This window comes from Apodemus sylvaticus, chromosome 8, assembly GCF_947179515.1.
Source record: "Apodemus sylvaticus chromosome 8, mApoSyl1.1, whole genome shotgun sequence".
Classification (NCBI taxonomy): domain Eukaryota; kingdom Metazoa; phylum Chordata; class Mammalia; order Rodentia; family Muridae; genus Apodemus; species Apodemus sylvaticus.
This window is the reverse complement of record NC_067479.1, coordinates 96044680-96099252: the sequence shown is the minus strand read 5'-3', so window position 1 is coordinate 96099252 and position 54573 is coordinate 96044680. Positions and strand designations below refer to the sequence as shown.

The 54573-nt window shown below is 48.2% G+C and overlaps 1 protein-coding gene across 3 annotated transcripts; it reads right to left on the bottom strand.

The window, feature by feature from the left end:
• Positions 1–31850: 31850 nt before the first annotated feature.
• Ogdhl (oxoglutarate dehydrogenase L) lies at positions 31851–53039 on the bottom strand. 3 transcript variants are annotated; one of them, XM_052190646.1, is made up of 22 exons: positions 52836–53039; positions 51725–51895; positions 47621–47723; positions 47277–47392; positions 46968–47122; positions 46010–46156; positions 44442–44532; positions 42127–42306; positions 41830–41958; positions 40324–40503; positions 39760–39912; positions 39093–39195; positions 38477–38605; positions 37648–37798; positions 36566–36693; positions 35477–35655; positions 35195–35266; positions 34980–35105; positions 34806–34878; positions 33435–33598; positions 33109–33263; positions 31851–32467 (listed from the first exon to the last, which is right to left on the bottom strand). In XM_052190646.1, the coding sequence occupies exons 1-22, from the start codon at positions 53037–53039 to the stop codon at positions 32344–32346; spliced, it is 3033 nt and encodes a 1010-aa protein (XP_052046606.1). In that variant the 3' UTR covers positions 31851–32343. The 3 variants fall into 3 exon arrangements, with proteins under 3 accessions (XP_052046606.1, XP_052046608.1, XP_052046607.1); XM_052190648.1 differs by lacking the exon at positions 40324–40503; XM_052190647.1 differs by lacking the exon at positions 51725–51895.
• Between the last annotated feature and the right edge of the window lie 1534 nt (positions 53040–54573).

Sequence of the window (54573 nt, the reverse complement as noted above, 5' to 3'; positions counted from 1 at the left end):
TGCATCATAACAAGGCAGGTGACGTCCATTGTGAGAGGGACCAAGGGACAAGGCCCAAGCTTGCTTTTACACTAACTCTTGAGACCTGTGAGACCAGATTCAGTCTACAAAAATCAATCACCACTCTGCTGCCTCCTATAAGATCCCAACTTTCAGAGATTCCACCATTACACTGCAGACCAAACTTCCAGTACATGAACCTGACAGGAAAAAAGGAAAAAATACTTTCAAATAAACATTTATAATAAATAGAAGGGTCAGCAAGATGACTCAGTGGATAAAGGAGCTTGCTACCAAGTCTAGAGATCTGAGTTCAAGCCCCAGAGCTCACATGGTAAGAGGACAGAACCAACTCCAGAGAGAGAGAGAGATAGAGAGACAGAGAGAGACAGAGAGAGAGACAGAGAGAGAGAGAAACTAAATAAATATACTTAAGACTTTGGCATGGCAGCCATCCGCATGTCCTAACTCTCTTTGGAAATGACTGAGACCATGTCTTCCTTCTCTGTCTTCCTCTGTCTTCCATCTCCTTGAAGAGACTTCCCTGTGGGGAACCAGGAACCTGCTCACTCCTGTGGGGACAAACATGCTTTGTGCGCAAGCCAGACATCCAGGTGCCTTTTAATGTTTTTAAAACACCAATTAATCACATCCCAAGCTGTATAAGATGACAAATCGATGCCCTGTTAGTGGCCCACAAAAAGAAAGAAAGCATTCTTTTTAAAATAAAATCAAAGGCATGGTTCTGTCTCAGCAGTTTTAAAATGGAATTTAGAGTTTCTAAGCTTTTTCATCATTTAAAAATTTTTTAATGAATAGATGTGGGGGTGGGCTTTCTAGGACTTACAGGACTGCTGCTGGAATCCCTGCTAACCACACCTATGTCCCCTTGTTAGTTTTATCCTTGAAATCTGTGACCAACAATTCTGTGACCTTGCCACATATGGGAGACCATCACCTGTAGAGAGCCATATTGGGGTGTCGTGCCACCTCACAGGAACTTGACATTGACCATATGTGAAGTTCCTTTCCCAGCCTTGAGTGGGGACTCCTGTGCTAGCCATAATCCCCTCCACCAAGGGTGGAGCACTCAGACCAAGGTGAAGCCCATTGTTCTCCAAGGACCTGCAGCTTCCTGAGAGGCACTAGCCACCTGCTGAGCAACCTGAACCAGTTCTGCTGGACAAGTTTCCAACCTTTGGGGGAAGGATCCCTACCCCTTCATCCCCCACTCCCCCTATATATTTGGAGACCCCCATTAAACGTTGAGCCTTGATCAGAAAACCTTTTGCCTTGGCTCCATATTCTCTCTCGCAGGCCCATTCTATCCCCAGCTTTCCTTCCATGTAACCCATTCGATTGCGGACAATTACAATCATCTCCTGAGTCAGTGACAGGAACATTTCAGTGGTGTCACAGACAGAAGACCAGAAGAGACCCTTGTAACTTCGAAGGCTTAATTCTTCCTTGGACACATCTCCCAAAGTAATCCTAGGAAGTGATGCCCAAATGGTCCTCCTTCAGACATTAACCTCCAGGGGCCATCTTTGTGGGTGGTTCAGTGTTTCTGGAAGGCACCTCACAGGTGATAGCATGCATGCTCCCTGAGGGTGTCAAGTTTTCAGGAAAACACACCAGCCAGCCAGATTCATGGGACAGACAAGAAAAAGCTGACATGGGTGTTTGACAGGGGTCAAAGGGAATAGCCCTCCTGAATTGAACATGTAAAGGGAAAACACAATAAAACAGCAGTGCAGTCACAGGAAACAGGTCAGGGGCCTTCTTCTTGTAAGCTCACACTCTGGAACTACAAAGACTGGGTGACAACAGGCGGACAGAGCCAAGCTCATCTGAGACACCAGGCCAAACAACCCAGCAACATGTGAGCCTGGAGAGAGGGGTGTGTCCAGTCTCTGGGTACAGCCGTCACTCACCTCCAATGCCACTCTTGCTTTCCAGGAGGAAACAGGTCTGGGGCCATTAATAATCTGGGCCATTCCAAAAAGGCTACAAGTCTGGGTTTCTATTTTATTTATCTTCCTTTTTTTCCCTGGCACTGAGGATTGAACCCAGGACCACTCACATGCCTGCCAAGAGTTTTTGCACTGAGTTATATCTTTAAATCCGTTTAAAAACATGACAAAACAACCCACAGCGCTGTCTGAAAAGCAGGCACAGCCATGGCCGTCAGAAGGACACTCCTCTGTACTGCTTGCCTAAGACTGCTGCCAGCTTGCTTTTGGTCTGGGCATGGTTCTCCCCACAAATTCCACAATTTCCCCATAAATGTCATGGCCACTCTTCTCAGGAAACCCATGTCTACAGTGCGGCTATATGTAAACTACTCGGTTTCCAGTGAAACATTTGACCCAATCATTTTCATATGCAAAGAAAACAGCAGACAGCTTTCTGAAATGACACCAGAGAAGCTGAGTTCACACACTATACACACACACACACACACACACACCCCTCTCCAGATCTGGGAGTGCCTCTTGAGAGATACTGGACTGCATCCATCTGCAGAGTCGGAGACCTTTGTGAAGACGATGCTCCCACTTGAGTGGCCCTTCAGAGGAGGTCAAGGGCAGACACCCAGAACTTGAGAAAGCATGCCAGTTACCAAGCTAGCAGGTACACAGACACCCTAAGAAAGGCAAAAAGGGAGAGGGGAGGGGAGGGGAGGGAAGAGGAGGGGAGTGGGTTGGGAAGCAGACAGGGAGGGAGGGGAGGAAATGGCACCACATATCCTGGCACTAAGTCTAGGTTAAATTTATCATAAAGTTAACCACTAGTACCTGCCACTAATGACCACTTTCAATCATGTTGTTCAGGTGTTCCCTCAACAGGCTGCTAACCTTGATGGCTCATGTAGAGCACAGAGGCAGAAAAAAGATATTTTTCACTGTGGAGCTTGTCGTGCAGAGATGTAAGGGAGGCCACCAAGTCCCATAATCCTCAGAACGTGACGCCACAAGGCAGAAGTGTCTTCGAGGTTGTACCTGGCACTACAGTGATGGAGTGGGCGAAGGGAGGGCTGGCTCAGAGAGGCTGCATGACAGGTGAACAGAAACCTGAAGGCTGTACAAGTTTGGTCAGCCAAAAAACACAGGGTGGGAATTCCAGGAACAGAGAGGCGGAGGACAGGGACAGGAGGCGCCTTACTCTGAGGAACTATGAGAATCTTAGGGTGTCCTGACGGTATGTGAGGTGGTTTGAATGCTTAGTTCCCAGTTGTCAGACTGTCTAGGAGGATTTGGCAGGTGTGGCCTTCTTGGAGGGGGTGTGTCACTGAAGTGGGCTTTTGGGTTTCAAAAGTGCATGTCGTACCAGTTGCCTCCCTCTTTGCCTCTGTCTCAGTTAGGGCTTTACCGCTGTGAACAGATACTGCGACCAAGGCAACTCTTATAAGGACAGCATTTAATTAGGGCTGGCTTACAGGTTCAGAGGGCCAGTTCATTATCAACAAGGTGGGAACATGGCAGCACCCAGGCAGGCATGGTGCAGGAGGAGCTGAGAGTTCTACATCTTCATCTGAAGGCTGCTAGCAGAATACTGGCTTCCAGGAAGCTAGGATAAGGGTCTTAAAGCCCACACCCACAGTGACACACCTACAGCAACAAGGCCACACCTTCCAATAGTGCCACTCCCTGGGTCAAACGTATACAAGACATCACAGCCCTCCCTCCTCTCTCCCTCCTCTCTTCCTCCCCCTCCCCTTTCCCTCCCCTTTTCCTCCCCCTCCCTCTCCCTCCCCTCTCCCTCTCTCTCTCTCTCTCTCTCTCTCTCTCTCTCTCTCTCTCTCCCTCCCTTTTCCTTTCCCTCCCTCCCTCTCTCCCCCTTCCCCTCCCTCCCCTCCCTCCTCCTCTCCAAGCCTTGTGCTTGTGGAGCAGACATGAGCTCTCAATGGCTGCCCTTAGCACCATGTCTGCCTGCCTGCTTCCGTACTCCCTACTGGGACGGTCATGGACTCTAACTGGAACCATGAGCCCCAGGTTAAATGCTTTCTTTTGTAAGTTGCCTTGGTTGTGCTGTTGAGTCATGGCAATAGAAAAGTGACTAAGATATCATGTATATAGAATAAAGGGTAGCCGGGTGGTGGTAGCGCACGCCTGTAATTCCAGCACTCTGGGAGGCAGAGGCAGGTGGATTTCTGAGTTCGAGGCCAGCCTGGTCTACAGAGTGAGTTCCAGGACAGCCAGGGCTATACAGAGAAACCCTGTCTCAAAAAAAAAAAAAATCCAAAAAACAAAAAACAAAAAACAAACAAAACAAAAAAAAAGTAGAATAAAGAGTAGGCCAGTGGTAGGACTTAAATATCACAAAAAGGCTGTAATGCATCTGGGGCTCCGTTTGCAGTACGATAGTTAGAGCAGCTCGGAAGTCTAAGGCAAAGCCCATAGGCAGGGACATGGTGCAGGCTTTGGAACTGCTTCTCAACTTAGCTTTCTTCATTCATCACATGACCACGTCAGTATTAGGGGCTCAACAAGCTGCTCACCCGCTATCCGGGTGCCCTCCTAGTCTCTGTTAGGACTTCAGATGAAAGAGTTATAAATCGAACACATCCTGGGGGGAGGTCTCAGCCCCACTCCCTTCTTCAAGAATCGCAGCTCCCCAGCCTCTGTTCACTGGAATACAGGTATCTACCAAAAGTCTTATCCAACGCAAAAGACTTATAAATGAAAGCATGCACTTTAATACACAGATAGTGTGGAAAGATGAGCATTTTTCAAGTACACCACCCAGATTCTGTGGTTCTCCCTGGCTTGGGGGTTTGTGTGGAAGATCAGCAGTAAACCCTGCAGTTTGATCAGAAGTATCTTCCTGCTCGGGCGAAGGACAAGCCCCCACCCCCAGCCCCACCCCCACGCCAGACTGTCTCTGGACAGGAGGCTACAGGAGACCTTACTCACTATCTGGCTCACCTCCAGCGTGTTCCAGGGGCTCTGGTATCGAGGCCACTGCTGCTGCCCCTGTCCTGGGCTAGAAGTAGTTCCTTCCACACACTGGCCCTTAAGTCTAAGAGGAGATAGACACAGACCATGCAGAAGGCCGGACCTGTCCACATCTCAGCTGTTAGCAAGAGCTGGCAGGAGGCCCAGGGGTAGCTGATGGCATTCGGTGAGTGCCAGCCTCAAGAACCTTTCCAGCCTAGCCCTGAGCTTGGACCCAAGCCCGGGAGAGGAGCTATTCTCACCCTGCAGGGATGTTCCAAGTTCTTCCAAGCTCTTGGGAATCTGGCCACAAGCATTGCCAGGTGCTCACGGGATGTCCCCCACATATGAATCAGAGGAGAACTAGTCCGCATTTAGGGCTTCTGACGTGAGATGAGCAAAGCCATTCAGGTCTGGGGATGTTTCCACACGGTTCTCTTGTCCCTGTCCTGCCCCATGCTTCAGGCGGACTCATCGTAAAATATCAACGCTCCCTAAGTAGAGCTATGAATCTACTGTCATACCAGTAAAAATGCCAGCTGGGCTGTTTAGAAACAGGACAAACTAATTACAATTTTATATTGAAATATTATCAAGCGTTAAGGACCCCCAAGATGGAGCAGAACTGGAATTTGACCCACTGAGGAATGTGGCATACGGTAAAAGTCCTTCAGACCACTCAAGAGAAGGAGGTTTGTTCTAAAAGTGCTAGAAAAACTGGACAGCAGTCCTGAAGAAGGTTGGATTCAAACCTAGTCTTCCTCTGGAATATATTCTAGGAATTTAGATGTAACAAATAAAGCCACGAGTAAGCCTGTAATTTTGTAAGCTTGGAATGAAGAGAGCTTTTCTTTTGTAAGAATTTATATTTGTTTGCTCTCTGTGGGAAGGGACTATGTATGGCACAAAACATGCAGAGATCAGCTGTCAACACGGAGAGTCGATTCTAGGAATTGAACCAGGGTCACTGGACTTGCCCAGCAAAGCACCTTCACCCACTGAACCACCTCACCAGCCCGGCAAAGAAGGCCCTTCTAACTATGCCTCAAAACCCCCCAAAGATGAAAGAATAAATGAATAGTTTCAATCCCGTAAATAAAATTTCACATTTTTTAATAAAATTATAAATCACATCATATAGAAAAGGGTCTTTTCAACTCATATTTTAATCAATACAAGTCTCCCACGAATCAATTTTTTAAGAATCCTAACAGCTAACACAGAAGAAAAGTAAAGGAAATGGGGAGACTATTCATAAAAAGGGCTGTAAGAATGGTCCTTCAACACAGAAAAAAACTGCTTTAACCTTACCTATAATAAGACCATTGCAAATTAAAACAGGTACCAGAGCAGAGGAGACGACGCTGTCTTTGAGGAGAATGCGGAAGAAGGCAGTTACTCCTGGACAGAGCATCCCGAGTTAATAAAATATTTGCTTAACAACTGGGCATTATTCATCATAAAATTATATCATGCATCCTTTAGTTCAGTATTAGTCCCTTTTAGAAATGTGTTCTAACAGTATCCACATACAAGTGTGAAAAGGAACGAAGAAAGTCTCTAAAACATGGCTTGTGGTGCTGGAGAGATGGCTCAGTGGTTAAGGGCACTAGTTCTTACAGAGGACCAGGGTCGGATTCCCAGCACCCACATGTTGACCCACAACTATCCATAACTCCAGCTCTAGCGGACCTAACTCCCTCTTCTGGTCTCTAAGAGCACCAGGCATACACACGGTACACATACATACCTGCAGGCAAACACACACATAAAATAAATCTTTCTTTAAAGACCATGAATCGTATAAGTCTATTTATGTGAAAAAGTGTGAAACCAGATGAATGAAAAGGGGCAGGATTTAGATCAGTGCCTGTGTAAGGCTGACACAAGGTGCTGCGAAGGTGAGAGCTAAAACCTAGGGGCTTATTTTTTACATAATGAAAATGTCATATACATATGTATGTATATATACAGATATATATGTATATATAGCAGCAAAGCTGGTAGCAAAAAAAAAATCTGCCACACCCCCTTTAAACTATTTGAACAACTTAAAAATGAATTTTTTTTCTTTTGGTTTTTTGGATTTGGTTTTTTCGAGACAGGGTTTCTCTATATAGCCCTAGCTGTCCTGGAACTCACTCTGTAGACCAGGCTGTCCTCAAATCCGCCTGCCTCTGCCTCCCAGAGTGCTGGGATTATAGGCATGTGCCACCACTGCCCTGCTATGAATTTGTTTCTTTTCTTTTAAGATTTATTTATTTATTATATGTAAGCACACTGTAGCTGTCTTCATACACACCAGAAGAGGGCATCAGATCACATTATGAGATGGTTGTGAGCTACCATGTGGTTGCTGGGATTTGAACTCAGGACCTTTAGAAGAGCAGTCAATGCTCTTAACCACTGAGCCACCTCTCCAACTCCTATGAATTTGCCTCTTATACTTGTCTGTATGTATTGGTTTTGCAAAGATGTCACTATCTTAAATATGTTACCCTGCCCTGGTGTGTGTGGTAGGTGTGACTCTGTGCACATGTGTAGGTAGATGGGTGTGTGTTGTACGTGCTCAAATTTGCACAGGTAAAAGTGCACTTGGAAGAATATTCTTTCCTGGAGAAGCCAAGAGCGAGGTGAACAGGGAGATCACAAAGGGCCCTCCCCCACTTTACTTTGTGCGAGCCTGTGCAGCTGCACTGGGAGCACATGCGCTTTGGTTTGTATACAACAATAAAAAAGAGTAAAATGGGGGGGGGGGAGGCTCCTTTGGAGCTGGAAAAACGGCCCAGCAGTTAAGAGGGCACACTGTTCTTGTAGAGCAATTGAGATGGGTTCCCAGCATCTGTGTTAGCTAGCTCAACAACTGCCTGTAATTCCAGAGAAGGCGACACCTCTGTCCTCCGTGGGCACTGCACTCACTCACAGACTCACCCAACACCTCTGTCCTCTGTGGGCACTGCACTCACTCACAGACCCTCCCACCCAACACCTCTGTCCTCCGTGGGCACTGCACTCACTCACAGACTCACCCGACACCTCTGTCCTCCGTGGGCACCTGCACTTACATGCACACTCCTCCCACCACCACATATGATTTTAAAATAATACAAGTTAAGCTCCTTTATTTGATGCTTAGTGAGTACTGAGCCCTGGCTGTGTGCATGCACTCATGCGGTGTCCTGATAGCAGCCAATGTCACTGAATCCTGATATAGTTGTCACCTGGGAGGCTCTGCCAGTGCCTGACAAATACAGAGGTGGGTGCTCTCAGCCAACCATTGGACTGAGCACAAGGTCCCCAATGAAGGAGCTCGCAGCCCCATAGGAGGAACAACAATATCAACCAACCAGTACCCCCAGAGCTCCCAGGGACTAAACCACCAACCAAAGAGTATATATGTGTGTATATATATATATATATATATATATATATATATATATACACACACACATATATATAAAGGAAGTTCTTCCTTCTCAATTAACTCCAGAAAGAGTCCTATTCCCTAACTGTGAGCTGCCCTGATTGGTCACGTACTCATTACAACTGATCTTGTGACCTGGGTTGGCCATGCCTGGGTCATCCGCACACTTCTAGGGTAGACAGCGGTGTGGAGAATCGGATCCTATGAGAACAACAGACCTGCAGTGTGTGTGTGGGTGGGGGGATAAGTTTTCAAAAGGAAAATGACTGTTTGCCAGGTAGAGAAGACGAGAAACCAAAGAGAGCAATTGCTCCATGTATCCTGGACATCTCCAAGTTGGATAATACAAGACACGCAGCGAGAACGCCTCCTACTCCTCATACCTATTTCCACCCACTTCTCCCTCCACAATGATTCGTCGCCACGGCTCTCTTTGGAAAGTCGGAGACTGTCACAGTTGCTCCCTTGCCCTCTTAGGTTTCCTGAAGTATCACTACTTTGCCTCCCCCCCCCCCAGTGTGCCACTCCCCTCCCCTCCCCACAACAAACAGCCAAGATGATCCCGGTTAGCAAGAGAACAAGCTGGCTTAGGCTCACAGCTCTGTGGAGTTTCCAGACCCCATCAATCTGCCCCACTGTTTTTAGTTCAGGGTGAGGCAGCACATCACAGCAGGTGTAGGCAGCATACGCGTGGGGAATGAGGAAGTGAGACAGGGTTGGTGCTCACTCTTGCCTGTGAGGCTCTACCTCCCCCTGACAGGAAGAACATCACCGATGCCATCGTCCAACAGTGTCTTTCTCAGTCTCCAGGACCTCACCTGCAAAGCACCTCCCACATGGCTACTAAGAGTCTCTCTACAGTCCCCATTACCCATGCCCTTCCTGTCCTAATGTTATTGAGGAACCTGCTATTATCATGGGTTTGGGGTGATATGATGAGATGGTCCATGCGTGGTCAGTTTCTTCCCCATGTCATGACTCTAGAGTCCAGAGCAGGGGCTCTCAGCCTTCCTAATGCTGCGACCCTTTAATATAGTTCCTCACATTGTGGAGACCCCCAACCATAAATTTATTTTCGTTGCTACTTTGTAACTGTAATTTTTCTACTGTTGTGAATCATAATGTACATATCTGGTATTCAATCCTTATGAAAGGATCGTTCAACCCCCAAAGGGGTCACAACCCACGGATTGAGAATTACTGGTCTAAAGCTTGTGATGAAGGATAGTGAAAGAAAGAAAGAAAGAAAGAAAGAAAGAAAGAAAGAAAGAAAGAAAGAAAGAAAGAAAGAAAGAAAGAAAGAAAGAAGGAAGAAAGAAAGAGTAGAAAGAAAGGAGAAAGAAGAAAGGAAGGAAGGAAGGAAGGAAGGAAGGAAGGAAGGAAGAAAGAAAGAAAGAAAGAAGGAAGAAAGAAAGAGTAGAAAGAAAGGAGAAAGAAGAAAGGAAGGAAGGAAGGAAGGAAGGAAGGAAGGAAGGAAGGAAGGAAGGAAGGAAGGAAGGAAGGAAGGAAGATGTAGGCTCCTTATCTGGTCTCACACAGCCTGAAGGCGTCACAGTTTCTGAGAGAATATCTGACACACTGTCATTGTGTCTGTCTCCTGAGAGGGCCCAGAGTGCCTAATAATAGCAGCCATGCCATTGTTCTGTCTTTGTGCCTCTTACCCAGGAATAAAACAGGTACGTGTCACGTCATCAGCCCTCCACAGGTGCATGGAGAACACCAGAAGATGTGATAGTCCATCTTCAATGATAGCTTGACTGAATTCAGAATCACCTAGGAGACATATCCCTGGGCATCACTGTGAGGGAGGTCCCAGGGGGCAGTAACTGAAGAGAGCAGGTGCAACTTGAATGTAGGTGGTACCGTCACAGGGGCTGATCAGAATGTAAAACAAGAGCTGAGCCCAGCATTAGTCTCTTTTGGCTTTCTGACTATAGACACAATGTTAACTAACTACATCCCAGTCTGGCCCCTTGCCTTGGCTGCCTTGATGCACTGTAGCCCTCAAACCAGAAGCCAAAACGATCTTCCCTTAAGTTGCTTATTGTCAGGTATTTGGTCACAGTGACAAAAAATGGAAATAATGGTCACAACTACTGGTAACTAAGACAAAAATGTTGTAATCATCTGTTGCAACCTGCTCAAACTGGGCAGACCCCACTCACACCCCAAGGGGGCAGTGTGGCATTCTCACTGTATAAAGCCTGTTGGGGAGTATCTAAATGTTTCCATGAAAAGGCAAAGTACAAATTGCTCCTGACAGTTACTTGGCATCTCCTGTGGGGGAGCAGTTGACTTCTTCCCAGAAACTTTCCCTCAGAGCTCTGCCTGAGGGACTGGAGGCTCGGCCACAGTGGTGGGCAGTGGCTGTCTCTCTTTGACCTTTTCAAAGCAATAGTCCTATTGTTTTAAGAATTCATCCCTCCTCCCCTTGGTCTATGGGACGCCATGCCATCTGCTACTGACTCATGCCTGGCCAATCAGAGTAGGGCATCTCTCAGGCCCCAGATATTCTTAGGCCAGCTTGAATTAATTAGATCCCGCTGGTTGGAAACAATATGATTTTCCCTAGAACCACTTCCAAACATAACACCGCAAGTACTCAGGAAGATGCCGGAGGGCTAATGCACCTCTCACACAGGAGCCAGACAGCTTTCTACAGCTCCTAGCATGTTCTACTCAAGTCTTGGACATGAATCACCCACACATTCTTGTAGGAACTGGCTACTGATCCTCCCCTACTCAGGACATCTTCCAATCAGCCTACCCACCCAGAGACCCCTGACTTCCTGGGGAGAAAAGACAGTTTCTCTGCTACACCTACCAGAAGAGGGCGCCAGATCCTCTGGAACTGTAGTTACAGACAGTTGTTAGCTACCATGTAGGTACTGGGAACAGAAGTTGGGGCCTTTGTAAGAGCAGCAAGTGCTCTAAACTGCTGAGCCTTCAAGCCTTACTGTGTGGATTCCACTGGATAATGGATAACAATTATGTGTCTCTCTGGGGTACAGTAAAATGTTGCCCAGGACCGACATTCCTCATTTCTTTGTGATGACCACATTCAATACTGAATCTTCTGAATATGCTAAAACTTCTCACAGCCCCACTGCCTGCCAGAGGCAGAGTTGACTGGAGGCAGGGTTGACTAGAGGCAAAGTCAAGCCTCGAACTCATGTCTGTGTAACCCAAATGGAGCTAGGAAGATGGCTTGGGTGAGCCGGGTGCTGGTGACAGTACGGGGACTCCCCCAGTTTGATGTGGAGGTGTTAGTGCAAGGGGACAAGTACATGCTGTGGAGCTTTCTCCCTGAGACAAAACAGTATGCCACCGTGACATGTTTGGGAAAGCAGTACCCTTTCCCAGTGCTAGGTTCCATTTGTCACAGTGATTACTGCTGTTTTTCAGACTTGATCAGAGATGAGATGGTCCCATCCACCGTGGATGGCCACCATTTTGTTCAAAACAAACATGTCAACCAGCTACATGGTAGTCCCCAAATCCCTTTACAGAGCAATCCGTTTGGTCGCACCTGTGTCTGGGAAAACGTTTCAGAGGTTCCTCCTGTTTGTCTTTTGACGGGATGGCGAACCAGAAAAAGGAATAGCCCACAACCTTAACTGCTGATCACACGGTCTACACGGCTCCAGGTAGATTCCGAGTACCACCTCGCTAGATGACTGAAAATTTATCCAAGCCTCTTATTTCTCCGGTTTCTCGCCTATAAAATGCAACAGTAATAACACTGCCCTCCTCGAGTTCCTTCACAGCATATTTATTTGTTGAAACTATGTAGCCCTGGCTATCCTGGAGCTCCATACATAGACCAGGCTGGCCTTGAACTCATAGAAATCCACTGACCTCTGCCTCTTTGAGTTCTAGGATTAAAGGCATGCAGCCCCACCCTTGCCCCGCCCCTCCCCCCTTTTTAAGTAGCCTAGACTGTGTGATTCAAATCACAAGTGAAGCCATCAGTAGAGATGGAGGGCTGTTCCATTGACCCCTCTTTGTTTTTGTCCCGCTCAGCCTACTGTTTTGATCCCAGCGCGGAAACTGGCCTCCTGGGTTCTCTGCTTCGCTCTGTCTGGGTCTGGCCTTCGGAGAAGGAAATAACTACAGGGGATTTACATTTCAGCTAGGCAGAGAGGTGCAAACAGCCTGTGGAGGTGGGTAATTTGCAACATAGTTCCTCTGATTGAGAATTCCTTCTGATAACAATTGAAAGCTGTTCTAAAGAAAACGGGCTCACTGTATTCTCCCACTCCCCGCGGAAGGAGACCACCAGATAAGCCCTAGTTTGATCCACACTGATCTACATGGCCAGCCCTGAGGAGTCACAGGCTGAGTTTCTCTAAAATGCCACCCTGTTAGTTCTTCTAACAGCCTTAAGCACCTTCCCGCCAGAGACAGTGAAGTCAGAGGTGACACTGGGTGTGACCCCAGGAAAGTAACTTTACCCTCTGACCTTCAGCCTCTTAACTAAAAGCATACATGGCTTACCTCCCAGGGTGTGTGAGGCTGAGGAACCAGGCTAGGCAGAAGGGTCCCAAACCAGAGCAGGCACACAGTAAGAATTTGAAAGCCTGGGTGACTACTGGGTATTGCTATGGCCTTCACACTGCCTCTGGCAACAGAGGAGAGCTATCTGCAGCTGTTCCGACCAACACCCATGTCCCCTTCTTCTAGGAGGCACAACCAGCTTTGATTGGGTCCTTCCAGCATTCCCTGCAAGGCCCGGTGAGGTTTGGTCTATTGCTATGTATGTATTTCTATGTATGTGTTTCTATGTATGTATTTCTATGTATGTATTGGAATGCTGAATTCTATTCTCAAGTCTACCAGCTTTTGTGGTGCAAACCTTGTTCCACAATATAAAACTATTGATTAAATAAATTTGGTCACAGCCAGTTCCTGGAGGGATTAGAGGTAAGTGGGCTTGGAGTGACCTGGTTGGAGGAGGGGTGACTAAAGAAAGGGCAGAAGTGGGTGGTGATGGAGGTGCCATGAGGGGAGATGGACTGTGAGCACACGGCCAGAGAAAAAGCAAGTATCTGGGGTGCACTGGGGAGGTAGCCAGCCACCAGTTAGAGTAGATTATAGGTTAACCTCCAGTCATTGTCAAAGCCAATAATAATAATAATAATAATAACAACAACAATAATAATAATAACAACAACAACAACAAAAATAATAACCATGGCCTGAGTCTCATGTATTTGTAAGCTAGTTGGGGGTAAGCTTGAATTGTTTGTACCACACATAGTCTCAGAAAAACTGTCAGTCATGTTACCCCAGGAAAGATGTGACTGGGCCAAGAAGTGCTATGACTCTAAGAATTGGTGACAAATTGAAATAAAATAAATAGAAAACCCAAGAATTCATCTCAGAAGGCAAACATGGAGCAGACTTGCCATCAGCGCTGCCAGCAAAAATGCTCAGATCCATTCTGCACACATGCAAATCCTACAGGTTACGTCTGTGGCCCACAAGGAGCGCACCCTGAGACACTCTGCGAGAAGGCATCATATGTCAGCACGCTGCTCTGCTTCCATACATCACAAAGGCAGGTAGAATTTTAAGAGAGGAGTCCTGTAACATACTGTCAGGTCCCCCAAAAATGATAAACAAGATTTATCAAGATCAGAAACAAGATCAATGTGGAAAATAGTAGATGGTCCAGAAGCCACCGCACAGGAGCACTGGAGCACAGAAGACACAGCAAGGGAGCACTGGAGTATGGGAACCACAACCATGGGAGCACTGGAGCACAGAAGACACAGCATGGGAGCACTGGAGTACAGGAACCACAAGCATGGGAGCACTGGAGCACAGAAGACACAGCATGGGAGCACTGAAGCAAGAAGCCACAGCATGGGAGCACTGGAGCACAGAAGGCACAACATGGGAGCACTGGAGCACAGAAGACACAGCATGGGAGCACTGGAGCACAGAAGGCACAACATGGGAGCACTGAAGCAAGAAGCCACAGCATGGGAGCACTGAAGCAAGAAGCCACAGCATGGGAGCACTGGAGCACAGAAGACACAGCATGGGAGCACTGAAGCAAGAAGACACAGCATGGGCCGGGTGGTGGTGGCGCACGCCTGTAATCCCAGCACTCTGGGAGGCAGAGGCAGGTGGATTTCTGAGTTCGAGGCCAGCCTGGTCTACAGAGTGAGTTCCAGGACAGCCAAGGCTACACAGAGAAATCCTGTCCTCGAAAAAGCCAAATCAAAAAAACCAAAAAAAAAAAAAAAAAAAAAAAAAAAAAAACCCAAAAAAAAAAAAAGACACAGCACGGTAGCACAGGAACCATGATGTGTGAGCACTAGAGCTAGAGCAACAAGTGTGGCTGCTCTGTGAATGGGGCTGAGAATATTCTGTGTCAGGTGTAAGATTGCCAGCAATGCTCACAGTCAGGTGCTGAGTACCCATCAGCTAAGAAATGGAGACAAAGCAAAGTCTGCCTAGATGCCTTGCAGCAGTGGCTTTTTTGAGCCTCAGGACCTAAACAGTAGTCTGGACAAAGAACCCCAAATATCTGGAGTCCTTCAAGGCATCTGTCTGGTCTAGGCTTTGCATCTTCATAGAATAGAATCCATACTCTGCTGCAGTGACCCTTATTGGCTACATTCCAAATTCCTCAGAGAAGGTCTGAAATCAGGAACATTGTGAAGTTTGTTGTGTGGTCACCAGATATCAGAAAAGTATTAGGTGGAAAATTTTAGAAATAAGTAATTGGCTTGTAGCCTAATTCTCAGGAACATGATGACCTCTCCCGCTTTGGGCTCTGTCACAGTGGCTGTGACTCACACCTCGGGCAAGCAACGCTACATTGCACAGCCTCCCCGTCTCTGGTGCCATCTTGGTGATCAGGCTAGCTGAGCATTCACCGTGTCTGCATCGTGACTTCAATTACACTTAATAGCACCTCCAAAGGTTATTAAAACTGGTGATGCTTGGAAAATCAGGTCTGCCAAAGAGAAATATAAAAGGCTTCCTTTAGACAACAAGGCGCAAGGGTCCCCCATAAGAACAACAATAACAACAAATATCCTATGTTGGGCTTGCTAAACTCTATGACTACTCACTGCCGCTAATTTATTACTGTGCCTAATTTATAAACGATTCTTTAACATAGTTGTGTGTGGATATGGAAAAACACAGTGTCTTTAGGATGTGGTACCATCCAAGTTTCCAGACATCCACTGGAGGTCTTCAGATCGATCCCATGGGGGAAAGGAGGATGTTCTATAGAGTTTTATGTCAGTGTGACACAGGTTAAGTCATCTGAGAGGAGGGAGCCTCAATTGAGAACATGTCTCAGTAAGAGCAGGCTGTGGACAAGACTGTACGGCATGTTCTTAATAAGTGACGGGGGATGACCCATTGTGGAGGAAGACACCCCTGGGTTGCTGGTCCTGGGTTTTACAGAAAGAAGGCTTAGCAAGCCAGTGAGCAGCACCCTCCATGGCCTCTGCAGCAGCTCCTGCCTCCGGGTTCCTGCCCTGTGTGAGGTCCTGCCCTCACTGCCTCTCATGGTGAACTCCTGTGTGGAACTGTGAGTGAAAGAAACCTTTCCTCCCCAAGTTGCTTTTGTCATGGTGTTTCATCACAGCAATAGGGACCCTTACCAAAACAAGAGGCTACTGTATGAGGTTACTCCTATAGAGATCAGACAACCATTAAAATAGAACCCCAATGAACAAAGCAGGAGAAAGAGATCAAACAAACTAAAACATCCTACTTCAAATACGTCAGACCTCCAAAATATATAGATAAAGAAAATGCAGAAGGAAGTTAACAAATGCAACATTTGAGGATTTATCATTTCAGATAAAATTAGGTGTATAAAACAATATGTCTTAGTTCGCTTCTCTGCTGAGTGATAAAACAGCATGATTAAAATCAATGGAGAGGAAAAACTTTAGTTTGGTTTACAGTGTAGTTCATCATGACGGGCAGGAACTCTGAAGACAGAAACCTGGAGGAAGGAACTGAAGTATTCCATGGAGACCTGTTCACAGGCTTGCTCTGCCTGGCTTGCTCAGCCTGGTTGCTTATAAAACTCAGGACCACCTGCCCAGAATGTGGTCTGGGCTCATCCACATCAATCACTAATCAAGAAAATGTCCTATAGTCTTGCCTACAGGCCAGTCTGGTGGTGGCAATTTCTTCATCTGAGATAATGCTCTTCCCAGATATGTCTAGGTTCATGTCAAGTTCATAAAACTAACCAGAACACTATACTCCCACATTACAAACTGTTCAAAGAAGTTTGTAAAATAACAGTCATTAAAAATAAAGTCAGGGTGGTGATGGCACATGCCTCTAATCCCAGCCTTTGGCAGGTAGAGGCAGATGGATTTCTTTGTTCTAAGTTAACCTGGTCTACAGAATTAGTTTCTGTAAATGCAGTTTTAAAAGATGATAATCTTTTCTCTATCCCAATAGCCCCCAAATAAATTAGACAGAGTCTATGATATTTATTTAATCAGGCTTTATGGCACAGTAACTGGGCAGTAATTAACCTATTCTATTCCTCTAAGCTACTCTGGCTACCTCCCGGCTATGATACTTGCATTTTTAGTATTGGTGTGTGGTGTATTCCATAGCTGCCTGCAGCTATTACGAACGGGGTTGCTGGAACAGAAGCTGAGGGATGGATGGGGAAGGGGCGAAAAGAAGGAGGGCCAAGACAATATTTCACTGATCAAGGCTGGAAACTTTAATGGCGGTCGGATCTTTTAACAGTTTGGGCAAACCCTTCCCCCCAGACTCCGGGCTGAGTTCCGGTAGAAGTTGTCTAGCTTCTCTTGGAGGTCCTTGTCTTGACTGCTGGGTGGGTCACCTGCTTAATTCAGGAATTCCTAGACCTGGAGGAACAATGAGCTTAACCTTCACTGAGCTTCTCCACCCTAGGATAAAAATTCCTGCGTTAACCTACTTCCCTATTATGTCCTAACAGCAGATTCCTGCCAGGGATTGTCCTTGACCAATGTCAAACTCACACAAGTGCATGACTGCCCCAATAAGGCTCTGTACAGGTGTGCCTTTCTCTGCATCAGTTTCCATGATGTCTCTCCAGGCCCCTTCTCCCTGCAACATTCTCTCTTCCTCCTCTCTCTCTCTCCTTCCCCTCATGGCAGAAGTCCAGTCCTACTCTCTCTTCTACCCAGCCATTGGCTGATTAGCTTTGATTGACAAATCAGAGAATAAATGGAAGCAATGTTTACACAAACTTGAGGTGGGAGAATCTTAGGATAAGCTTTACAATGCCACGTCCAGATTGCAGCTAGATATGAGGGCAGAGAAATCAGCATTTGAATAATACAAGGATAATCTTTATGCAGTGCACAATACTTTATGCCTACAAGTTCCAGGACTGCCAAAGGTACACAGAGAAATTCTGTCTCCAAAACCCAAAGTTAACTGATGGATTAATTAATTAATTAATTAATTAATCAAAATCCTGACCAGGCATGGTACACACTCCTTTAATACCAGCACTTGGAGGCAGGTGGATCTCTGAGTTTGAGGCCAGTCAGGGCTACACAGAGGAACTTGTCTCAAACAAACAAACAAACAAACAAATACAATCCTGGATAGCTAGATGGCTCAGTAGGAAAAGGCACTTGCTGTCAACACTGCCAATTTTGTTTAATCTCAGAAACTCATAGAAAGAGAGAGCTGGCTCCCACTAGTTTTCCTCTGACATCCACATGTCCACCATGATGCATACACACACATAAAAAAAATACATTAAGGCAGACAGAAATGAGTAATTCATACAAAATTAAAATACCAAGTAGCCATGTACAACATAAAATCTTAAAAAAAAAAAAAAGAAATGTAATACTCATTAGAGGATAAAATCTAGTTAGAAAGTAGTTAAGGAGAGATTATAACTGAATTAGAAGATAGAACTGGGAATTCACCTGGGATCTGAGATAAGGAGAAGCAGAAATACTCACTGAGGAGCAGTTAGTTGGCCAACACTGTTGTGGGTTGTCCTGAGGCTGTTTGTACTCTGATGTTAATTCAGTTTCCTCAGGAGGGATTGCCCCTGTCAGGCAGCCTATCACACACTCAGTTGATCTCATGTGAAACTGCTCTCCCAGTTTTAACTAGTCAATAAAGGCTAGAGCCTGTGATTGAGCAGTAAAGAAGAAATGTGGGATTGGAGATTTGAGAATGGGGGCAGGTGGATGGGAAGAGGAGGGCAAGAGGGGAAGGAGAGAAGACCGAAGAAGAGGGGGAGATGCAATGGAGCAGAACCACGTGGCCAGGAGAAACCTCAAGTAGCAAGGGGTCTTATAGCTGGGGAATAAATTAGTATAGTGTTATATCTGCCCAATCTAGCTTATAGCTTATAATTCTAATAACTGGATTGTATATTTTTTATATGGGCTTATTGGGGTTGGAAATGCTACCAGTGAACTGGCGCCTAACATGGGGCACAAATCCATGACCCTGAGATTAATAGTCTCATGCTGCTAAGGACTGAGCTAGCTGTTCTTTTTGTGTGTGTGCATAGGAGCCTTTCTTTTGCTTTGGTAGTTTTTGTCTTATTAACTTTTCTTTGCTTGTTTTGAGGCAAAGTTTCTCTGTGTAGCCCTGGTTGTCCTAGAATTTGCACTGTGGACCAGAGAGAGGTCCATCTGCCATGGCCTCCCAAGTGCTGATTTAAAGGCCTGTGCTGCAGCCCAGGGTCTTTTTGTACCCCCTTTTACTTTTTTGTTGTTTTTCCTGTTTGTTTGCTTATTTGTTTTTGTTTTTGAAAGAGAAAGAAATGAAGAAAGGAAGCTGGGAGGGAGGGAGGTAGGGGGATCTGGGAAGAGTTGGGGGAGAAAATATCAAAATATAGTGCATGAAAAAAATCAAATAAAAGCATCTTAAGGCAGTTATGCAGCTTTAAGTCTCCTTTGCGATATTCCAATAGTCACTTGGTGGGGGTTACCCAACAGGGAATGGGAAAATAGAGAAGTGTACATTTAAAACTACTGTAAGAGAAATGTCTAGAATTGAGATAATATCAAGTAGATCCAGAAAGATAAATCTATATCTGAGGAAGTTATAACTTCATGGGTAAAAGGAAACAGGCTGGGGATACAGTCCATCACCAAATACAAATATAACACGTGACAAACCCTGAGATCAACTCCCAGTACTGCAAGAAAGGACGAGGAAAAAAAGAAAGCATTGAAAGCCATCAGAGGGCAAAAACAGAAAACTGACGGGATGCTTCCCATCAGCCAGGGAGAGCCGAGGGGACTCGGCCATCTTAGAGAAGACTGAGGAAGAAATCTCCCATTTTGTTCCTCTGATAATAAAGAGACATTTATGACAGAAGACCAAGATGCTCATCAAAAACCTTCCTGACCAAGCACAGTCTAGGGTGAAAGTGTTACTTTATCTTACAGTCTGTGGTCCCACTACATCATGAAGAGAAATCAATCCAGGACCCGGAAGGCAGGACCGGAAGCAGAGGCCATGGAGGGGTGCTGCTTACTGGCTTGCTCTCTATGGCTTGCTCAGCCTGCTTTCTTATATAACTCAGGACTACCTGCCTAGAGTGTGATCTGGGCCCTCCCAGAGCAATGATTAATCAAGAAAATGCCTCACACGCTTGCCTTTAGGCCATGCCGATGGAGGCATTTTCTCACTTGAAGTTCCTTCTTCCCAGGTGACAAGTTTGTGTCAAGTTGACAAAAAAATCTAAGCAGTGCAGGTAACTGAGAGTTGTTTAAATCAATTCAGTAAAGACAGACACAGAAATGACTTTCACAAGAATGACATTGTGGGGCAGTGGTGGTGCACACCTTTAATCCCAGGTGGGAGACCGTGGCAGAGGCAGAGGCAGGCAGACCTCTGAGTTTGAGGCCAGCATGGTCTACAGTACAGAGTGAGTTCCAGAACAGCCAGGACTATAAACACACACACACACACACACACACACACACACACACACACATGCATGTACCTGTCTCAAAAAAAAAAAAAAAAAAAAGGAAGGATAGGAAGAGAGAGACAGAGAGAAAGATAAAAAAGTATGTCTGCTACCCTTCTGGATCCTTAGAAGAAGGAGGCAGGCCAGGCCAGGCCTTCTGACATTGGGAATTATTACAAATGGAAATAGAAGCCTTGGGTTGAGCAGAGGCCTGTGTGGCTTCAACAAGAAGGAACCAGGGGAGTTAGTAGGCTTAGGCAGGCTCCTGTGCATAGCTGTAACAGGCAGGGATATTTATGTGGCATCGCGGTTGCTCTGGTTATCTGGTACTTGACAGAAGGGGCTGAGGTGGAAGCTTGGGGTAGGGGTGGGAATATGGCTGCTTTACATGCAGAGACCCAGCCCTTAGCTTGTATTCATTTAACTAAATATTGGGCAAATACAGATTGCAACATTTACAAACAACTCTTAAAACTCAATATGAAAAAAATGACAGATTTTCAACTATATTTGTTATACTTTATTTTCTTAAAATAAATGTAAACATGAGTACATATGGTCAACACTCAGTAGGGGGTGTGTATGAGTGTGTGTGCATGTGTTCAGGATGTGTGTGTGTGTGCGTTTGTGTGTGTGACAGAGAGAGAGACAGGCAGAGAAAGAGGGGGAGAGTTACAAATTTGAGGAAGGATAGAGGAAAGTTAGAGGGTTTTAAATTATGTAAATAAGGTGTATTTATGTATGAAATACTCAAAAAATTTAAATACCAAAAACCATTAAAATGAAAGAAAGTAAAGCAAGAAATCGGGATTTTATCAAGATAAATGGTCTATGGGTTTACTGCTGTCTGCTTCTGTGTCCTTTTTTCTAATATTTTTTCCCCTAAAAATCAGAATGAGTCATAAGTGTTGTCCCAGAACCAAATGTACACCTGTCTTTACCTTGGCCATAACCATAGACAGAAAATTTGTTTCTTGTTCCTTCCTCATTGTGGGCATCGTCCTGAGCCCAGCAGGCCAGACGGTGAAAGAAGGAAGCCCTACTGACCTGTATTCACCCATCGGAGAGCTTGGCTTTCCTACCGCAAGGAGTCCCCATCTTGCCAGAGTTTAGAGCACTCCCCATGGGTGGCAGATGCAGATGCAGTCCTGAATCTGACTTCACTGTGGAGATCCAGACACTTTGGGTGTGCTCACTTCCAGAGGGCACGGTGGCGGGAGCCACAGGCTGCTGTATGAGGCTCGCTGGGAATGGAGAAAGGTCTGGGCTATCCTCTACAGCAGAAGCCCTTTAGTCACAGCCTCTTCAGTAATGCTCACGTCTCTTCTCAATTCAAGAAACTTCCGTTCCACTGGAAGCTGGAAGCCCTGCCCTATAGTTTTCAGGGAATTTAATTACCAAAGTTACAACATTTATACAAGTCAGTCTCTGAGTGACAATTAGGGAATAGACAAGTTTTATATCAACTTGATATACATGCTAGAATCATTTGTGAAGAGGAACTCTCAGTTAAGAAAATGCTTCCATCCGACTGGCTGGTAGTTAAGTCTGTAGGACATTTTCTGAATTAATGATTGATGTGGGAGGGCCCAGCCCACAATGGGAAGTGTCACCCTTGGGATGCTGGTCCTGGGTAGTATAAGAAAGCAGGCTGATCATGCCATAGAGAGACAGCCTATAAGCATCGCTCCTTCGTGGCCTCTGCATCAGCTCCTATCCAGGTTTCTGCCTTGAGTTCCTGCCCTCAGGGATGTACTCTGACTTGAGAACTGTAAGATGAAATGATGCCCCAAATTGCTTTAAGTCATGGTGTTTTATTATAGCAATAAAAACAAACAAACAAACCCTAAGACAACTCTGACCCCAATTTAAAGCCAAAAACATTTCTACAATCAGTGTCTAACAGGAAGCCTTCAGCTTCGATGACCTTTTTCCTAGAAATGAAGTACCTTTTAGAGGTAAGGGCATATTGCCGAATGGGGGATGGGTGAGGAGCACTGACATCAAAAGTGGCTAAGGGGGTGAGTCCATCCATAAGACAAAAGACACGCCCATATGAATGGAAATGGATTGACAGTTGCGGGGTCAGGGGTAGTAGGTAGGGAGTAGACTCAGTGGTGGTGGGTCCAAGTGATCTTTGGGGTGACATGATTCTGCCTTTTTATGCAGTAGTAGTCACACAAGTCAATATATGTGAGAGTGGGGCGATGAAATCATCTGTTGTTGTTATTTATTGGCTGTTAACAACCATGTAAGTACTGGGAATTGAATCTGAGTCCTCTAGAAGAACAATGCTCTTAACTGCTGGGCGGGGTCTTGTTTTTTAATTCTATCTGCTAGTTTCTGTCCTTTGATTAGGAAATTGAGACCATTAATAGTTAATTACTGAAAGGTGTGGTTGCTGTCCCCTCTTGGAGATTTGTAGCTTGTTTTCTAATTGTTCATTTGCTTCGTTATTGTCCTAGCCTGTGACGGACGGAGACAAGCACAGGACCACTGCACACTGTGAGGAAGAAGGCTATGGAGTTTACTCAGCCAGAGGCATCTGGAAGAGCCCAGAGCAGGGAGTGAGAATAGTAGACTAAACAGGGCCGGCATGCTGGGGGGGGGATGGGGGGGGGCGGGGGGGTATTGAGAGAGAGACAGAGACAGAGAGACTGAGACAGGGAGATAAAGAGCCACAGAGACAGAGAACAAAAGAGCAGAAGGCCAAGAGGAGCAACGAGGAAGAAACAAAAGGGAGAACAGAGTTATATGGGGACAAGGAAGGGAAGGGGAGGGGAAGGAAAGGGAGGGGAGGGGGAGGGAGGGGAGGGAAGGGAAGGGAGGGGAAGGGAGGGGAGGGAAGGGGAGGGGAGGCAAGGGAAGGGGAGGGGAGGCAAGGGAATGCAAGGGAAGGGAAGGGACGGGAAGGGAAGGGAAGGGGAGGGGAGGGGAAGGGAAGGGAAGCCAAGCTCCTGGGCTGGAGAGGTGAAGGGGTGGGCGAGAAGAGCCACAGGTGCTATGTGATTTGTTCTGAGTTTCTTTTGGACCTGGTTTATTCTTTTCTGTTGCATCATGGATGTATTTTATACACACACACACATATATATATATGTGTGTGTGCGTGTGCGTGTGCGTGTGCGTGTGCGTGTGTGTGTGTGTGTGTGTAATATACATATATGTGTGTGTGAATATATGTACACCTATATATACATATATATGTATATTTAAATCTTCTAGTTTTAAGCCAGGTGGTGATGGCGCACACCCTTAATCCTAGCACTTGGGAGGCAGAGGCAACTGGATCCTCGAGTTTGAGACTAGCCTGATCTATAGAGTAAGTTCCAGGATAGCCAGAGATACACCCAGAGAAACCCTGTCTCAATAACCAAAAACAGAGCCGGGCGGTGGTGGTGCACGCCTGTAATCCCAGCACTCTGGGAGGCAGAGGCAGGCAGATTTCTGAGTTTGAGACCAACCTGGTCTACAGTTCTAGGACAGCCAGGGCTATACAGAGAAACCCTGTCTCAAAAAAACCAAAATCCAAAAAAAACAAAAAAAAAGAACAAAACAAAACAAAAAAGGCAAAGAAAGAAAACAAAGCAAATGCTAGTTTTATGTGTTTAGATAGCACACACAGAGAATAAAATGTTTAAATAGTAGATTTATTGTTGAATTTTTATTTATCATTTTATAAAATAAGGAACACAAACAACTTTACACTTAGAAGAGAACAGCAGAACAGCTCTCCTATGCTGTGCAGAGGGTGACGAGTCTTCCCACAGCTGGTTGAGGCTGTTGGCTCTCCTGGGACTGACTCGTGTCTGGTTACTGACAGGGTCTTTCTTTAACATTGACCTGGAGTTCCTCTCAAGGCCTTGGAAGAACACCTAACAGATAACATATATAAATATGATTGTATATAATCATTAATTTTATCCTATGCTTTCAGTATTTTTTCAGATTTTCCATAGGAAGAATATACATATTTTCAAATGGTATATGCACATGAATATTGGTTGGTGAGTTCTTCCTATTTCCTTCCTTCTACAATAGTCTTTGCACCTTGTTTTCTTTTCTTTTTTTTTGTTTGGTTCCCCCCCACCCCCCCAGGACAGGGTTTCTCTGTGTAGCCCTGGCTGTCCTGGAACTCACTCTGTAGACCAGGCTGTCCTCGAACTCAGAAATCCACCTGCCTCTGCCTCCCAAGTGTGGGATTAAAGGTGTGCACCACCTCCACCCGGTGCCTGATTATTTCTGAAGATGCTCTTGAATCTATTCATCCACTGCTGAACTTCCCAGAAACAGGACGTTAACCCATAGGCTGGGTCAGATTCAGGTCACACATTTCTTGGAAGTTTTATGTGTTGAATAATACTGTGTATGTAATATTCCATGCTATCAGGAGACTATCCGGTGGTCCCCTAGCTCAGGGTTCAGCCCACAATCACTTGGCTTCATGGCCCAGAGCAGGACATCTGGGCAGGAGATTTTGATATTTTTAAAACAAGTAGGAATTGATTGTTTTGTAACTTGTTAAACTTATTATAAACTGTAACTTATTATAAACAGAGATATATATGTTTATGTGTGTATATGTAATACACACACAAACATACATGTATTTATGGAACTTAAAAATGGTATGACATTGAACCTAAAAATCAATTCGGGAAATTTTTATGTAATTTATTTAACTGTAATTTTATTTACATTTTTATTTGCATTTTCAAATTAAACTGTAATTACATCCTTTCCCACTCTACCTCTTATTTCTCCAAAGCCTCTCATGTGAGGGAGAAATGAAAAGGAGGTGGATATAATTGGGGAGGGAAGTCAATACGGAAGGAAGGAGATGGAATAGATAATTCTAAGGATGTTTGAAAAAAGTCAGAGAAATCATATTATTTTATATTCACCTAAAACTACATATAATACATATAAGTATTTGTGTATACAACGTGTGTAGTTTTATTGAAGCTATAAGATAATAATTGCCCCACGAGTCATATCCTGTCTAACAAGGACCCCAGTACCAAGTATGAGAACAGCTCTCAGTTATCGGCCAAGGGTGTCCAAGAGACTCCCAAAGCCATAGAATCCATTGCTGCTGCCATTGGCTGCCTCCCAGAAGTTGAAGGTCAAGTTCTCATGGCTGAAGGATCAAGCATTCTGACACCGGGTTTAGAGAAAACCAGCTAGATCTGCTCCGAAACCGTCCTCCCTGAGGACTAGTCTTCAGAATACCAGAAGGTGCTGTGCAAACTTCCAAGCAGAACAGGACAAAGCTAGCTTGCAACATTGGCACTGAGTCTTTTTTTTTTAATAAATAAATCTTTTTTGGGTTGTTTTTGTTTGTTTGTTTTGTTTTTAAAGATTTATTTATTTATTATATGTAAGTACACTATAGCTATCTTCAGACACACCAGATGAGGGGGTCAGATCTCATTACGGATGGTTGTGAGCCACCATGCGGTTGCTGGGATTTGAACTCAAGACCTTTGGAAGAGCAATGTTCTTAACCGCTGAGCCATCTCTCCAGCCCCGGCACCGAGTCTTAAATAAGGAAAAATAACCACGAGGAGAGGGGGGGAGCTGAGCGGGGTGCAGGCTATGCGTGTGCTCTGGCCTGCCTCCCGCCTCCGCTTCCCTGTCTGGCATGTCTGGTGGTGCTGCCTCCGGCTCTCAGGCGGCCCCTGTACACCCTTGAATGGCCTCCCATGCTTCTCCCGCCTGTGGCCGACCCTCTGCAGGTCATTGCGGATGCTACTGGACACCTACAGGTGGCCCTGCAGTGACTAGCTTGCAAACGTAGTTCCTGCCTCTGTGTGAACCTGTTCAAACCTGAGTCCCAGATCTGGTTCCACCCGTGGGCATGCTTTCATTGGTCAGGCATGGCGCAGAGGCCGGTCACATCTGTGATTGGGCCTTCAGGAATGTGGTTGCAAGGGCAGACTTCAGTCTCGGGTGGTTTGTTGGGAGCGAAAGATGCTGATGTGCACACACCTATGTTTAATTACTGCCCTGCCTCAGCCCCGTGGGAGTGGCAACGCTCCCGGATGAGGCTCCCGGAGCAAAGGCAAAACCTCCTCCCCCCCCATCCAAGTATGAATGCTGATAGCGGGTGGGGGAGGTGTGTCCCTTAGCTTCCCCTCCTTCTCCCCCTCCCCCCCCCCCCCCCCCCCCCCGGATATTCACGTCCTGAAGACCTCTCCCGCAGAAGCTGCTTTTATGGAGATTAGGTAAACCTGCTTGTCTCCGCTACGGCATGAACCCTGTGTCCTTGAATTAACTGTATAAAACAACCCTCACCTTTCTGTTCAGTGTATGTAGTGTAGTAAACACGCTGACCCTTCGGGTGCTGCGGCTTCTCCATCAGAGACCCAAGTCCACCTTATTCCTGTGTTGCCCTTCCTTCATCGATGTGTTCATCATGTCTTCCTTCTCTCGCTGTCCAGTCAGGTCAGTCTCTGGAGCCGTGAAAGGACATGGCGGTGACTCTCTGTGGAGCTTGGTTTATAGATGATGCTCTCATCACCAAAGGTCAGGACTTTTATCGTGAAGGGATGCTGGGTTTTGTTAAAGGCCTTGTCTGCATCTATTGAGATGATTATGTGGTTTCCTAACCTTGAGTGTGCATCTCTCAAGGTTCTCTAGAGGAACAGAACTGGTAGAATGAATACAAAGGTAGGAATGTGTGTGTGTGTGTGTGTGTGTGCTCGCAGCGTGAGATTTATTAGATACACATTATATATGTGTGTATACACACACACACACACACACACACACATATATATGTATATATATAAATTTTCAGAGTGGCTTACAGTCTGTGGTTTGGCTAGTCCAACAACGGCTGTCTTCTGACAGAAAGGCCAAGTATCTAGTAGTTGTTCAGTCTATGAAGTTGGATGTCTCCGCTGGTCTTTGGTCTCCATGGAAATCCCAAAGAAGTACACTCTGCTACCAGCAAAAGCATGCCTCAGCATCAGGGTAAATGAACTTGTCAGCTGCCACCAGGAGGCGTGGTCCAGATTTAGGGTGGGATCTAACCAAGAAAATGCCCCCACAGGCTTACCCAGAAGCTTGGGTTTTAGTTGATCCCAGGTGGAGACAAGTTTTCAACACAAGGCTACTTGTGTGGTGAACTATATTTACTGATCTAGCAATGTTGAACATCCCTTTATCTCTGAAATGAAACAATCGTGATGAATGATCTTTTTGATGTGCTCTTTTTTTTTTTTTTTTTTTTTTTTTTTTTTTGGTTTTTTGGATTTGGTTTTTTTTTCGAGACAGGGTTTCTCTGTGTAGCTCTAGCTGTCCTGGAACTCACTCTGTAGACCAGGCTGGCCTCGAACTCAGAGATCCGCCTGACTCTGCCTCCCAGAGTGCTGGGATTACAGGCGTGAGCCACCACTGCCCGGCTGATGTGTTCTTGAATTAGGTTTGCACATATGTTATTGAGGATGTTTGCATCTATGTCCATATGGAGAGATGGGCCTGCGATTCTTGTTTGCCTGGGTAGCGGGGCACTGAAGGCTTCATAAGAAGAATTTGGGAGTGGCCCCTTCTATTTACAGAATAACTGGGGTTTTGTGATCATCTTTAAAAGTCTGCTAGAATTTTGCACTCAGCTCTCAGATGACCTATGAGGAGGAGGGAAGGAAGCTCTGTGTCACAGTGTAGTTTTGATTTGGCATAGCCATATCAAAGACCCCAATGACTCTGCCCTGTGGGAATGGCAAAGCCTTTCCCGAGTAAGTCTCAGAGGCTTAGAAAAGCCTTTCTTTGGTCCAAGTGCAAATGTTCACAGTGTGTACAGAAACTGTCAACTACAGCTTCCTTCTCCAGTATGACTAAGTACAACCTGAAACTGCTCTTCCACCTCCTCATTCATCTGTTTACCATAACCCCACCCCTCACCCTGATGTTTACCATAACCCCACCCCCTCACCCAGCTGTCTACCATAACCCCACCCCTCATCCAGCTGTTTACCAACCCCCTCATCCAGCTGTTTACCATAACCCCACCCCTCACCCAGCTGTCTACCATAACCCCACCCCTCACCCAGATGTTTACCATAACCCCACCCCTCACCCAGTTGTCTACCATAACCCCACCCCCTCACCCAGCTGTCTACCATAACCCCACCCCTCACTCAGCTGTTTACTGTAGCCCCACCCCTCACTCAGCTGTTTACCATAACCCTACCATCTCCAAGCAGAAGTGTAAAATAAATGCTGTTTCTGGATTGCTGCTGCGTTAGTGCCCTCTGTAAGAGTGAGCACCGCACACACACCACATCCCAGCTTTTCTGTGTGTCTGTTCTTTCTTCATTCTCCTCTTGCCCTAGTTAGGTCAATCCCTGAGCCTATGCAGAGTGTGGCAGAACTAGACTTTTTTTTTTTTTAATTTGGGGGATATTTTTTCCTTCTACATTATTGCTTGTTATAGGTCTGTTTTAATGATGTACTTAATATTGCTTTATTAGATCATAATTACCTAGAAATCCATGTTTCTCTTTGATTTTCTAGTTTAGCTGGTGGCATATAAAACTTTAAGGTATGTCTTTACAAGCCTCTGTGTTTTCTTAATGTGTCCCTATTCATCTCTGATTGTATTAATTTGGGTATTTCTTTTTATTTATTTGCCAACCTCATTTCTCTAAGAACCAGTTATTTGCTTTTTTGATTCATTGTACCCTTTTCCCATTCCTATTTCATAAATTTATGCCCTGGCCTTTTTTCTTTTCTTTTCTTTTTTTTTTTTTAACCACCTCTATTGCTCTGGGAAATGGTTCTTTCCAGTGCCTTAAGGTGCATCAAGAGGGATTTTTTTGTTTTTTCAAGACAGGGTTTCTCCTTATAGCCCAGGCTGTCCTAGAACTCATGAGATTTCCCCTGTCCCCCAACTCCTCCTGCTCCCAGGTGCTGGGATTAAAGGCATGCGCCACCCATGCCTGGCTTTTATTTTATGTGGGTACTGGTTTTTATTTTGTTTTATGTCGATACTGGCTTTTGTTTTATGTGGATACTTAGTTATAACCTTGGGCCTGCTGCTGCCTTCGCTGTATCCCAGATTTCCATAACTGTTCCTTTCATTCAGATCTAGGGCTTTCATTTCTTTTCATCTCTTCAATGACTTACACATCATTTAATAGGATGTTGTTTACTCTTCACGAGTTTGTAATTTTCTGTAGTTTCTCTTGCTGTTTTTACATCTTTATCTCAGTATAGTCAGATAGGATGCAGGACATTAATTTTCCTGCGGTGAGATTTGGTTTGTGTCCTAACATGTGACCAATTTTAGATGATTCTTTTTTTTTTTTTTTTTTTTTTTTTTTTTAGACAGGGTTTCTCTGTGTAGCCCTGGTTGTCCTGGAACTCACTCTGTAGACCAGGCTGGCCTCGAACTCAGAAATCCGCCTGCCTCTGCCTCCCAGAGTGCTGGGATTACAAGCGTGCGCCACCACCGCTCCGGCTAATTTTAGATGATTCTATGTGCTGGGCAAACTCTTTGGTGGCTAAGGTGGAATGTGCTATAGATGTCTGTTAAGTCCATTTGATCTATGATATAATTTAACCCGAAATATTTCTATATTCATTTTTTTCCAGTCATCTAGTAAATGAGGTATTGTATTACCGTTAGGATTAATTTGTGACTTTAAATAGTACAGCATTTGTCTTAGGAAAGTGGGTGAGCCTGTGTTTGGTGAAAATGTATTTAATTTCCTCTTGATGGATTATTTCCTTGATCAGTATGAAGTGTCTCTCTCTCTCTCCTGACAAGTCTACTTTGTCAGAAATTGGAATAGCAATGCTGCCTATTCCTACGTCTGTTTGCCGTCTGTTTGCACGGAATATTTTTGTCCATCGTCTTATCCTATGATAGTATTTACCTTTGATGGTGAGATGTGTTTCTTGGAGACAGAAACTACAAAAAAAAGAAAGATATTTTTTTGTTTTTTTGGATTTGGCTTTTTCGAGACAGGGTTTCTCTGTGTAGCCCTGGCTGTCCTGGAACTCACTCTGTAGACCAAGCTGGCCTTGAATTTAGAAATCTGCCTGCCTCTGCCTCCCAAAGTGCTGGGATTACAGGCGTGCGCCACCACTGCCTGGCTAAGATACTCTTTTCTAATTCAATATGCTATTTCCTTATCTTTTGATGGGAGAACCAAAATAATTTAATATTCCATTGTTACTGAAAGGTGTGTATTGATTCCTGTTGCTTTGCTTGCGTTTGGGTATCTCTTAGCTCTCCCCTGCTGAACATCATTTTATTCCTCATGCAGCCTCTTGGGTATATTTATCTCTCTCTACAATCTTAGGTATTCCCTCCAGCACTTTCTGCAGGGTGAAGTGGCAGCTATGCATTCTGTAGCTTGCTTTTATCACAGAAAGAGTCAATCTCACTCCAACAGTTTGCTGGGTGTGTTAGGCCATTACCAGTTGTGTTCTTTTAGAACCTGAAATGCAGCACTGTAAGTGTTTAGGTTATCTTTTTGTTTGTTTGTTTTGGGTTTTTTTTTTTTTTTTTTTTTTTTTTTTTGAGATAGGGTTTCTCTGTATAGTCCTGACTGTCCTGGAACTCACTCTGTAGACCAGGCTGGCCTCGAACTCAGAAACCCGCCTGCCTCTGCCTCCCAAGTGCTGGGATTACAGGCGTGTGCCACCACCGCCCAGCGTGTTTAGGTTATCTTAACCACCATTCTAAACACTCGACTATTTTAGCCGAGCCTGGTAAACAGTCTACGTTTACCAGGGGAAGCAGGAGCCCTTTCTTCATGCAGTTTCCTCCCACTTAGTGTTTGAAACACCTTCTTTGTATAGGAGGTTCCTTCAGCCTCTGTGAGGTCTTGTGGTAGAATTATAAGTATACCCTGTGAGCTGAATTTAAGGCTCATGACGCTATATACTCTCCAGTGAGGGGGGGGAGGGAGAGAGAGAGAGAGGGAAAGGGAGAGGGAGAAAGAGGGAAAGGGAGAGAGAGAGAGAGGGAAAAACCATACACACTACCAATAGGTTTGAGGTAAGGATGGGAAGAGAGAGGAGACACAGGATGGTAGGGGAGAGAGTGGCTGCACGCAGGTGTAAGATTGTAAATACTGTAATAAAAATAAAACCATGCCTGCAGGTGTCACTCAGCTCAGCAGGAGACATGCTAGCATGTGCCAGACCTTGGATTCCATAAGAGAGAGAGGGAAGGGGAGAGGAGAAAATAGAAGGAACTACACATCTCTCTCCCAAACAGGGCATGAAGCTGCACCTGGGGGTCCTGGTTCCAAGGGGACACTCTGGGAAGGGGACACATCAACAGACAGTCTGCACAATGTCCTAGTGCCACAGACAGACACACAGACACACACAGACACACACACAGCATCTTAGCAGATGCAGACCCAGCAAGGGAGTAGCAGGAAAGCCCTGCCTGGGGCTCGAGGGAGAATCTGTTGAGCAGACACAGTCTCTACGGGTTTGTCCTCCCAGCCACCCCTCCCCCAGCCCCATGGGAGGGAAGGAGGACAACGGCTTTCTCAGGCATGTCTTTATTCCTGTGCGCTTTGGTCTCCTGCTTTGGTTCGCACATGCGTGCTGCATCTCACACTGCCTTGCCCAGTGTGGCTGAGCTTCACCTGCTGTTACTGCTGAACTCTCCTTCCAAGAGCACAACAGAGAGCATTTCTGAATCTACAGACGAGCTGGCTACTACGGGGTGATCGGCAACTAAGTCTGCCAGCATGGGAGCGATTCTACAGAGCTCCAGTGGCTGGGGACACTGCCAGTAAAGCTAGTGACAAAACCACTACAACCACCAAAAAAATTAAAAAATAAAAAAATTCCAGAAAGGTTAGCAGGGCTGGCGAGACACCACATCTATGTTCCCTCCATCTAAGAAAGGCTAATCCTTGGTCCTGACCAATTCTGAAATAACAGAGACCAAAGCCAGCAGTGCTACTCTTTGGTCCCAATTGCTACATGAATGTGGTTCATCTGGGCCCCCAGAGTTTCCAGATAACCTCCCTCAGCAAGATCTGAGCACACGTGGCCTCGTTCTAAAACGTCTTGCCCTCAAAGGCCTTCAGGTTGAAGGCAGTATCCAGAAACTTCCTCAGTGACACCAAGTGGGCGTTCTTATTTCCGGTGGCTGGTGCAGCTGCTGGGTCGCGGCCAACATACCTGGAGGAGGAGAGTCAGCTTAGGGAAGGGCTGGGAGGGTCATGAAGACGACTACCTGCCTGGGCAGTCCTCAACTTAGAGTCCTTGCACTGTGGGCCTACACCAAATTCAGCTACCCAGCCACAGGGCGGAGAAGTGGCCCGCTCCGTGACCATGGGGATACCAATCATGCTACAGCCACAGACTGCGGAAGCAAACACACTAGGCTGTTTCCACATTTCTCATCCCTGCCACCATCTTCACAAAGACCAAGATGCCAGCACTGAGCACCAGTGATGACCCCCTGCTAGGCCCCTCAGGAGGCCGGCCTGCACACACTGCTACACTATCATTTTCTGGCAGAGGGAAGGATCTGGAAAGCCAAGGGGCTAAGACTCAAGGGTGGAGAGCTGACCCTTGCTGCAGAGTCCTTAGGCTTATGATCCTTGAAGGTCCCACTGGCAATCCCCCAACCCTGGTACGCAAACCTGTAGACAGAGAGCTCAGACCCTGTAGGGACTCAAATGCTAGCCAGAGAAAGCTAGTTCTCAGTGGCACTGCCAATGGGGCAGGAAAACCTAGTATGGGATTGCCAGGATGAAGAGCCAGTGCAAGCTAGCTAGCAGAGGTAGAGGCAGATATCAAGCTCTCTAGCCCAGTACCAAATGGGCCGGGAGTGGCCGAGGAGAGTCATGAAGCGCGGGCTGATGTAGTCGTAATAGCCCATGTTCTTATGTTCTTCCTGACACCACACCAGCTCAGCTCCCGAGTACTTCTCTGCCTCCCGCATGATCAGGTCGAAAGGGAATGGAGAGATCTGGGGAGGTAGAGACAAAGGCTCAGTCAAGGAGGGACAATGGGCAGAGCCTGCTCTGTGGTGTGTGGGCATGACAGATAAGCACTCACAAGCACCGTGCCACACACCACAGGGCCAGGGGCCGCTTAGTGGACCTGGTCTATCACTACAGCAGCGAGACACTCAGCAAACCTGCTCCAGGCGTGTGATGGCCACTTGCTCCTCCAGGCCCTGGCTGCTGCGCTCCTTTACCAGGTCGTAGTACACCTTTCCCGTGCAGAAGATGAGCCGCTGGACCTGCTCAGGGGACTGTGCCGCGGGGCCATCTTCGGGAATCAGCCGCTGGAAGCTAGTTCCTAAAGGATGGACCAGGCACCTTGGGGGTATCAGCACCCAGAGGGGCAATGGAGGCAAAGAACACCCCAACCATCCCTGGGCTCTTCCCAGCCACTGAGCTGATTCAGGTCAGGCTGATTACATTAGATGGCTTTTGATCCCAAAGATGGATTAAAGGACAGATGATACCCTCTGCTGTCAGAGGGAGAGGGAAGACAAGGCTGTGGACAAGAGCAGAGATTTAGGAACACATTCAAGGTATGGGGTATAGGAATGGAAAGGGTCCGAGGGACACAGCAGGTAACATGGGGGCCCAGGATAGTACCATCTTGCTCCAGATCTGTCCCCCACCCCAGTGCCCACATTACACATGGCACTTCACCCCCCTACACAAAGGTGAGCTGTTGGGAGGTCACCCTATACTCCTCCCTTAGCCCCAAAGCAGAGCCTCGGTCTCCCAGCCTTGGCCATTTCTCCTTCCTGATGCTGTAAAACTCCTCAGAGCTGTTGTGGTGTCCCTGTATCACCACCCCTCCGAGGGCACTGAAGTATAGAGGGCAGCTGCCGCCAGGTGTAGGGACAGAGCTGCCAGTCTCCCAGGGGGCAGTCGCACTGGTGGATCTGACTGTCTACTACAGCTGCCTTCCCACGATGGACGTGCAGATAAAACCCAACAATGAACCCCTCAAGTGTCCACACTGCTGAGGCCCTGACTGGCTAGATCCTGTCTCTACTCAGGACTCAGCCAAGCCAGATCTCCTGTTGGCCACAGGCTTCATTCTTGGGCCTCCCTACGCTCCTACCAGGTCAGCCTTCGAGTATTCATGGGCTTTCCTGGCCCCTGATTCCTGGGGAAGGGTAGCCAGTGATGTCTATTTGGTTCATGAGTAAAACTATAGACAAAAAATGAGTGATGGGGGCTTAATATCCAGCAAACCAGACATTGCTCTGCCAGGGTCTCATCTCCTGTCAGCCCTAACTGACAGGTAAGAGAGCCCGCCCACTCCCTGGACACTGGAGCTTATTCTAAGTGATCTGAATAATATTGGCCAAGGTGCCGATCTCCCAATGCTGTCACAGGTAAGGACCAGGACAGGAGCCACTGGAGGGACAATGAAGACAGAGGCTGAGAAGCCAAGGGAGCTCTAGGGGCAGCCTCCACTCAATAGACATGACAGGTCAGCACCGCAGTGAAGGAGGCCCACCAGGCCCAGGTCAGACACATACCGGACACCATCTGGTCAAAGCTGGACTTGGCATTGGGGTGCCTCAGCAGAGACTTGGGTGTGAAGACAATGAGCTGGAAGGTAAAAAGCCAGCTGCCAGTAGCTCCTATCCATCTATGGGTTCCCACAGCCAACCCTTGCACCGTCACGGTGCTATAAGGCTAAGGCAGCTCACGGGCTTGCGGAAGGGCAGCAGGATCTGTCGGCGCAGCACATGAAAATAGCTGGCTGGTGTAGAGCAGTTCACCACAATCCAGTTGCAGTCATAGAGCTGGCTCACCTCGAAGTCCTCAGAGAACACCTGCAGTGAACACTGGTGGCTAGGAGTGGCACTCTCCACCTGGACGCCACTCCCCGCCCGCCCGCCTGGGGACAGCAGGCGGCACTCACTGGGTAGGCATCTGAGTCGTCGTTGCTCATCTGCAGGAACCTCTCCGGCCTTGCTGAGGAGTGCTCTGGACCCTGAAAGCACACGTGACCCAGACTGAGCCCACAGAACCTCAGGCTTGCTGGGCCCAGACGGCTTCGGGGGGCAGATTGACCCTGTGTGTGCCTGTTCCCACCTTGCCCCTAAGTCTGGATCACAAGTTCCAGGAGCCTAAAAGGCTCTTCAAGGGATCAGGGGGTGAGCCTGCCCTTCTGAGGTAGGCCTGCCAGGCCTCCAGCCCTCACCATGCCCTCCATGCCGTGGGGCAGCAGGAGCACGATGCCGTTGTGCCGCACCCACTTGGCCTGGCCAGTGCTGATGAACTGGTCGATGATGCACTGGGCTGTGTTGTGGAAATCACCAAACTGAGCTTCCCAGAGGACCAGGGCGTTGGGGCTGGCCATGGCATAGCCCAGCTCAAAGCCTAGGCAAAGGACACCAAGACAGCTCAGGGCAGTGTTACCAAGCAGCAGTGGTTCCACTTAAATCCAGCCTTTCCCAGTCCCAACCAGATCCTCCCAATACACCAGGAAGAAGCAGAGGCTCACTGGGCCTCAGAGGCCTGGATGTGTGTTCCTGGATGTAGAGGCATGCTTTTCTTACACCACATGTTGCCATGTGCAGCTTTATGTGGCCCTTGGGGACACCACATAGACCATCAGTCAAAAAGACCCCTGGGAACACGCACAAGCCCACAGGTAACCCCTGCAGGTGGGGCTGAACCCCAGCAAGTCAAAGGGCAAGCGTGCTGGCTTCAGGTAAGCCGAGGGGAGGGACCTCACAGGTGAACCCCAACACTGGGCTCCTGGGGTGCAGGAAAGAGAAGGTAGGCTTAAGACCATGTGTTCATGGCCATGGCTACAGTCTGATATGGCTTCTACTGGATTTCCATATGGATCCTCTGTGGTTGGCATCCAGGGAAAGAGTTTAGGTGTCATACAGAAAATAAAGCAAGCTGGGTATGGTGGTGCACACCTTTAGTCCCAGCACTTGGGAGGCAGAGGCAGGTGGATCAGTGCGAATCTGAGGTCAGTCTGGTCTACAAAACGAGTTCCAGGACAGCCAGGCTGTTACACAGAGAGTCAAACTCTGTCTTGAACAAACAAACAAACAAAAACAGCAAACAGAAAGAAAACGAAGCAAATATCTCTTTTCCGCAACTGAGATGCCTGTTGGACCACATGGGACATGATTTTATCTCCCAAATGTCTCAGGAAAGAACCGGTCCAACCACAGTTCCTCAGGGCCATCCTAATATCTCTGTCCTCCTTCCCAGTCTCCAAGACTGCCCACCCTCCCAGACCCTGAGGTATCCCAGGGAGCCTCCCACCCACCTAGAACGCCATACTCTGAGAGGGAGCTATTGCACACAGTGTAGGGGGCCTGGTCAGGCCACAGGTGATTCATTGGGACACATGTCCTCCGGTCAACTTCCTGGTCATGAAGAACATGGTGCCGGTGGCTGGGGAGAGAGAATCAGGATAGGGACAAGAGCAAGGAAGCTGTCACATGGGCAGCAGCAGGTAAGTCGGTCTTGTTATGTCCCCAAATGCCTATAAGGTCCTATGAAATGGCCACAGCAAGGTTACACAGCAATATGTTCCTTACCCAGTGTCTTGCCGGCCCTGCTCCCTGCCTGCCGGCCACCCACACAGTACATGAGGGGGGCCAGGCCTAGCTCTGAAAGCTACGTCTCTTGACCTAGCTCCTCAGCCACAGAGGGAACCAGGGAGAGCTGCCTTGCCAGCATCCCTTGAGACCCCAGCAGGTCACACCCCCTACATGTCCTACCACCCCAACCACCACATCTGCCCTGCCCATGCTCGGAGAGGTTGAGAAGCACTGGGAAGACCCCAAGATGAAAGAGTAAGGGGACCACCGGGTTGAGGCCCAAGCCCGACAAAGACTGGCATGCAGTTCAGGATGCAGCTGATGGCTGCCTGGATCCAAGCTGAAATCAGGCTGGCAGAAATGAGCTCAGGAACGGAAAAATGGCGTGTGGTCCCGGAAACCAATGAACATGACACTGAGCCAAGACTCTGACTATTTAGGGGCCCAACCTAGAAGAAATATGAGTCCTCACTCAGATGCCAAAACTCAAGCAGCAAGGAGGTCACTCTAGGCTGACGCAGGTCACCAATTACAGAAATAAAGGCTCCTGAGGGCCACGAGTGACCACAAGCTTAGGACAACCAGTCAGCTCAGCGTGTGAGGGTCAGGAAAGGGGCCATCTGAAAAATGTGGCCCTGACTATGGATTTAGCGAGACAAATGTCCCCCCAGGGAGTTCCCTGAGAGGAAGAGCCAGGTCTACTTCAAAGCTCTAAGCCCTGGGATGCCTGTGTTCTGCTGAGTTGAGATCCACGGGCTCAAAGGAGACCAGCGCTCAGGGGAGCAGAGCCCAGCCTCGGCCTCACCTGAATGTGCCCCTCTCCACATCTTGGCCACTGAGCCGCACATGGATGCCCTCCTTCAGCAGGGAACCAAAGGCCATGTACTCGGCCAACGCCCAGTCTACTGTGCGCTTCTTGGTCATGTCTGCACGGCCACGCAGAATGCGAGAGAGGCCTGTGAGAACGAGGAACACATGGGGCAAGTGCCCAGGGAGAAAGCAAAGGCTGTGGGTGGTCCCCTCAGACTCTCCTCCCTAGCCTGTTGCCAGACCAGGGCTGATCTGAGCTTCCTCTCCAAAGGAGGAAGTAGTAATGTCAGAATGGTCAGAATTCTCTATGACACTTCCATGGAGAACTGTCCCCGTTCTCCAGAAGAGGAGACGAAACTAATTAACACCACACACCCAGCGAGACCCTTGCAATGTGTACAGAATACAGCTCTAAGCCTGGGTGCCGTCAGTGAGTACCTCATACATACTGTGAGAGTTGCATTCCCAGAGGCTAGCTAGAGGAGACATAGACATCTTAGTACAAGCTTCTGTTCTCCTAAATGGCCCAGGGCTACCCTGGAGGCTGTCTTTGGCAGATTCAAGGTACCAATCTAAGACCTCACCCTGGCACCCAGCTAGAACGTGGTATCCATAAATACCTAACTCCCCGTATCCACTGGGAGTGGAGTTAGTAACCTGGGAAGGGGCCCATCTGAGGCTCTGAGAGCCAAACCAGGAGACCAAGAGGCTAAGCGGGGACATGCCACAATCTTTGTTCTCCCTTGATATCCCAGCAAATCTCCCTGGGGGATATAGTGTCAGCTCTGACGGGGACCATGCTGCAGCTCACACAGCTGCCTCACCTGTGTGGATCTTGAAGTCCTCCAGGGGCACAGAGCTGGCCACACTGCCAATGTGGGTCAGCATGTCCTCAGGGATGCCCGTCGTAGGGCATGTCATGCTCTTGGGCTCCCCATCCACATTGAAGAAGCCTGAGGGGACAGACTCCATTCATACTCTGGAGGGGAGGGGAGGGGACTCTGACAGCCCTGGTTAGTTTTCTGTCCCAGGATAAGAAGACTTCAATTCCTTACCTCCAGAGACATCAGTGTATACCCTTGGGATCTGCCACAGATGAAAAGTCACAGCCACAGCCCCTACACCTTCCCTAATACTCCCCAGGACCCTGAGGTCACAGCTGGCCCATCCTGGCCCCACCAGAGGGGTCCTCTTAGTAGACGCCCCCATGACCACCCACCCTCATCCCTGGCAAGGCACAGGCAGTCACGCTTGCTCTGATGCCACCTCCCCCACACTGGCCTGCCTCCAGCTGCAGGAACAGCTTACTCCTGCACGCCAGGCACAAGCCTCAGCTTCTAGCTCTGCAGAGGCTGCTCTCCAGAGCCACCGCAGTCCTTTTCCTGTGCCAATGCTCAAAGGAGGTTCAAAGGGATCACTGAGCTGCACTGCCTCACTCACCAGGCCAGGGGGAGTCCAGCCAGTGCTTTATATGCAGGATCTTTTTATCCTTGGACCTGCCATACGCCTCCTCACAGATGCGGTCATATTTGGCAATTTCTTCCTGGAAGTGAGAGGAAGGTGTGGACAGTCATCCAAGAAGGTCAGTTAGCCCAGACTCAAAAGCCCTGGTCTCCATCACCAGGTTCTAGAACTCTCTATTTCTCGGTTCATAGGGATGCCATGGTCAGAGGCCTAGACCTCAGAGCTCAGAGTGGTCCTGGACAGATACTCCAAAGCCTGAAGATCCCAGGGGATGCTAAGGAAGGAGATCCGGGAGACAGAGGAGAGACTCACCTTGATTTCAGAGGTTCTACCATAAAGGCAGAAGGACTAACGTGTTTATAACAATTTTAGGCATGATCCCAATATAATAACACCTTTTAGAGAATCCTTTCAGGACATCCCTACAGAAGGGTCCCTTTCCTGCCTGAAACTTAGCTTGTCCCAGGTGTAACCATGCACTAAATTCCTGTGCCCTCTTAAAACCAGAGACTTCTGGAGACATGGAACATCAGCTACTCCCTTTAACCTTTGATGTTTAGCTCTGGGCTGATGGCATCTGCAGTCACCCCACGTTCCCGTTCTGTCCATCTGAGGCTCGTGCCTGGAAGCCCCGCCTACCTACCTCGAACTCCTGCAGAGTGACTGTGCCCTCGGCGATGAGCTTGTCTGCATACTTCTTCAGCACGGGCACCTGCTTGTGGATCTGCTTGTACATGAGCGGCTGCGTGAACATGGGCTCGTCCATCTCATTGTGACCACGCCGGCGGTAACAGACCTGCGCGGGCAGCCAGGAGGGGTTCAGTCCCTACTACAGGCTGAGAGCACAGAGCACACGCAGGCCAGGCTCCCATCTGAAGCATTCCAAAGGTCCCGCTCTCACCGGTCACTGAATGATCACTCCATGCCCAGGCCTTTGCACAGACGGGTGGTTCTTGGTGACACCAACCCTCCGTCTAAAAGCATCTAGCCCTCAGTGCGGAAGATATCACTGAAGCCCTAACCACACATGAGGATGGGCCATCGGCATGGCCCCAGCACCCTCAAACATACCAGACTTTCTTGGCAAGTCAAGAATGGGCTACTCACTCCATCTCTGGCTCCAGCACGCCCAAATACGCATCATACCCAGAATAGCAGGAATAAGCCATCTACCCCGCCCCTGCCCTGAGTCAGTGCCCAGACCCACCAGGTCTACAACTACATCTTTGTTGAAGGTGTTCCTCCACTCAGCGGCCACACTGCACACATAGATCACGGCCTCTGGGTCATCTGCGTTCACGTGGAAGATGGGTGCATTGACCACCCGCGCCACATCCGTGGGGTACGGTGAGGAGCGAGCCATTCGGGGATCTGTGGTAAAGCCAATCTGCAAGGCAGGAGAAGCCAGATGTGCCCCTCTGTGTATCCTTTTTGGAGATAGGATTTCACTAGGTTTGGACGCCAGTAATCCTCCTGTCCTAGGCTCTAGAGGAACTACAGGCATATACTGCTGTGCCTAGAACTCCTGCTTGCTTTAGGCTAGACATACAGTGACAGGCCAATCAGGAAGCTGGGGGTGGGAGGGATCAGAGCATCTAGGACACACACGGGGGTGGGGGTGGGGGGGGGAAAGGGGTAACAGCCAATGAGCCCTTGACCAGCTGTTAGAGCAGTTGCTATGGGGCAGCAGTGGCTACAGCAGGGAGGCTGGCCCGCTTTTCAACCAGCCGCTGTGCTGCACAGGTCCACGGGCCAGGGGGATCTGATCTGCCAGAGTGACTGCAGAGCTTTGGACAAGATGTTTCCATTCCTCATTGTCCTCATCTATAAGGAAGTCTTACTAAAGTCCTACCCCTGGCAAAACTCAGGAAAGAGTAAATGCTACTGCAAATGGGTGGAGAACACGGGCCGACTCTGCTGCCTGGAAGCAAGGAACATGGCTACCAAGACCACTGTGCTCAGGAGAGGGGGAGGTCACCACAGCAACACAGCCAGCCACTGTGCTGTCCCCTGTGCTGCTTGCTACATACGGTGTCTCTAGGTGCCTGGGAGAATGTTGTCAGGACCCCAGTCCTAGATACTAAATTCTGTCTCCACACCTTTAATCATATACATAATATAATGTAAACCATATGTAAATAGTCACGTCAGCATATTATAAACTTTAGAGAACAAGAAAAAAAGCCCGTTAGTGTTCTGTACAGGTTAGTGTTTTGTTTTTTTGCCTGGTTACTTTTGTATGTGGGATGTTGTGGTTCAAACCCAAGGTTTATATATGCTAGGCAAGCATTCTCCCTGGGTTTTCTGAGACAACATCACTATACAGCTTAAACTGCCCATGAACTTTCTATGAAGTACTAGCTGGAACAGAGTAGCAGGTCGGTACTGCCACACCTGCTCTGAAAATTTTGGATCCATAGTCATTGGGCCTATGGATATATAACCTCCAGTAGTTACAAAACTGTCCATAAACGTATATAGATGCGTGTCCAGTGCATATATGTTATGGATGTGCCAGTTTCTCAGGACACAGGCTGGAGTCCGGTTCCTGACAGAGGTTTCCTGCTGGCCTAAGGATCGCGTTCTTTACCTGACGTCACATGTGTTGAGGAGCTGCAGGGCAGAGGTCTAAACACCACGGCTGCCTCTCATTTCCCATCAACCCACAACCTGGACTTCTAGGAGGGGCATGCAGCCTGTTACAGAGCCTTACCTGGTTGTTGACCACAACATGCACTGTGCCATTGGTGGTATAGGAAGGCAGGTCACTCAGATGGAAGGTCTCATAGACGACCCCCTGGCCAGCGAAGGCTGCATCCCCATGGACCAGGATGGACATGACCTGAATGGCAGGGTATAAACAAGCAGCATCCTGTACCCCAGCCTGTGAAGCCCAACCTGTTTCCTCTTCCATCAAGATCCAGGATCTGTGTCCTCAGGATCTAATATCTCCAAGCCTGGTTCTCAAGCTGATTTCCAGGTGCCGCTCTATGGACCCAGAGAAACTCACCTTCCTACCCTGGGCATCCCCACGGTAGAACTGCTCTGCCTTCGTCTTCCCCTGTACCACAGGGTCCACGGCTTCTAGATGGGAAGGGTTGGCTACCAGCGACAGTGTGATGTTCCTGTTGGTGACACGGTTGATCCTCTCATGGTACATTCCCAGATGATATTTGACGTCACCAGAGCCCTGAGGGTAAGGGTGGGACATGATGAACCTGCCACCTCCAGGGTGGAACCAAGGGCAGCTCAGGACCATGCTGAGCCGACCTGCCAGGCTTCTTAGAATGTACCAGAGCTCAATGGTCCCTTACTCCTCACACCAATGAAATCAAATGCATAGACATTGGAGGATATTTTAGGATCCAGGAGTGGAGAAAATATACTTTCTAAACAATATATAAAGTCCCTATGTGGTAAGATAGCTTAAGCCAGGGCAAATCTTCTATTAGCAAGGGGAAGAAAATCCAGGCACAGTACCGAAGTGGAAAACAAGCAGGCATGGCAAATGCAGGGAAAGAGTTAATTGCTCTCAATATGCAAACTGGCTTTGTAATTAGTAAAGTCAAATCCCAAAGTTCCAAGAAAATAAACAAAAGCTAGGAAGGGGATTTTGCAGAACAAGAAAGAACCACAGAGATTCAAAATAGTTGATTCATTTCAAAAAGTACGTTCAAATTAAATCATTTTGTACCCATCCAATTGGCAAAGGAAAAACAGAAAAAGGCTAGCAGCTGTGGTCCGCGAGTGCTGTGGGTGGGCCCAGGGAGGCCCCCTAGGTGCCTGCTCCTGCCCCAGGCTCCTGCACTTCTCCACAGCACCTAACAGCTCCGGTCATGTGTTCACTTGCAGGCTGAGGGTGCTCGCTACAGCAGGCAGAGTCCTGACACGGAACCCTGCAGCTGCAAGACGCCAACAAACCAAGCTCGTTTCGTGCCAGCACCGAACACAGGCGACTTGGTGAGGGAAACTGCCAGCTACCTACAGTGCCTCAAGCTGTTCTCATGGCTCCTGGACAAATATACGTGTCTGCAGAGAACACACCTCAGCACAAATGCAGGCAGGCATACGCGGACACACCGCAGGGATGAAATATCACACAGGAAATGTTTTAAGTGTTCTTTAAATAGTGTTCCATTTCGTTTTCAAATTTTATTTTTTTCTTTCAACAATACTTACATTTTTTTAAAATCTTAAAAAAAAAAAGGTGCTACTAATACAAAAATTTCAGTTTTCTTTCCCCGAATCTTCTCTTGAATTCCTCACACCGTTATGGGGCAGGGTCCTTTGTGACTGTTCTACTGAGGAACGAATGGAGGCTTACAGGTGTGAAGGCGGGGCTGAGCGACATGAAGAGGATGCGGGAAGGCCCTGGGCTGGGAGCCAGCCCTGTGGGCCCCAGGCCTGCTCTGCCACCATGAGTCACGTGCTCCTGAACCAATTTCTTAAACCAGCTAACACCTGTGCTGGGCCGTAAGGGCTTCAGAGACAAAGCTCCTCCCTCCCTCTTGAAAGGAAACCAGATGAACATGGGATTAAACACACACACAGATGCAGACATACACACACATACATCACACACACACAGATGCAGACACACACACACACAGATGCAGACACACACAGACACACCACACACACATACACATGTACACACAGATGCAGACACACACAGACACACCACACACACACATACACACACACACACACAGATGCAGACACACACAGATGCAGACACACACAGACACATCACACACACATCACACACACACACACACAGATGCAGACACACTCAGATGCAGACACACACAGACACATCACACACACACACAGATGTAGACACACACACACACACACACACACACGAGACTAGAGACGTGAATGAAGCAAAGGAGAGGAAGGCAGGCAGTAGGGCTGAGGGCTTGGCATGGCTTAGAACCTCAGTGGCATGCAAGCCACAGGGTGGGAACAAGAAAATAAGTGCTGTGGCTGGTGGGCCAAGGACACAGGAAGCCCTCAGTCCACCCATGCCTCTCTGGAGCCAACAAGTCACTCAAGGCTAATAAAAGGGCTGTGGACACGAAGGCTCAGCTACAAAATCCCAAGGGAGAAACTCCTGGGAAGCCCCTGCACCTTTCTGGGCCTCAGTTTTGCTAGCTGGAAATAGTAAGGTTGGCCAGGATGACCCATTGCAGCACCTACTTACAGAGCCTTAGGGACCTGATGCAAGCATTCCATGTCTGTCAGCCTGAGAGCTCCCATCCCACCTCCCAAACACCAGGCCCTCTGGGGGGGGGGGTACCCCAGGAACAGTATGACACCCACCTCATCTGCTGCTTCCAGCTTGGGATCAAACTGACAGAAGATCTGTTCCAGGTCCTTGCGGATCACATTAGCCAGCACATTCAGCCTGCCCCTGAGGACCAGAATGTCCAGAGCTGTCACCTGACACCATGGTCACCTACATTGGCCAAGCACGGCCATTCTCCCTACCTGCCATGGAGCCTATCAGAACCTTTCCTGCTGGAGCCCAAGTAAGGCCCAACGCTCCCGTCCTGCCTCGATGTCCCAGGCCCTGGAGTAGTCCCAGTGTGCCAGCTTCCTTCAAGCACACTCCCTGCACAGCAGTGATTCAGAAAGCCCTTTGGGGAGGGGCAGAAAGCCACCAAGTCACTTACAGCATGGCCCTACTCAACCCCCTACCAAGAGAGACCCAGCCCATTACGTAGGCACCTCCCGCACACTGAAACCAGTACGCTAAGGCTCACATGCCCCTCCAGCCCAGCCAGCAGCAGCTCTGCGCAGGATGGGGCAGAGAGGGGGCTCAGGTGGGGAGAACACTGAACAGTAATAGGCAGCCATGGACCAGAGTCTCAGCCCAACCTCAACTTACTATTCAAGGTACTTACTGCAGGGTGGGCACCAGCCTGATAGGAACATATAAGTGACTCAAAAAATTCCTTCTGAACCCATTAGCTTCAGGGTGACAGTGACCCTAAGCCTGACTCCCAGCTCCACACCGGAAGGGAGAGCATCCTCCTGGTCAGCTCCCCTCCACACACCTGCTCCCACAGACAATCAGGAACAAGGAACATTCCTCAGCTGCTCTGGGCAAAGCCCTTCACAGCCCTGGGGTTACCATTCATACTACGGAAGCCTGAAGTGGCCCAGGAAGGCCCCTCTGATCAAGAGCCCTTCAGGCAAATGCCCACCCAGCGGATGCCTGAGCCATCTTTGTCTAACCTCCTACCAGACACTGGGCATTTCCAGACACACCATCACCACCACCACCACCACCACCACCACCACCAAAGGACCATGACAGAAAACCTTACACTCCTGGCAGGCCTGCTAAGACAGAAACTGTCTAGAGTCCCATCGACATTCCAGTTGTGTCCTAGTCCAACCACAACCAGCTTTCTAGATCACAACAGAGCCTTGTCCCACAGACTGCTGGCGAATGAAAATTCAGTCTTCATCAAGGGAAACACAGAGTCACCTTAAGCTGGGAAACTGACTGTGCACCCATCTCTGCAGACCCATGCCCAAAGGATGCCCACTCAGGGCCATCTACTCAAGCATCCCTAAGCACACACCCTTGACTTCTCCTTATCTACAGGATTCGAACACAATATGTCCCACAGTCTGAGGTCCTGCCCCTCCTGGAGAAAGCAGCAACATGACCAGAGAATCTGATGGGGCCCTGGCTGCATGTGACTTTGGTTAAGTATCTGGCTCTTGCTGTAAAGAACAGGCCAGAGCAAGGGCCCTGAGAGCTTATCAAGGTCCTTGCTTTTTTGCTTCAAATCCCACCAATGCCCCTCACCCTGACCGCCAGCCACCTCCTTCATCCTCAAAGCAAGCATCGTGGTGAGGGGACTCAGTGGCCCTACCTGTGTGGCATCCCCAGGATGACATTCTCAATCCCCATCTCACTAGACTTGTCGATAATGGTCTTGAGAGCCGGAATCATGACCTCACAGCCTTCCAGGCCAAACCGCTTCTCCGAAGACCACTTCCTGGCCAGGAAGTCTTCAAACCTGTTTGGGGAAAAGGGAAGGGGAGGGAACCGGTAGAAAGGGACAAGGTTGGGGTTCCTGGGGGCTTTTCATGAGCACTGGGAGCTAATAGCCCAGGACACAGGAAAGATAACGTCATCTCCCTCCAGTATAGTCCAGGACCCAGCCTGGATGCCATGTCACACTCATCCAATGAAAAGCACAAGGCAGGGCACCTCAGGAGTCTTCCCCAAACCTTAACAGCCACCCATTCCCCAATACTACTCTCTCCTCAGTCAAAGTTCCCGAAGAGGCCATCCTTCAGCATTCCTGCCCACCACCCTCCTGCAAGCCTCCAACACCTCTACCCTGCCAACACTTAAGGTGAGCCCACACCCCACTGCTCAGAAAGTCACTCAGCACCCAGGAGCCTAGCCTGGTGCACCTCCAGGCCCCTGCAGCTCTGGACGGTCCCCTCCTCCAAGGCGTCAGTATTGCACTGCCCCTGCCAGGGGCGCCACCACACACACACACACCTCGCCCCCGCCCCATGGCGGGGATGGTATTCTGTCAGGTCACTCCTATAGCCACAGGCTGTCACTTCTGCCCATGCTCAGTGTGACCTCCACTGCAGTGTTTCTCTGCAGTCCCATCCCTGACTACCTATGTGGCTCTGATGGTCACGTTAACTGAGCACATGGTCCTGATGTTTCGCCTAAGGGCTTCTGCAGGCATCTGCAGTGGGAGCAAGTCAGCCTGCCTTCCCTTGCTAGTTTATCTTGCTAGTTTCTCCGCCATGGGTACCAAGCATGGCCTTTCCAGCCATGCAGGCTGTCCATCAGGTAGTGCAGACCTCATAGAGCGCACCAGCCTAGCCAACAGGGTCCGCTTCTCCTCGACGGAAAACCGCATCACACCGGGAGTTTCGAATTTCTGTCGGATCCATTGGCACTGCTCCACATCATTGATAAACATGAACTCTAGGCCGATGTGCTGGCAGTAGGTGCTCTAAGAGGGACAGGTGGAGAGTCTGTGAGCAACGGGCAGGAGGGGTGACAGCCCCAGAGCCTGAGAGTACTAAGGAAGTACCCTCCTTCCCGCCATCCCTCTGCACATGCTCAAGAGCTCCAGAGCTAAGCCAGACATGCCTTCCTGGGCTCACCTCCAGGCGACGTATGATCTCTCGAAGAGAGAGTGTGTTCTCTGGGCCTCCGATGAACGTTGTGGTGGGCAGCCGGAACTCCTTATCCAGATCGGCCTCCTGCAGGTCATAGAAGGCTGGAAAAGAGCCCAAGGCAGCAGAGAAAAACAAACTGAGGTCAGGCTGGCGGGATGGAGAGCATTTCTGCAGTACCTACTGCATCCACCCTGAGACCTGTCTGGAGGCCCTGAACAGAGACATGCTAGGCCCAGGCTGAGCTTCAGGCCCTGACAACTCCTCACTGGGCCACAGACACCAGCTAGCATGGCAGTGACAGAGGGACAGGGAAGGATCGCAACTCTTACCCAATTTATCAATGGTTGTGATCAAGTCTGAGGGCACAAAGGAATCTAGGTCTGCATCCAGGATGCCCAGGGGGTCCAGCTGGGCCACATGATGGCCTCGGATCTAGGAGAAGGAAGAATAATAAGGCTGGACAGATATTTATCCCACATGAGGCTCAGAGCCCCACCCTACTTCCAGCCTCAGAGTTCCGAGTTGTCACACATCCTACTGTGGGGTCAATCACCAGGGAATCCCCTGATAGCAGATGGTGGGAGCTTCAGTTCAAACATACAATATAAGGCTGGCAAACATAGACAAGGACCTGCACATGAAGTTACGTACCATACACCATTAGTGTGAATTCCCAAAGTGTCTGACACACAAGAGTGAAGAAAATCCCCACCTGCTATAATGAAACCTTTTCCACAATCTCCCATACCCAACTTGTGTAGGAATATACTCAACAAAATAATAAAGAATAAAAAAGAGAACATTTAAAAGATCGAGTAGAGGGTTTCAAAAATTAATACACTCAGGCATTATGAGAAATGATAAACTACAAAGAAACCCTGAAGTAAGAAAAGTTATTGTACATAGAGATGGGACAATATAGGAATTGTGAAAACTAGATTGAGGGTCTAAGACTTCAAAGAACTAGACTTTTTAAGAATATATTATTTTGTAGATTTGACTTTGGAACCCTATAAACATTTTAATTATAATTAAATTAAGATTTAACATGGATAGTAAGATATGACAAAGAGTATGTATCCCAGCAGCACACCTATGCACGGGAGGATGACTCCATGTGGCCCGTGGAATATTCCCTAAGGACAAGCAGAACTACAGGGGACATTCATAAGCCGTCCTATTGTCAGTCAGCAGCAACAGTGGGGAATTGTTATTCTAAGCCTGTTGCGTGTGGGCTGTGGAAACATCACATAAGGCACTGCATGGCATCTCTTACAACATCTACTGTTGGCATCTTTGAAAGGAGACGGTGCCGTAAGACGGATGAGGTCAAACCCTTAGTCCTGCATTTGAAGTGTAGAGCTGCATTACAATAAATCCATAATGCATGCTGTCTTTCTAAAAAGCACACAGTTCGCAGCTCTGATCACTGCAGATTGACTAGACTGATAGAGAACACTCTCAGGACTGCCAGGAAATCTGGTTCTGGAAAGGGGGAAATATAGGACTATTCTAGTTATCATTCTGTTGTTATAATAAAACTCTGACCAAAACCAATTTGGGGAGGAAATGGCTATTTAGCTTACAGACCCATGATGAAGGGAGACGAAACCAAGGATTCAAGGCAAGAAGCTAAAGGCAGGAATTGAAGCAGAGACCTCAGGGAGGATCAAAGGACAGGAGGGCCACTCCTTACTGCCCTCCTCAGCTACCTTTCCTACACAACCCAGACCCACCGCCCACTGTAGGCTGGGCCTGCTTGTATCCATTAGCAATGAAGAAAATGCCCCATAGACTTGTCCACAGGCCAATCTGATCAAGGCGATTCCTCAACCAAAGTTCTCTCTTCCCAGGTGTGTCAAGCTGACAAGGGAAGCTAACTGTGACAAAGACAGACTTGGAGCATATTAGAGCAGAGAGCAAAGGGGCGCTCATCACTGCAGGGGCTGGGAATGAAGACACACTCTAACCATCTAATATGTGGACGTTTGTTCATTCACATGAAACTCGAAAAAGAAGAAAGTTAGGTATAGTGGTGCATGCCTGTAATCTTAGCAATCGAAGGCTGAGGCAGGAGGATAATAAATTCAAAGTCAGCCCAATCAGTAGTGGGAGAGACTATTAAGTGGGAGGAGAAAGAGGAGGAGGGAGAAGAGGAAGAAGATGACAACTTTCACTGGTTGCTTACGAAGGATGCACAAAGCATCTACTTTTGAAAATCAGTCAATAAAAGGAAAAATAAAGTGCCCCCTAACTAACCCTGCCTTTGCTGTGCGATGTACACCTGAGTGTACCATGGACTGGGAGCTGTCCTGTGACGAGTACCTCAGGCAGAAGGAAAATATTTACCATGCTTGGCTGCTCACTGCCCTAAAGCCACACCAAGAATCTGATGGGAAATCAAGTCCACCCTGGGTGAAGCCTCTAGAGCTCAGGTCTCATTTACATGGACGAAGGGACCAGGGAAAAAACACTATGGGAATGGAGCAGAGAAACCCCGACTCAGAAAACTTCTACAGGAAAAACTTAGCAAGAAATACAAAAAACAGATGGTGCTACAGAGCATGGGAGAGACGTGTCAGCCGCTGCATTGTGCGCTTTCCTGTGATCTTACATTCAAACAGGCAATGCCTGAATCCACACGATCCTGAGCTTGGTACTGGCTAATTAAAAAAAGAGAGAGCAAGCCAGATATGGTGCTACATGGCTGCATCTCAGCATTTATAAGACAGACAGACGCAAGAGGATCAGGAGTTCAAAGTCATCCTTAACTACAGAGCTGGTTTGAAACAAGACTCCTGGGCTCCGATATGGACAATATGGAAAGAACTCGGTGACTGAGAGCATGAGGACTGAGTTCAAATCCCCAGAAACCACATAAACAACAAGGCATAATTTTGTGGGCCTGTAACCTCCGTTAAAACTAATGGAATCAGATGGACCCAGAGAGCTTGCTGGCCAACCATCCTACCCAAAACAATAAACCTCTGACTCAGTGAGACATTATCTCAAGGCAATAAAGAAGAGGTAAAGAGACCAGGCATCCTGCTCTGGCCTCTACACACACACACACACACACACACACACACACACACCTGCACACTTACATGCATATACCACATGCACCGAACCAAAAGGGCCGAGCACTGTGCTGAGGTAAGGCCAGCCTCTAGCAGCATCCGGGATGTTACTCTCCACACAAGACAGTTCTAGTTTGACTGTCCTTGTTCTTGTCAAGCTCATCTATGAGGTCACTCGGTGTCTTTCACCCAGTTAGGAAAACACAATGAACTGGAAGATGCCTTATTGGAAATACTTGGGGCCAGGTGCATCTGGCTTTTCACGCTCTTCTTGATTTGGGGATATTTACAGACATAATGACATATGTTGGAGAGAGGACCCAAGTTTAAACATGAAATTCATTTGTTTCACCAACACCTTGTAGGCAGAGCTGAAATGTGGTTTTGGACAAAGTTCTTAGGTTGCCTGTGTTCTGACTGCAACCCATCACATGAGATGGAGTGTGGAATTTTCCACTTGTGACGTCACATGGTCTGTGAAGTCTCAGATTTTGGAGTTCATTGTTTTTTTGTTGTGTTTTGTTTTGTTTTATGCTCAGATGGTATAACAGTTACTGTGCTGCATGAAGCCCCTGGGCCCTCCAGCCAGTGTGACCGCCCCCCCCCCCCCACCATGACCCTTGGGCACCAGGTACCCAGGGAACTCCTTCCCACTCCCACACAGTGGATGCCTAGTTAGAGGCAGCACATTGTTTCCATTTGCCAATGCCCTGATGTTCCCAGGTCCGTGTAGCAGCTTGCTGCCCCTCCTACCAGGTCTCTTTAAGGACCCAGAACCCCTAGAATCACCCTCTGCATGCCACGGTTCCCTTGTCAAATGCCTTCTGCCACGGCTCCCACAGAGATCCTCAATGGTTGCACCTGTTACGGCATCAATACCAGTGCAGGCCTCCAATTAGTCCTTTCAGCTGAGAGAACATGGACTGTCACCAAGACACACTGCCAACCACCGGGCCAGCCTGGGGACCCGGTGTGAGAGAGCCCAGGCCTCCAGAATGAGCAGCTGGTGGGGGAGCAGTGTCTGCTAAATTATTAATTCATTCCGTCTTCACTAATGAAACTCCGGCTGCAAACAGTCCCCGTTTTCTTGGAATGCCCACACTAGAGAATGGTTATCAAGTGTCAGAATGCTCCACAGTCACTTAAGGCTAAATGCAACCTACTAAGCGCTCCTCGAGGTACTTAGGGCATCATGTGCAAGAAGACGGCAGTGCAGAGAAAACAGACAAGCCAGCAAAACAGTACAATCAAAAGCTCTAAATGGCTTGTGACAAAGGCTGGTTCTCCATGGAGACGACATTAGGGCTCAGACTCCCTGTACCCCGCCCCACCCCCATCCTCCTTCTCACTTACCTGGTAGGCACGGATCAGGGACTGGACAGCCAAGTGGTCTTCTACCAGCTTGCTGGTCTTGGTGCAACTTGACACTGATGCCCTGCTCTCTGGGATAACAGCTGGGGGCTGTGGCTGGGCAGGACCCATAGAAGCCTCCTTACTGGCTCTCTGGAAGAAGCTGTCCCAGGACTAGGTAGGAAGAAGAAAGAGCCCAGCCAGGTCAGGTTGGGAAGAGTTGGGATCCTCAAAGCCTTCAGTGTTCTTGGAACCATGGTGCTCAGGGACTTGGCTGCACCCTCCTACTATCCCAAGTCCCACACATTCCCCAGCTTTCCTCAGGATGTGGGTTCAGTTACGGCATGGATATCTGCCCACATATGGACTCTTAAGATGTTAGAAAACTTTTGCTATAGTCAGCTGTGTGTACAGATAAAGAATAGTCTGCAGCACTATTCACAGCAATCAAGACAAGATGTGAACCAGAAGTCCGCTCCTGGGGACAGGTAACATCCATGTGATAGAATACTACACAGGCAGGAACAAACAATGGAGCTCTTCTTGTACTGACATGGAAAGAGCTGAGATCACCAAATGAAAGCCAAAAACAAAGCCAAAAAACCGAGATCATTTCCTGGCACACTGACGGGAAAGGGGGCAATTCTGTTATGTTTGCAAATGTTTACTGAGAGAAAGATCTCAGAAAGAGAAGAAACTAAAAACCAAACCCCATGGTGGGCTAAGAGGGACCTCTTGACTTTTCACACTGCTTGCGTCTGGATCACGTGACTGTTGCCTTTTCTTCCATTTCACTTTTAGATAGCAAGGTGTATTAGTTGATCAGACGGCACATCTATATGCATGTATATCTTAATTTCATCCCAGGAGCCATCTGGAGAGAGCTCAGCATAAGAGGCAGGGCAGGTCTCTGGCATATCATGTAGGAAATCTTTATGGTCCATCTAGTGGGATGGACTCACACATACTTTGATTTGTAAGAAAGCAAGAAGCCTCTCCCTTCTCGCCACACATTGGCTATGTGGGGACCACAATGGCTGGTCCACCTCAGTCCCTTATCCTGCCATCCACCCCAACAGCTTCCTTCCCATAAACATGGAATGCAGATGCTAACCTTGTGAACACTCTGTGGATTTTCCAACCAGGCAAAGTACATCTCCTCCACATAACTGGAGTTGACTCCACTTCTGCTCCTTGGGATGGTAGTTGGTGGCCCAGAAGACCTCCTGCGCCCACTGAACACTGGGACATCCCGTGTGGCCAGGAGCTTTGTGGCCTGTGGCCCTAACCTGAATGGCAGCAGCCTCAGCTGGCTCATTCTGAACATGGACAGGGGAAGAAACGCAAATCACAGGACTCAGTCATGAGGAAGCTTGGATAGGTTCGAGTTCACCCCTAGGTTTCAGGGTCTCCCAAAGACTCTGAAACCCAGTGTCCCTATCCTCCCTCAAGTCCAGGCTCTCCCTCGGCTGGCCCCAAGCCCCCTGCTATTCCTATACACAACCCTACCTCAGGGGGAACCTAGCTCAGGTCCTGGAGCCCACTCAGAAGACCACAGAACCTGTGTAGGCAGTAACTCATAGAGGGATGGGTGCATAGCCTTGGAAATGGGGCAGGGGTCCTCCAGGCACTGGGTTGGCTGTAAGTGGCCAGAAAAGGCTGAGGGCAAAGGCTCAGAAAGATAAGAAAGGACAAGACTCACTATCCCTGGAGTCTCTGATCACTGGCCAGAAGTGACCAGTGACTCCCTAGGCGTGCAATACTAGTTCAGGGTATCGTTGCTCTTGGGCAAAGCCAAAGGGTCAGGAACCCAGACCTCAACTATAGCCCCACTCCACAGAAGTGAGGACTGCAGGTCCCTGTGCTGGAAGCAGCACTGAAGCCAGCCCAGTGACAGATCCCTGCTATCGCTGCCTTCTGTGGCTCCCAAATGCTACCTAGAACTCATACTCTGGACAAACGCTCCCCAAGGTAGCGGTCAGCCCAGGGTACTTACAGGTTGAGGCCACCCAGGTCAGGAAAATACTATACTGGGTTCTCTTCACTTGTCAAATTGCCTGCCCCTTCACAAGGAAGAGATCTAAATAACGGGCAGACTTTTGATGGATAGACAGACAACCTCAGCCATCTCTCCCCAGGACTTTTAAAGGTCTCCTTGACTCGTAGAGAACTACCAGGCTCTCTGCTCAGACCTACTGAGGCCTCTGCTGCCCAAAGGTTCTGCCACAAGTAAAGAGGGACCTCTGTTGTCTTTCCTTACCCCATGGCTTTGAGCGTGAGGTCCTCTTCTGCCCTGCCCTGCCCTGCCCTGCCCTGCCCTGCCATGCCTAGCCTGGAGTAGATCCTTCCTACTGTATGCTGACTAATGTTCTTCTGCCTGGGGAGGTCCAAGGTTCAATATAGAGTACAACCCTAGAGTCACCCATCAGAGTCTAGAAGCCCATGGCCCCTGATACAACTCACTGACCCAGAACACTTACATTCTAGGGTCCTGGTTAGAACTGGCCTTGGGTCAATGCTCCTTGGTGTGTTCAGCCAACTGTCCACCAACCACACCCCTCCACCCTTATGCCTGCCACCAGCTCAACCAAGTCAGGATACCACTGGCTACAGTTCTTGCAAGGGATCAAGTGCACCAAAGGGCAGGTATGGCTCTCCAAGGCTGCCTCCCCTCACCCTTGCAAACTCACTTGAGCTGAGGAGGGGGGACAGGCGAGTTCCTCAGTCACGGGATGGTGATTTCCTGAGATAACCTGCGGCAAGCCTGAATTAGAGGAAAATGAATAACTAGAAAATACATTCTATGGGGGCTGGGGGGAGGGGGGAACTAGCAAAATTCTGAACCTCAGGTG

What these genes read in the sequence shown, in the direction of transcription:
- Ogdhl (XM_052190646.1), bottom strand. Translation starts at nt 53,039, where the DNA reads ATGAGCCAGCTGAGGCTGCTGCCATTCAGGTTAGGGCCACAGGCCACA. An exon ending in GGGATGCCCAGGGTAGGAAG is followed by an intron (nt 41,959 to 42,126) that starts GTGAGTTTCTCT and finishes CCTGCCATTCAG; the next exon opens with GTCATGTCCATCCTGGTCCA. An exon ending in GGCCACTCCCGGCCCATTTG is followed by an intron (nt 32,468 to 33,108) that starts GTACTGGGCTAG and finishes CTCCTCCTCCAG; the next exon opens with GTATGTTGGCCGCGACCCAG.